Consider the following 72,089-nt stretch of genomic DNA (forward strand, 5'->3'; position numbering starts at 1 on the left):
ACCATTTAAGAGACACATCCAACACATACTATCAAGAGAAGCTTCGCATTGTGTACGATTACTTTAAAATATTAAAGTCCAAATGATTCCACCATTCTTAATAAACTTTTATAATTTCTTTCAGTTAAAGGAACAATAGGAAAATTCTTAAGTTATTAACAACTTAAGAAAAAAAAACAAGCATTTGAGAGACCACCCCAAAAAACTCCTTCAGGGCAAGCTTTCAATTATATATAATTGCTTTACGTAACTCTTGATTCTGTGACCTGTTTTCACACCCATCATCCCTTGGCTCTTGCAGGTTCGGGTGCCCTTTCACCTCGTCAGACGAGCATCGTCTTCTGCAAGGCTCGTCCCTCTTGCCATCAAAAGTATAACACACGAAGGTGTGTGTCAATACATCTAGTCCAGAAGTTGTGTCAATAAACTCACATGGGAGGGATATGTAAGTCTGGTGCAAACAGCACAGTGCCCTTGTGAAACAGCAGTCGATACTGAAGCACCGAGTTACCAGGGGTTAAAAGGACAATGAGCAGAAACCGAGGACCACAGCCTCACGCTGCGGTATCGAACCAAAACACAAGAGAGACGTTACGGAGACCGAGAGGAACTCGAGACGTGGCCGACAGAAGCAGAGGTTAATGCAAACTTAAACGAATTTAGTTCAACTTAGCAGCAGCCAGAAACGTGCACAGTTTGAGGGTGAGGCTAAAAATACAAACCCTGTACCCCGAAAATGTCAGGAAATCTCTAGAACAGAACAACAGGTGGAACTTTAGATTAATTGAATAAGTATAGACAACTGCCAGCAAGGCCTTTTGGAGTTCACGTAAGCTAATAGCTAATCCGTGGTTTGCTACTAGGATTAAAATTCGTGTCCAGGATCACAGCCCTAAAGCCGATCCCCCAAATATCGGATCTTGAAAAAGGTCACTAAACGGAGGAAAAACGTGCTGGGCAGACGATGATCTGCAGGTACCGGACGCCAACACCTGTGGCGCTCTCGTTCTGAAAAACGATGGGACCTTCTCCTGTCCATTCTAGCGGTCGCGTCCTAAATCACGCTGTCACTTCCATCCAGCCACAGCCGCTCCACCTGACTACCTTGCATCGATCACTCCGGCCACCCTACTGCCAATCGCGCCGTATCGTCCCGTATCGCGGCCAACATGGCTGAAATCGAGCGGCCGCTGCGAGGTGAGTACTTCGACCAGAAGCAAACGGACAGACCCCGGGAAATCAAATGAAGCTGAGCCGCATGGCTTAGTTAACACAAAATCGTTTGCTTTGCATTTTTCTGGATACTTTCCTCTTTATTGTTCACAGAAAACGCTCAGCTAATGATTTGTATCTTGCAACAGTAAAAATATGCACTCTTCCTAATTTAAAAAAAAATTGGCACTCATTTTATGTTTCTTTCAGACATCTTAAGTCCCTTATTATCCCATGTTGTGGTGTTGGAGTTTCCCTTTGGGTAAATTTTTTAGGCATGAAGTGCCGATTACAGAGAGACAGCACGACATAAATTTGTTTCGGTAGAAAAGATGCTGACGAGAAACATTGTTTGGTGAGCTCAGAAGCCTGGCGATGATCGCAGAAGCTTTAAAATTTCTCTAGAACACTCGCCATGAGTTTCCTACACCAATTAAAACTCTATTCACCTGACAGACCAGATATTAAGTCCATACTGTATATCCGTAAGTACAGTAACTTTGAACCTCTGGATCTCAGTAACGAATGAATGATGGTTTCGAAATAATATTCAAGGTTCCTGGAGGACATCATCTTAAGAAGATAGATAAAAGTTGCGACTACTTTCCATGAATAAATTTTGATGTCTAGAAATTTTGGTTCTCTGGATATATCTTGATGACGGCTACAGATTTTGGGAAACGAAAAAATAGTGTACCTACACGAATCTCTAAAGAATGTACAATTAAAAGTAGAACCATCTGATATGGTTGGTTAGCTAGATAATAAGGCCCTCGAGGCAAAAACGGTTAAAGAACTGTTTCTGTAGTTTCCTGTACATGAAAGGTGCCTTTGAACTTGTGGATCACTGTAGCGGATAATGATACGAAAAAAGTTTCGAAATGTTCCGAGAATTTCACCTTAAGAACATAGAACGGAAGTTATAGAAGTGGCCGTAACGCACAACTAGTATTTTTTACTCAGAAACGTGGTTCTTCGATGCTTTCTCAGGAATCGTCCTTGAAGAAATAGTTTATAAGCTGCCTAAAGTCCACCCAAAATCACTCCTAACACAACAGAACCTTCCGATTTACTCAATATGCCTTGTCTGGAGAAAGCGTGTTGTGCATAAATTTTCACCCTTTACTGTCAGTAGTATGCAAATGTTCGGCAGGCCAAGGTATACTCAAAACACTTGTATTCTCATCCCCGTCATCACTAGAACCCGACGCATAAACCCTGAGAAATCTGATTTTCAAGCGCGGCTTATTGGAACGTATTTGCACCGTGCAGTCTTGTGCACTGGCCGATTCTGTACAGCGAGCGTTATTTAACCACAGTATCCGCTTCATCAATATTTTTTAAAGTGGAGATTCTATCACATACTAAAATATTTTGTTGTCTCCTTTCGTAAAAATGTAGACAAAAGAGGAAGTAATTAAGAAAAAGTACTAAAGCAACCCTATGTTGATGATCAGACAGTAGTCATGGAAGCCAATTCGCAGAAACAGTTTATCTTACAGAGTAATTAAATCCGAACTGCAACCAGCACTGGCCGAATAAATTGACAGTTTTGAGGAAATGAGGAAGCACGTAGTATTATTAGCTGCTAGGAATGCAAAGTTGAGGTAATGGCTGAAGAACCCTTTCATATCCAGCACTATGTAATTCTTAGGCCAAACCAACCTGTCACTACACAAGATATCAGACAATTTATATGAAGGTAATAATATTAGTAGCATAAGGTTAGCGTTTCTTTGTTAAGATGCATCTGTCTTTTAGGATAAATACGATTTATTTGTTGTGGTCAGTGAATACGTTAGTTATTTATTTAGGTGTAAGTAGGTTGTTTAGGTTTTTATATTGGTAATGCCACATAGCGCTCTGTATGAAAATCACTGGCTGTGCTGTGTGCAGTCTGTGGCTGGTTGGCATTGTTGTAATATTCGCTATTGTAGTGTTGGGCAGTTGGCTGTTAACAGCGCGTAGAGTTGCGCAGTTGGAGGTGAGCAGCCAGCAGTGGTTGATGTGGGGAGAGAAATGGCGGAGTTTTGAGAGCGGTTGATCTGGACGTGTGTTCATCAAAGACAGTAAATTTGTGTAAATACATTGTTTGTTCTCTATAGAAATCTTTCATTTGCTAACTATGTCTGTCAATAGTTAGTGCCTTCAGTAGTTTGAATCTTTTATTTAGCTGGCTGTAGTGGCACTCGCTGTATTGCAGTAGTTTGAGTAACGAAGATTTTTGTGAGGTAAGTGATTCATGAAAGGTATAGGTTATTGTTAGTCAGGGCCATTCTTTTGTAGGGATTATTGAAAGTCAGATTGCGTTGCGCTAGAAGTACTTTGTGTCAATTTAAGCACAGTCATGTATAATTTTTCTAAGAGGGCGTTTGATAGGTATTTCAATACGCATCTTAAGTTAGTTTCATTTAGGTTTTGTCGCACGTGTTAGGTGAGTCCAACACTGGCCTTATACTTACCGCTGTGAATTAGATGTGAAGTTTTCCTATTGTGATCGTAACAGGGCTGATGGTTCGCGAGTTTAAAAAGACTCCGCGTAAAGGTGTGATGCACTGACAGATGTAACACGATCAAAAAATCATAATTATTTGTATACAACTTGTGAAAAGGTAACTAACACATAATGTGTGTCTTCCGGATACGTTAGTTATTATTAGGATATGAGGTACAGGTTTTTAGGTAGTTATTTCATGGCATTAGGTTTTCTTTATGCTTATTTAAAGCTGATATACTGCCTGCTTTATTCGGCGCTAACTGCGCTCAGTGGTTAAACAACTATTCATAAAGGAAGGTTAATGTCGGAAATCACTATCCACCTGCATGCGCCATCACGTAAGTTCTCTCTTTTTATTTATTAAGGCACGAGCCAGTTGGGCTTCAGCAAACCGCGCGACATCAGAGAAAAAAAGAAGTTTCAGCGACGGGAGAGGGTGACAGATCTCGGGTCGCTCACAACTCACTCATTTACTTCAGGAAAAAAAATTGCGAACCACGTAACGAATTAAAAAATGTTCCAGGAAGGGGAGTAAGCAATTTCTTGACTGTTTTTGACGTGCCTAGCACGGAAAATATGGAAACTCTCTTGGTGTGTATGCAGAGTAAGGAATCTACTGTAATACGTTGGCTATCCCACGGGAACAGTGATTTTTTTCAGAATAAAAGGAAGGCTACGGGTTGATTCAGAGTATAGACTGTCTCCGTTGGAAAGTTCATGCAATTTTGTCCAGCTACTTTGGCGTAAAGGTGTAATAGAGATACTTGCTCGACGAACATGGGAAATAAGAACATTTTCGTTCGGCACAGCTTGAATTTTAAAATATTTGTACCTAAAAGAACGGTATCTGTCCTCACTTGTGTGCCTGTAAACAGCGGATACGGTCGTACATCATATTCAAATGGAGCCTCGCTAAAAGCCTGCCACGTTCTACGTGTAGACGCGCTACGTTACTTTGTCGTACAGCACTAAAATGACACCGCCGTTGTGAGTCTCAGAAGGTCTAACACACGCCTGCCACTCAGCGGCTAAAAAGTAATGTGTCTTTATGGAAGTATGGATTAAACACTTTTAAAAACTGTATGAGCATTATATTCGTTGCGCTGAGTCATATTAGGCAGGACATATTCAACAGTAAAAGCATTTTTACAAACACGATCAAATTCAAAAGTTAAAGGCTAAATAGCTCATTGTAAGAGTAATTATTTTTCCACATTTTGCGTTATATTCTTCAAAGCAATAAACATCTTGCAGGCTCTACAACCCTTTCTCAAAAGCTTCCCATGTCTTAATTCTAAGTATGAGCTAATTACATTCCAAATGTCTTCAAAATACGTCCAGCCGTTTCAACATCGAGGAATAACAAACATACAATGAAGGAGGAAACTGGTAGAACCAGACATGAAGAGGGACAAATAGCATTAAGAGTAAATGATACATTGGTGACAGATGTGTATAGTGCTGCAGAACGTTTTAACAAATATTTTATAACTGTTACTGAAAAGACGGGGAAGTCAGGTTCTGTAGATGCTGATAATGGAATACCTCAGACCAGACATTTTAAGTAACTTCCATAATATGAATTTGAACCTCACTATCCCCGCAGAAGTAGTGCCCATCACAAAATCTTTAAAATCAAAAACATCTATTGGGTACGATGAAATACCAACAAAGTTAATTAAGGAATGTGATTCTGAGTTAAGTAACATATTAAGCTATTTGTGAAACCAGTCGTTTATCAGTAGAATAGTTCCTAAATGGTTGAAATATGCTGAAGTTAAGGCACTGTTTAAGAAGGAGATCAAGAAATGGCGTCAAATTGCCGTCCAAATTCACTTTTTCCATCATTCTCTAAATATTACAGAAAAGGTAATGTACAATCGACTACATAACCATCTTATCATAAATAACAAATTGTCAAATTCACAGTTCGGATTTCTAAAGGGTTCTGATGTAGAGAAGGCTATCTACACTTACAGTGAAAATGTACTTAATTCATTAGACAAAAAACTGCAGCCAACTGTATAAAAAATTTTTAAACCTGGAATAAAACGGCGAATACAAGCCTAGGACAATTAAAGGAAACAAGGAAGTGACCACCAAATGGGTGAGATATGATGGTAGTAACATTTTAACACAACCCTTACACTACTAGATTTATTCCAGAAGACAACCGGAACTATTAACTATACATACATAACCTTTAATGTAGGATTTACAGGGTTGTTGTGGTCTTCAGTCCTGAAACTGGTTTGATGCAGCTCTCCATGCTACTCTATCCTGTGCAAGCTTCTTCATCTCCCACTACCTACGGCAACCTACATCCTTCTGAATCTGTTTAGTGTAGTCATCTCTTGGTCTCCCTCTACGATTTTTACCCTCCACACTGCCCTCCAATACTAAATTGGTGATCCCTTGATGCCTCAGTACATGTCCTACCAACCGATCCCTTCTTCTGGTCAAGTTGTGCCACAAACTTATCTTCTTCCCAATCCGATTCAATACTTCCTCATTAGTTATGTGATCTGCCCATCTAATCTTCAGCATTCTTCTGTAGCACCACATTTCGAAAGCTTCTATTCTCTTCTTGTCCAAACAATTTATCGTCCATGATTGACTTCCATACATGGCTACACTCCATACAAATACTTTCAGAAATGACTTCCTGACACTTAAATCTATACTCGATGTTAACAAACTTCTCTTCTTCAGAAACGCTTTCCTTGCCATTGCCAGTCTACATTTTATATCCTCTGTACTTCGACCATCATCAGTTAATTTGCTCCCCAAATAGCAAAACTCCTTTACTTCTTTAAGTGCCTCACTTCCTAATCTAATTCCCTCAGCGTCACCCGACTTTATTCGACTACATTCCATTATCCTCGTTTTGCTTTTGTTGATGGTCATCTTACATCCACCTTTCAAGACACTATCCATTCCGTTCAACTGCTTTTCCGAGTCCTTTGTTGTCTCTGACAGAATTACGATGTCATCGGCGAAACTCAAAGTTTTTATTTCATCTTCATGGACTTTAATACCTACTCCGAATTTTTCTTTTGTTTCCTTCACTGCTTGCTCAATATACAGACTGAATAACATCGGGGATAGACTACAGCCCTGTCTCACTCCCTTCCCAACCACTGTTTCTCTTTCATGTCCCTCGACTCTTATAACTGCCATTTGGTTTCTGTACAAATTGTAAATAGCCTTTCGCTCCCTGTATTTTACCCCTGCCACCTTCAGAATTTGAAAGACAGTATTCCAGTCAACATTGTCAAAAGCTTTCTCTAAGTCTACAAATGCTAGAAACGTAGGTTTGCCCTTCCTTAATCTAGCTTCTAATATAAGTCGTAGGGTCAGTATTGCCTCACGTGTTCCAACATTTATACGGAACCCAAACTGATCTTCCCCGAGGTCGGCTTCTACTAGTTTTTCCATTCGTCTGTAAAGAACTCGCGTTAGTATTTTGCAGCTGTGACTTATTAAACTGATAGTTTGGTAATTTCCACATCTGTCAACACCTGCTTTCTTTGGGATTGGAATTATTATATTCTTCTTGAAGTCTGAGGGTATTTCACCTGTCTCATACATCTTGTTCACCAGATGGTAGAGTTTTGTCAGGACTGGCTCTCCCAAGGCCGTCAGTAGTTCCAATGGAATGTTGTCTACTCCAGGGGCCTTGTTTCGACTCAGGTCTTTAAGTGCTCTGTCAAACTCTTCACGCAGTATCGTATATCCCATTTCATCTTCATCTGCATCCTTTTCCATTTCCAGAACATTGTCGTCAAGTATATCGCCATTGTATAAACCCTCTATATACTCCTTCCACCTTTCCGCCTTCCCTTCTTTGCTTAGAACTGGGTTTCCATCTGAGCTCTTGATATTCATACAAGTGGTTGTCTTTTCTCCTAAGGTCTCTTTAATTTTCCTGTAGGCAGTATCTGTCTTACCCCTAGTGAGATAAGCCTCTACATCCTTAGATTTGTCCTCTAGCCATCCCTGATTAGCCCTTTTGCACTTACTGTCGATCTCATTTTTGAGACGTTTGTATTCCTTTTTTGCCTGCTTCATTTACTGCATTTTTATATTTTCTCCTTTCATCAATTAAATTTAATATTTCTTCTGTTACCCACGGCTTTCTATTAGCCCTCGTCTTTTTACCTACTTGATCCTCTGCTGCCTTCACTACTTCATGCCTCAAAGTTACCCATTCTTCTTCTATTGTATTTCTTTCCGCCATTCCTGTCAATTGCTCCCTTATGCTCTCCCACCTTTATGCAGTTTCTTCAGTTTTAATCTACAGATCATAACCAACAGATTGTAGTCAGAGTCCACATCTTTCCCTGGAAATGTCTTACATTTTAAAACATGGTTCCTAAATATCTGTCGTACCATTACTTTCTTTGCCCCATTCCATATTCATTTACTACGTTTCCTTCTCTCCCTTTTCCTACTACCGAATTCCAGTCACCCATGACTATTAAATATTCGTCACCCTTCACTATCTGAATAATTTCTTTTATTTCATCATACATTTCTTCAATTTCTTCGTCATCTGCAGAGCTAGTTGGCATATAAACTTGTACTACTGTAGTAAATGTGGGCTTCGTATCTATCTTGGCCAGAATAATGTCTTCACTATGTTGTTTGTAGTAGCTTACCCACATTCCTATTATCCTATTTATTATTAATCATACTCCTGCATTACCCCTATTTGATTTTGTGTTTATAACCCTGTAGTCACATGACCAGAAGTCTTGTTCCTCCTGCCCCCAAACTTCACTAATTCCCACTATATCTAACTTTAACCTATCCATTTCCTTTTTAAATGTTCTAACCTACCTGCCCGATTAAGGGATCTGACATTCCACGCTCCGATCCGTAGAACGCCAGTTTTCTTTCTCCTGATAACGACATCCTCCTGTGTAGTCCCCGCCCGGAGATCCGAATGGGGGACTATTTTACCTCCGGAATATTTTACCCAAGACGACGTCATCATCATTTAATCATACAGTAAAGCTGCATGTCCTCGGGATAAATTACGGCTGTAGTTTCCCCTTGCTTTCAGCCGTTCGCAATACCAGCACAGCAAGGCCGTTTTGGTTAATGTTGCAAGGCCAGATCAGTCAATCATCCAGACTGTTTCCCCTGCAACTACTGAAAAGGCTGCTGCCCCTCTTCAGGAACTACACGTTTGTCTGGCCTCTCAACAGATACCCCTCCGTTGTGGTTGCACCTACGGTACGGCTATCTGTATCGCTGAGGCACGCAAGCCTCCCCACCAACGGCAAGGTCCATCGTTCATGGGGGGGGGGGGGATTTACAGGGTATGGTGATATATAATACAATAATAAAACACAATCACCGCTCACAGACGGTGTTCAAAGAATCGACCTCTGAGGAGGTCCAGCAACAAACACTTTCGCGAGCGATGAGATAGGCAGCCAAAAGTTGCATTCACTTCATAAAATGGTAATCAGACTAGTGGCAGTCTAATGAATGGCTAATGATAATCCTGCTGAAGCTATCAAATGCAACGATGGAACAATACCCCAAATCTGGAACCGGCGGTCTGCACTACGTCCCCAGAATACTGTGTTTAGAGCGCCCGGAACGAGAAATGAACCACTACCAGATTTCCATCGGATTCCACAAACCCGAAAATCTGAACAAAACAAATCAGAGTACAGAACACCAGACAAAGTAACAGTAACTAAGACACGATTCGATTTTCGTGGGTGACAAAACTGAAATGTAACCATCCGGAATCAGCAACCACACGTCACTGAGGAAACAATAGCAAAGTGAGCCAAAACAAAGTACCAAATGAGTGACATCAAATTCTTTAGGCACACAAACACACACAGAACTCACTGAGACAACTCTGACAATGGCTGGCAGAATGAAAAAAATCTCTTCACTGTTTTATTAATACACCGTTGAGGAACCACACCGTCTGTGATTTTGACACAGTAGGGTCTTCAAGTGCTAAGCGGTGCGCAGATCCACCAAACTGCGCATGACGGCTCGATGACAATCTGTTATACTACGGGGCCCACACGGGTGACTGACTCTGCTCTACTTCGATTGAAAGGCACTCACCTTAAAGCTTGCTTGATGCGGTTTACGATGGAGTCGTGCAGCCACATGACCACAGCCCTTCCATCCGGCAGTCCATGAATGCCGCCAGCAGTCCCAGCGTGTTCTCGTACTGCGGGGACCTGGTTCCTCCTGAGTCCCAAAAGGAACTGGTCACTCACACGACCTAGAAATACCACGAAGTCGCCCCAAAGGTAGGGCAACAGTTAGTACATATCGATAACCGCCGCTGCTGCCACTAGCGGACAGGCAACGCTTGCGAAACCGAGTGGCACCAGTCAGCACGAGAAGACAAACAACGCAACCATTCAACTAAACGATACTGTCTGGCCTCCAACAGACGACGGAAACCTACAAACAGCACCAACACAAGCCGCTGCACGACTCAAAAACATATTTTTTTCAAATTTGAAATTCAGTGTATTAATGAGATCTTAGTAAATGAATGTTTGTAGAATGATTCTTTCACATAGTGTTCATTAAAAAAATGACGATCATTCCACATGGGACCTGTGTAAGATACATTAGCTTATTTCTGTCAGTTCTAAATATCTGTCATGTATTACTATTTTTCTGACATGTTCTACATCCAGGAGGACCTCCTCACTACACATCAATTGGAATTGAACTAAATCTAATCTAATCTAATCACACAAACTTCAGCATTTACAATGCACAGTACAGGGGATAGGCAAAACATTTTGAACAACTGCACTTACTTAGGAATGGATTATTACTAGGGTTTAACCTTCATTTGCCCCTAATACAGCTGGATTCTTCTTGAAATTCTGACATATAATGATTTTATAGTCTCGAGCAGGGAGTCAGAAATCTGCTCGGAGTCTGTGCTCGAATACCCCTCGTAAGGGTGCAATAATGTTCAAGGCCGGGGGCTGTATTCGCCAGGGAAGACGCTGCAGTTCAGCTACATGCTCTTCATACCACGGTTGTGCTGTCCTGCCTGTGTGAATGGGTGCATTATCGTCCTTAAATATGGCGTCATTGTTAGGGAACGACATTTGAATCATGGGGTGCACCTGATCACCTATAATGGTCGCACGATCGTTGGCTGTAACGCGGCCTTTGAGAGAAATGATGAGTTCAGAGGAATACCATGATATTGCTGTTCACACCGTCACACTCCTTGCTTCGTGCTTAACACTTGGATTCAAACAACTAGGCTTGTAGGCTTCTTTTGGCGTTCTCCGGACGTAAACTCGGCCAGATGTTGGAAATAACGAAAGCGTTGACTCCTCGGACCTTCTGACGAGATTCCATTGATCAGCCGTTCAGGACTTATACTCCTGACACCATGTTTTACGCTTCCTTGCGTTGGGTTTTCTTCACTAAGGAGGTCTTGGAGGACAACGCCGAAAGATACGTGGTCTCTAAAATGGCTACTGAGCTCTGCAGTCACTTTAAGGGCCGTAGTTTTGTCATGTTTTCACATAATTCGTTTTAGCGTACTACGATCTCTGTCGTTTAGTTTTGATTTGCAGCCGATATTACGTTTACACGATGATGTCATTCCATGTTTTTTGTAGGCTGTCTTAACTGTCTAATCAGTTGCTCTTTAAAGATTCAATAAGTTGGCTCCATTACTTACTAATGCTCCTACAATCTGCCCTCTTTGGAATTCTGTTAGAAATTTTTGGCTCAACTTCATTAAAGGACACTTGGTTATTAGGACACCTTTACATGCACCAGTTTAGTATTCCAGAGTAGAGTGGATGGTAAATGTAGTTAGGAAAGTCAAGACTACTCGCGAAGTCCGAGCAAACACTCGTCGCAGCCACTCACAGGAACGACTGTAAATGAGAATTTCATTTCCGATCGCTCCCATTAATCAGCACTCAGAGCGTTAGGTTGCAGCCCGGATTCAAATGGATGTAGGCTACAGTATTTATGCAGATACGAATATTCTGCGTAACTAGACTTGGATGAAACCAGTCTTCCGACTGGGAACCACAACTCCTTTCAGAAACGTGACATCTTATACTGCAAAAAGGACTTGGAGTATGGAATCATCTGTGGTAAACATCAGATTAGTGTGGACTGTTTGTAAAATGTATGCAACACTAACATTGCAGCCCTCTCTGAACTTAATTCATTGAATAATATCGCTTAGGAAGCCGGCACAGCTGTCCTATAGAGATAAGAATCACCCACTCTTTATCTCTACTCTGTGAAGGCATACTACGCTGTGTGGTAGAGGGTATCACCATCCCTGTTCCTTCCACGAATGATGCGTGGGATCAGTGATAGTCGATAAACTTCCATATTTTATGTGATATCTCGGATTTTCTCGTTGTAATCATTCCACGAGAAGCATTGTAACGATATATCTCAACGAATCATATATGAGTCCCTTTTTACTTTATATTTTGATGTTTTGTCGTTAATACCGAAATTAGTCCACCAAGTTTATGGCTGACTTGTTTCATGTAGACCAGTTTTGCCCACTATGTAAGTATAATTCCGTCAGTAATTAGATATAAGAATAAAGTATCAGTTATAACAGAAACAATTACGATATAACATGTAGCTGCTATTCTCATCTGGCCCTTTTCTCTGCAGTTTGATGTGGGGGAAAGTGCGATTTGATGGAGTAGACAATACTCCGAGGCCCTTTGGAGCTAAACCATTTAATCTAGATATTGTCAGATGTATTAAAAGTAATCACTGTTTAACTGGATAAAATGCATTATTTATCAAAAGTCACAGCTTCAGCACTTTCAACGAGAGGTTCTTTTACAGAAAAATTCAAATTACCTGGTCTTGCTCTGCTAGTGGGTTAAGAGCGGGTATAAATACTGACTTCATGGGAAAATGGAATAACAGGTTTTTCAGTGCAAAATCAGCGGAAATGTTTATTGAAGTGTAATTTGACTAACAATATTATTCACAGAATTCACGCAAGAAGTAACAGTCCTCGTTTTGTGTTCCACTGCTGCCTAGTGGTCCCAGGAAGGACATTTTCCGAGTTGAATCCAACATTCTCATTTTGTTCGAGAATAACAGCAGTTGACATCTAACATGTTTTCATCCCTGATGAAGAGCTGAAAATTATTGAAGACACTCCTTTTTTATGTTGGTTGTTCATTTAAGTCTTTTTTTGGTTGATTTGATTTAACGACTTCTTTTTCTGCTTTTGTGTGTCTCTAGAAAACAATTTTCTCTTCCAGTGTCGGACGGGCACACACTTTTGATCTGCCAGGAGGTTGCACATCAGCACACACTCCGCTATAGAGCGAAAATTTCATTCTGAAATCTCTTCCTTGATACTATTTTCTCGTGTATTTTTTTCTTTTCTTTTAACTGACATTGCCGGTCTTGGCCCCACTCAATGTACCCGGATTTACGCCAAGTGCAGAGGTTATAAAAACAAAACAAAAATACGCTCTTTTTTACTCCATTGTCTTCTGTTGGCTATTTTATAAACACTTTCTAATGATCTAATATACACGAATAAAAGTTGTTTCTAAAAGTGTAATAGCTATATAGCTGTCGCAGCTTAAAAACAAAAGAGCGTTAGCCGGTTGACACTGTAAAACAAACTTACCTTCACAGAGTCGGTGGACTGAACAGCAACATAACGTGAAAATTTTCGCTCTACCTTCTTGATAATGTGTCATTCTGTATAGCCCCACCATAGCGTATAAATAGTGACATCAGTAACAAGGCATCACGTTTCAACCTACTACTCTGTCTTACTCCACTTTCCCCTACTTCTTAACAAAGCAGTGCTAGAGCAATATTGGTTTCATTAATGTAATAAAGCTACGCCATGTAGTTACGATAGGGTTTGTATGTCATTTCTTTGCCACTGATATCTGAAGTTATCTGATGAACGATTGTCCTGGAGTGCTGCCTCTGATCTGCACCACAGGTTGACTCTGGCTTGGTGTCTCGTCTTTGTCGGTAGGTGTGAAAATTTCTGGAAAAAAGTGACTGTGGAAAGAGGTGTCTACATTCATACACTTAGGGGTTATTCTGTAGCGTCTAACCTCGACGTTACGTGCTTCAATTGCGTTTCCAAGCGACAGAGCGACGCCACCTTGGTACCACTTATAGCGTCGCGCATTCCGGACGCTTAAAGCGACCATTTTTGTTTCCGTTGGCTGGGGTGTATAGTTCAAACCTCCACAAGATGGGAGGAATTCGAAACGGTTATCGTCTAACGTGTCTTAGAACGTCCACTGATCGCGGGCCTTGCTTGGCTGATGGCAGATTTGGCGCTTAGTTTTCTCGCATACACGACATGAGGGCAATATCCAATCGTTTCACAGGATGACAACCAGCCCTAGGCTTTGATTGGCCAATAATAGCTTAGGCGCGTGCCCTCCTGTATGGCCGAGCGGCTCTAGGCGCTTCAGTCTGGAACCGCGCGACCACTACGGTCGCAGGTTCAAATCCTGCCTCTGGCATGGATGTGTGTGATGTCCTTAGGTTAGTTATTTAGTTATGTTTAAGTAGTTCTAAGTTCTAGGGGAATGATGACCTCAGATGTTAAGTCCCATAGTGCTCAGAGCCATTTGAACGTTTTTTTTTATTTTTTATTTATTTATTTATTTTTTTTTTTTTTTTTGCGTGCACTCTTGTTCAACAAGAGCTCCTGAAGTCAAGAGAAAGAATTTTTCCAGTCACTCTTTTCTGAGAGCTCTTCAGGGAGATAGTTCCGCCGACAGCGCGTAACTTAGTAAATTATTACGAGCTGTTATCTTGCGTTGAAAGAGTAGCTTGCTCTGGATCATGGAGGAGAGCAGATTTGGTTCTCACGCTGGCAAACCCGATGCTGGTTATTGGGCAGCGCGAGCCTTGTACTTGCTTCGTGCTGTGTGGAATACGTTAAGCTTACTTACCCCATGGCGCTACAGCCCACGTAGGGTCTTGCCTCTCTGAAGATCACAGCCAAATCCTGACGATTTTCTGCTCGTTTCCTCCATCCCCTGACTCCTATCTTTCTCAAATCATTTCCCTTATCCTCTAGCAATCGTTTCCGTGGTCTCCATTTGCTCCTTTTGCCACTTGGATTTCCTGTGTAGACCTTTGTGTCAGCTCGATCCACCGACATTCGCGTTACATCGCCCAGCCATCTCAATCTGTTACACTTAATTTCAGTGACCAAGTCAGTATCTCTATACAGTTCTTCCAGTTCCTTGTCTCTCCATATCTTCCATATCCCCGCCTCATACACGGCTCCAAAAATCTTTCATAATATCTTCCTCTCCCATCTTCTCAAGAGCTCTTCTTCTTCTTCTACAGTTATTGTCCATGTTTCTGTGACATGTATTACCACCGGTCTTATGACTATTAGACAGTTACCTACGATTTCGGGCCAAGGCTACGTAACTGAAGGACCTTGTTCAAGGCCCAGTATGCTCTATTTCCAGCAGCAATCTTAGATTTTATTTACTTCTCTTATTCTGCCATCCTCTGTAATCAGCACTCCCAGGTATTGGAACTTCTCTCATAATTGCATATGTTGAACTTAATGTATTTCTCTTTAACAATAGCATTTTTCCTGGAAGCAAAGAGATACTGAGTTTTTGTGTAGTTTACTCTAAGTCCCAAATGTTTTGCGTCCTTTACCAATCTTCCGAATCCTTCTTCCATTTCTTTCAAACTTCTAGACAGCATACACACATCATCAGCATAAGCTACAATTGGGTGCATACGGTTAAACTAAGTGCCACCTCGGTTGTCAATCTACACCCTTTGCATCACTGTCCACAACACTATGTTGAAGAGTAGCGTGGATAATATGTCACCATGTCCTAAACTTGGTTGACATCAAATTCTTTACGAAGTTTTCGCCTTTGCTTTTACCTGACATTTTGTGCTGGCAAGGGTCATTTGTACCAGTCTCATAAGCTTACTTAGGAATTCCATCTCCATTAAGGTGTCATTTAGCTTTTTCATTTTAACGCCATCATATGCCTGTTTAAAGTCTACAGAAAGCTGGTGTACATCCACATTACATTCGTAACACTTTTCTATTTTTTGCCTTATAATGAAGATCTGGTCAGTTGTTGACCTGCCCCATCGAAAACCGCACTGGTAGTCTCCGAGTATGTCTTCTGTAGTTGGTGCAACTCTCATAGCAATTACTTCGGCTAATACTTCGTACACCACGCCGTCTAAAGCAATATCTCGATAATGTTCGCCATTTTCATTGTCCTTCTTTTTATGAATCGGGCATATAATGGCCACGTTCCACTCGGCTGGCATGTCATCCTTTTACCATATTTCCACTATCAGTTGATGTACCAACCTTGTTAGATATTCACTTCACCCTTGATTATATCTGCTGAAAGGTTGTCGTTTCCTGGAGCCCTATTATTCCTTAGCCTTCTAATTGCCTTCGTGACTTCCTCTATTGTTTGAATAGGTAGGCCTATAGGTCTTCCATCATGACTAACATTCTGGTACGGTTGGTCACACTATGTTTCATTTTCTTCCGCAACTTTCTGTAGTGACATTCAGCAGCTCACTGAAATATTCGGCCCATCGGTCTAGAGCCTGTTCGTCTCGTCCTACAAAATTTCCTTCTTTATCTCTGCAGCGTACGTGATTGGAAGCCTTTTTCAGTTCCTGAACTCTCTTTTAGAATTTTCTTCCTTATTGATCAGTATACTCTTCTTCTCGCTCCGTAATCCATCTCCTCTCTAATTCCCGTTTCTTTATTCTGCTAGTCCTATCTGCGCTTTGTTTTTCCTCTCGAATTCTTCGGTATTAGATCTTGTACATTACACGTAGTCTCTACAAATCTGAAGGAGTGCTATTGAATATTAGTTGATCTTTTTCTTACTTGGTATACAGTATTCAATGGATAAAACATCCGTGGTGTTAAAATTTAAAATCAGTAACTAGAATGCTTTTGGAGATATAAATTTTTTACTAAAACACATAATAACCTAGCTGGCGTTGTGAAACCGAGTTATGGACTGTAATGTATTCATCTGTAGTAACAACTGAAACTACAACCAAGAGAATAGGTTCATATAACGTAATTTTCTCGAATTTTCCGTAGTTTTATTACCACAGATTTCTGACAGTTCATCGTGTCTTGGCTGTGTATTTGGAGAGACTGAGAGAGTGAGTTGGGGACATACGTTAAGTGAGAACGCGATATTTTATTAAAACTACGTAAATGTACGAGTAAGATAATTGTCGTGCAATAGGGTAACTTGTGACGTATGTACGAGACAGCTTGACTTTATAAAGGGTAGCCAGAAGGGGAGTTGAATATAAAACTTATTACTAATTTATTATGGAGAAAGGAATGGTATTTTCTTTTCATTACATTTTATTTAGTTTCGGACTTATCAGATCCCTAGTCTAAATTAGTTGTGGTGATCTGATTGGCTGCTTGACATGGTTGCCAACATGAATTCAGCACACCCCGATAGTCTGAGTAGGACATTGTGCCTCAGACCTATGAGTCGGGAGAGTCACGTGGGAGCCGTCTTCTGGGAAACACCTGTGCTAAATCGAGCTGATCAAATTTGTACTGAAATAACCAAATTCGTGCGTTTGATCGGTTTTCATGTCACTGAAGCAAAGCGGCTACAATGATGCGTATTTCGTGAAAGTCTGAGCGGTGTCGGTGGTTTATTATATGAGATGTTTGCATCTGTACCTTCCATGTCGTGTATAAACTCCGCGTGGCGTGTTTCGTGCAAATAACGAGACAAAATGCCGGATACTTCTTTACAAGAAGCCTGCTGAACTAATGAATGCGTTAACTCGCAAATAGTCGTGGGTCAGTAACTATTTAGCACGTTCAAAATATCGGGTCAGACCAAATGTGTTCTGGCTGCTTTTGAGTGTGAACTTGTTACAGAGACAGTAACTGCATAATTGGCGTCGGGATGTTAAATACGGACTTGATAGACATTTTCCTTATTTTAAAGACTATAAGCCAACTAAAAGGTAATTTTTGACATTTGTTAAAACAACGCATGGAGTAATCAAATGGCTCTGAGCACTATGGGACTTAACATCTGTGGTCATCAGTCCCCTAGAACTTAGAACTACTTAAACCTAACTAACCTAAGGACATCACACACATCCATGCCCGAGGCAGGATTCGAACCTGCGTCCGGAGCGGTCACGCGGTTCCAGACTGAAACGCCTAGAACCGCTCGGCTACACCGGCCGGCGCATGGAGTAATTCCGAACGCTTGAAAGTTTAACTGACTTTCAGCTATTACCCCACGGACTGGAGTTATCTGGCTTTTGTGTGGTACGTATTTAGTCGAATTTTCGTCGACGCTGGTTTTGTCGGCTGAACCATTATCTACCACTGCAGAGGGAAGGGGCAGACAAACTGAAGCCTATTCAGGTAGTTGGACAGACTGTTGTGTGAGAGATCAGCCCACCTCGCCGCATGAAGTCGCCGGGGAACACTCGGGGGAAACACAACTGTAACACTGCGTGTGTATCGTAGTGTTACTAAAATGAATAAAATAATGTGCAATCTCAATTATTACCGACGGCAGAAAGACTAAGTTTAACGTTGAATAAACTGTGCACTGATACTCTGAACTGAATAGTTTAGGATAGTTTCACGAGCACCTTTGACAGAGGTCGTATACTTGGAACTGTGATATCCAACGAAATAAACAAATTCGGTATAGTTTTGGGAAGGGGGTGTGACAGTGTGTACTCAGTTATGCTCCACATGGTGTCCCAGAACTGTTGTCACAAGAACTTAAAGAATATAGGAGATTTTACAGAATTTTAGGAGAAAAATAAACTGCGCCACTGATACAGTGGCATTGATAGAGGCCAAGGCAACAACTATCTTCATCTTCTCGACTGGAGGTAGTGGCAATCAATCGTGATTACTGAATAACAAATAACACAGCGAGACGCCCTGCCTGCCGTCCGTCTTCATACCTACAGTATCATGTTTGCCGCGGATGGGGTGGCCTTGTGGTAGGCGCCGCCACATATAACTACAATGCTCTGTAGCGTAGTTGGATGACGTTTCCAGACACGGCTCCTATTCTAGATTAGCTCTTCAATACACCTTCTACAGCTCCTCGAAGTTCGTTGCAACATTTCTGGGATATTCCGTGTAATAATCTGGTGCGTGTTCGAGTTTGTGTATACAAACCGGAAGATGTCAGTATTAAAGTTTCGATGGTAAACCCAAAGGAAGCATCATCTGAAACAGATGGATATCGATTCAGGAGACATCATTTTTTAATTCAAGACTGTAAATTGCTACCATCGCAAGCCGTTGTCATCACAAAACACTAGGATCTAACTACGAGGTTGGAATGCAGCCAGTTGAAAACTTTTGTTTCGCACTATTAGTGGAAAATAGACTATCACACATACAGACTGCATATTGACACCACCAGGTTAAAAAATTATAAGATTTTCTCTTTGTAATAATCGAAATCTAGAATATGAAATTTTATTAGGGTTATTCGGGAAGTAAGGAACGATCGGTAGCGAAATGGAAACCACAGTAAAAATCCGATGACGTTTAACGCAGATGTGTTTGGGAGTGTCGCCAGTATGCCTATCGATCGCGTTACGTCGTTATTATTAGTTATGGCGCACTGGGAGCACACAAAGATACCTAGAACAATAGTGTCTACAACCAAGTACGAGGGCCTGGTGAGAAATTTCGCCGGAAGCTATGCACCCTACATTACATAACTGTCGTGCATTTTCTTCTTCAAGACAATTCTCAGCCGCATTTTGCAGGGCAACGAAGATGCTCCTGCATCGTTTCCAATTGGAATTGTTTGATTACCCACAATAAAGCCCGTAATTTTGTCCCTCTGAATTTCATCTATGCTCACATGAACCGTTGGCTATGAAGACAACATTTTGGCATAGACAACGAGCTGTAGTCCAGCGTAGAGAATTGGCGGAAAGCACTGGCGGCTGCCTTCTATAACGAGGGTATTGGACAGTTGTTACAACGCTAAGGCAAACGTCTAAGTCGGATCGGCGACCATAGAAATAAGATGCTGGAAGTTGTAGCTAACTGTTGCAAATAAAACAGTTTTGATTTTCACTGTGGTTTCCATGTCGCGACCTATCGTTCCCTACTCTCCGAATAGCCCTCGTATGATGAGGCCTCTTTTCGCAACAAGTATATGAATATTCGTTTTATATGTTAAATCGAATTTTCTGGTAGCACTCTATATCTATTTATCTTCTATACATGTTTCGTCTTATAGATCAATGCACTTCTACCGGATTTTGTCCAGAATAACATCTGGTACTTATTTTGGAAAATTGTTCAAGTCGTAAATTTTAAATGAGTAGATTATTACTGGCAGTTTTTCATCATGAAAATCGAATAACTAAATAATAATCCAATAGTGTAAAAATTTCTGGATGAAATTTTCACTCTGTAGTGGAGTGTGCCCTAATATGAAACTTTCTGACAGATTAAAACTATGTGCCGGACCGAGGCTCGAACTCGGGACCTTTGCCTTCCAAGTTTGAAAGGTAGGACACGAGGTGATTGCGGAATTAAAACTGTGAGGACGGGTCGTGAGCCGTGCTTGGGTAGCTCGGTGGTAGAGCACTTGCCAGCGGAAGGCAGAGGTCCAGAATTCGACTCTCTATTTGGCTGACAGTTTTAATAAACCAGGAAGTTGCAATGTAAAAATTATGTCGCGAAACGTTCTTCATTCAATGATTATGACTTATAGATTCAACTGTAATCCTCAGCTTATAGTTACGCGGTACCCAAGTGCATGGCAATTACGAAGGGTAGTTCACCAGTAGTTTTTGAAATATACGAAATCAGCAAAACACAAGAATAAAATAAAGTATTAGTTCCAAATAACAGCATGGTGGAAATGATGCCCCAACTGTACCAGATGTGGTGTGCCCCATAGAAAATTACATCACTTCATGGATCTATCTTACGGCTCATACATACTAATATTGGTAATGATAGTACCGTTAAACCAGTAGTGTCATGTAAACGATTTTGAACTATGTATCACTTTTCCAAAAAATTGTAACCTATTTCCTATTATTCTTTTAGGCAAATAGCTTTAGATCCTCCTGCCGAAGCCAGAACATAGAAGTGGGAGTCCTCTTGACATACAGAACAGACAGTATGGCATGAGTGTTGGTGATAGAAGACACCTTCGCATTAACCTTTGTGTGAACACTCTGTCACGCCGTCGACCAACCATCTTCATCTCAATCTATCGTGAGAACTTTACTTGTAGATATCGTTGAGAGGTTGCTGAATCTCTCTGCTCCTAGTCACGATCGGGATCAGTTATCTTCCATCTGACTCATCTTCGGGAAGGCGAAACCATATGAAATTAGCTTTGAAGATCATTAGGTACCTTATAACAGCCGCCTATCTTGATTCCCACTTCGTAAATTGGTCGCTCTTCAAAGTAGAAGATTGTTCACGTAACCGATGGTTTCGCTGCTCCATATGTCTCTGTCTGTTTGTCGTTCTATATTCCCTCTAATTCATCAGCGAATATTTCCAAGTAAGCCTGGCGTTTTCAAATAACATCAATGCGCAAAAACATAAACTTGATCAGAGATATGGAATTTTGTTGTTATTCCTCCACAGCGAATTAAATTTAATGCTATGATGGACACTTTGCACTGCGGACCATTCTGTTTACGGTGTGACCTCTGTTACAGTATATAGGGCTTGCTGGAGCAATTGCTGGAGCGCGCCTCGGGGCTTGGGAGGGGACAGCTATAGACCTCTCACAGAGGATAGAGGGGAGACAGCTATAGACGACCTCTGACAGAGGATAGAGGGAAAGTTATGACCACCACTGCCGAACGTGACCAGGCAGCGGAATGAACCGCCCCAGGGCTGCAATCTCGTGCTGCGGCTGCGGCCATCCATTAGCTGTTTGCGGAGGCGAGAGAGAGAGAATCCACTGCTCCGCATCAGAGGACTGGACTTCAATAGCCTTCTAACAGTGCTGCAACTACTGTTCACTGACAAATTTCAAAAAATAAAGTCTGCACTACCGAATGGTGTCCACACAGCTAAACGTTCCGTTCTACATGACACATTTACCTCGAAATATGCAACTGAAGACAGTAGTGTATAGGAAACAGGTAAACTAGGTGATGTGATACTACGAGAAAAATGTGATAGGGCACTAAGGAAAAACAAGTTTTCACGAATAGATGGCATTTCGTCGTAATTATAGAAACACACTGTGACAAAAGTGTCTCATCTAGTGTGGAGTATGTTTGAGAAGTACCAACTGTAATCAGACTTGAAGAAATTACGAGGGAAAAGTGATGTAATTTGGAAAACCTCAGACACTCTCGTCTAGCCAGTCAAGCAATAGAATGTAAATGTTTTTCTTATCCCATTTTAAAATGGTAGCCTTCATTGAAAGTGCGCTGCGCCGTTCTTCTGAAGGTGAAAAAATTATGCCACACAAATAAGATTTTTCCAAAAATGAAACTGTTCCTATGGACTATATTGCCATGCACCCAGGAACAAATATTCCGTTCAAATTTAAAAGTGTTCCGTAAGAAATATTTTCATTTAACAGTCTATATATTACAGTATTACTCTACTATATACTAATAATCAAAAAGTTGGAACCAAATTAAGAAGAAAAAGTATCATCGAAAATCTGTTAGAAACTTAAGTAGTTTGAATTTGAAGCTATTTTCAAGGCAGAGAAAATTGTTGAGACATTAAAGTATCTAAGGACAGCTGCAAATATTAGTAGTTACATGGTATAAGGCCTTCCATTTCAAGGTAAAACATGGTGCGAGACCAACTAAGTATGACGTAATATTACGTAGGCCCCGTAATTAGTTAAAAAAAACTAATTTTACTCAACATAAAAGTCTGCAACTGACGAATTAACACTGTCTTCCACATAGATTTAATACGCTATAAAACATTCAAATATGTGGCAGTCGTAATACTTACAACTGTTGTGCAAAACACAACAGCCTGCCACACAACAACAAAATCAGCAGTAAATGCCAGCACTGCTAATAGTAGTTCCTGGTGAGCACTCCTTCGTGTGATTCTGAAATCAGTAATTGGATTGAAACACCATCAGGAAATATCGTGTATTTCTAGGTGCTCTGTCCTCTAGGTATAATACTCTCCGCTATGGATCATTATACAGAAGGGCTGAAGTAGACAGCAGAAAACATTACGAAACTATCAGTTTAATAAGCAATGACTGTAAAAGACCACCACGATTTGATATGTCTAGAAGAAATAGACCCGGGGAACACAATGTAGGATTCAGGAACACTGTAGAAACATATCTTCTGGTAAACCTTTCGGGATGTAAGATCGTGGTCCATGAAACACTTCAGATCCTAACGTTTCGTCCAGAGCTGCGCTGGACATCTTCAGAGGGGTGTTTCTCCTCCGGTGCGTCTTGCCGACTGACGGGTCGGACGTCTGAGAGCGACTTATATATCGTAGAAAGTGGGCGTGGCCAGAGTTACACGTGATATGCAGAGATAATCTTTGTCAGAGATAAAACTTAACTATCGATCGTCATCTCGTCACAGATAAAACTGTCTAGCAATTCTGTAGTGCTACTGTCCAAATATCACTAAGTTTCATGGTCTCTTCTTTCCGATTAAAATTATCCCAATGTTTATATATTTCAATTGCTTCTCTACAAAGCCGTGACAAAATTTTTGTTTCGGAAAACGTCACTTGATGATTTCCTGACTGAAAAGCGTGTTCTGCTACAGCCGATTTGTCTAGTTTTCCTAATCGGCAAAGGCTTCTGTGTTCTTTTGACAGTGTATTTACGCTTCTCTTTGTTGTTCCAATATACACTTTAGCACATGTACACAGAATTTTATATACGCCACTGGCTGATAGAGGAGCGCGTTTATCTTTTACAGACCGGAGAACATTACAAATTTTCTTCGTTGGTCTAAAAGCAGGTCTAATATCATGTTTACTTAAAATCTTTCCAATCTCATCCCTTACTTTCTTTATAAAAGGAAGAGAGACTGTATTCTTCCATCGTTTTTCGGGCTTGTCCTTAGGCTTTCTGTTGTTTGGGTGCAGAATTCTGCTTACTTGTTTCTTTGAGTAGCCATTTTTCTCAAAAGCGTGCTTCAGATGTTTTAATTCGGCGTCTAGATACTCCGGCGTGCAAATCCGTCTGGCGCTGACAACGAGACTTTTAATCGCACCTCTCTTTTGTAGTGGATGGTGGTTAGAGTTTTTATGTAAGTATCTGTCTGTCTGCGTTATTTTTCTAAAAATCTGTTGTTTCAATCTTCCATCCGTCTGTCTCATAAGTAAAACATCCAAAATCGGTATTTTGTTGTCATTTTCTCTCTCCATGGTAAACTGGATTCTTGGATTTATATTATTAAGGTAATCAAAAAATTCGTCTAAGGCTTCTCTACCATGTGGCCAGACCACAAATGTATCGTCTACATACCGATACCAGCGCGATGGTTTCTATTCTGCTTTTTCCAAAGCTGACTGTTCGAATTTCTCCATGTAGAAATTAGCTACTGCAGGACCCAATGGGTTACCCATTGCTACGCCATTAAGTTGCTCATATAATTCATTATTCCACTGGAACTGACTGGAAGTAAGACAATGTCTGAAAAGAGCAGTCAGATCTTCTGGAAAAATATCCGTTACAAAATCCATAAATTCGTTAACTGGAATCATACTAAATAAAGATACTACATCAAAACTTACTAAAATATCTTCAGGAGTCAGAATTAAGCCCTCAATTTTCTCTATAAAATGACGTGAGTCCTTTATATATGAGTCAGTTTTTCCAATATATGGTTGTAAACGATTTGCTAGATATCTTGATATTTCATACGTAGGAGAATTGATAGCACTAACAATCGGTATCAGAGGAAGGTCCCTTTTATCTACCTTGGGTAGGCCATAGAGTCTAGGACACATAGCTTCAGTCTTCAGTAAAGCTCTTTTTTCTTCTTTTTGAATAGAAGTGGCCGATTTTATCAGATTATTTGTTTTCCGTAGTACACTGGCTATAGGATCTTTCTTAAGTTTTTTGGTTTGTCCTGACTTTAAAACATTCAAAATTTTGCTTTGATAATATTCTGTATTTAAAACGACAGCACCATTCCCTCTATCAACAGGAACAGTCACTATGCCTTCATCTGCATTTAAATCTCTCAGAGCCTTTCTTTCGCCATTGGTTAAATTACTTTCCAGAGGTTTACTGCGGCATAATACTCTGGTGGTTTCGACCAGGATTGCATTTGCAGTTTCTCTGGGGTGAGTACGTATACCTGCTTCTACATTTGCAATAATATCCTGAACAGGAACTTTCGGAGGTGTTATAGCGTAGTTTCCTCCTTTTGCAAGAACTGAAATTTCGTCATGAGATAAAACTCTGTCTAACTTGTTAATAACAGTTTCGGACATGACTGTATTATGTGAACATGTGAGGGAATACTGACAGTATCTTAGAACGAAGAATGAAGAAAGAAAAACGCTCATTTATAGAAACTGAATATAGAAAGATGGCTCCTAAAGATTTCGGGTGGGACACACTCTTTAAATTTACGAAATTATTGAGGATGAAATGTAAGGAAAAAATGTTATATACAGCTTGTGCAAAAACCAGACTACAGTTATTAGGGTCAAAGAATACGGCAGGCTAGGAACAGTTGACGAGGAATTAGGACTGACCCTTTGTCCCTCCTCGTTCTTGATGTATGTACTTGTACCCAGACTGAGCCGACGAATGAAGCAGCAGGGCAGAGGCTGTTTGAATATAGGGGCAATATCTAGTGAGCTGAGGCGTGAAAGGGAATTTGGATTGAGGAGGGAGGCGTGATGGGGTAATCCGTGCAGTTATGCAAAGCCGCTGTGCCAGGGTGGCGCAGTGGTTAGCGAGTCTGCCTACTCAGCAGGAGAACACGACCTCGATACAAATTTTCGTGCATCGCTTCAGTCTGCATATAAACATCAATTATATATTTCACACTTGGAAAGGTCGCTGGGTTTCCTCTTTCCTACTCAATCCGTACACACAACAAGCAGAAAATACGAGGATACACTGAAAAGTAATGCCCCCACCTAGGTAACAATCGGCAGCATTGGTATGCAGCAGGTACTGGCTTGTTCAGTAGCCTCTTCTCTACAGCTCCAGCTGGCGGAAAGCCTTAGCATTGGACGATTGTGTTGTTACAGTGTAAAGTATGGAATCCCGCACAGACGGTCGGTTAATGCGATTTAAGCAACGTGCAGTCATTGAATTCTTGACAGCAGAAGGTGTAACCCCCAAGGAGATTCATCACAGAATGAAAGCAGTTTATGGTGATTTTGTTGGTGGGGGTACTGTGCGCCTTTGGGCGAGTAAGTTTAAAGGTGTTGAGGCGGGAACATCTGACCTGCGTGACAAACAAAGAGTTGCACGTCCTGTGACAGCAACCACCGAGTTCCACAAGCAAAATGTTAACATTATATAAGACATCATATATACGGCAGTGACTGTAACACTTTCTATATTTCACGATTGGAATTTCGTCATTGCCCATTATCAAGTGCAAGCGTGAAATAAAGAAATTCTTACAGTTACTGGCGTAAATATGATGTCTTTTATAAAGCTCTACATGACTGTGAATACCTGGTATAAAAAGTTAAAATGTTAACAGATTGATTCAGGATGATCGTCGTGTTACTCAGAGAGAAACTGCAAGCACAATCGGCATTTCATAATAACGTGTGAGTCACATTAAAGCTTTGCTTGGCTATCGGGAGACCTGTGCACGATGGGTAGCCCGGACGCTAACTCCTGAAATGAAAGCGCACATACTTGAAATTTGCCAGGACCTTCTCTCGCGTTACGAGAATGAAGACTCACAGTCTGCTCTGGGTTCCATACTTTACAATGTAACAATACAACCATTTGATGCTAAGGCTTCTCGCCAACTGGAGCTCTAGAGAAGAGGCTACAGATCACGCCAGTACGTGCCGCATACAATACTGTCAGTTTTTGAAGAGTTACGAAGATGGGGGTATTACCTTGGAGTTAACCCTCGTAGTTCCCAGAATCGTTTTGAAAAATTAAGTTTGTGGAGAAGATATGAAAACTTTACAGCTTTCAGATGACATTCAGTCTGGGAGAGAAGGAAAATGATTTGGAACAACAGTTGAAAGCAATGTAGAGTCTCAAAAAAGGTTACAAGATGAACTTTAATGAAAGTAAAGCTGCGTTAACGAAATGCAGTGCAATTTAGTCAAACGGTGCTGTGGAGACTGGATAAGCAAATAAGATCCTATAAAAGCTGTACACGAGTTCCAATTTGGGATATAAACTAATATAAGGAAATTACGCTAATGAATGAATAGATACCAAATGTACAAAAACTTCTAGATATTAAGAACTGTTCCGTGGACAATCGAAATATACTTAGGAATAGATAAGAGGTGTCTAACGCAGAATAAGAGATGTATGACTTCAGTATATCATACGGACGGCTCTGGACGTGCAACTGAAATAGGTGAATGATATATCCAGGCGAACTTTCCAGAAAATGTGCTAAGCTATTTCTTTGCTTTATTTTTCAAGACAACAAACGATCCAAACGATGACTTACGGAAGACTGTGATATGGCACCATGAAACGGCAGGAGGAGCAAAAACTCACAAATTAGATGTTTGTGGTATGCAAAGGGGTTTATGAAACATTAAATTAAATTGGTTGCGATAATAAAGCGAGAATTTCTATGTCTTCTCTGTTTTACTGTAAACGTATCTCAGGTGTATAAATTATGATTATTGGTAACTGCATTGATAAATCTGCAAAAGAAAACACATCTCTGTTAGGTGGTACTTTCGTAAGAGTGATGCCTTTAGCCATTGTTATAATTTATGTTTAATGAATCAATAATGAATCAATAACTGTGCCTGGCTTCATAGTTTCCTGAATGAGAGCGATAATAATTACAGTTTTCTAATTACTGTGTAGCAAATATCGGTTACATCATTAGCTAGTTACCCTGAAGTCACTTCTATTTTACTTACAGGTATTCCACAGGATCCGATCTACTTATGGTTAGCCCAATTTTTTTCAGATTTCGTACAACACTTATATTTCGGACGTTCCACCCTTCACACTGTTTTTCCACTCAATAGGTAACGTAGCACATTGTTTATCTGCAAGCAGGTTGATTTGATACAGTATTACAATACGCCATATCCGTCCCACACTGCTGTGGCTGCAGAACGTAGTTTTTCAACATAATCTCCATTCAATGCGACGGCCTCGCGCATCATACTGGGAAGGTCTGTGCGCCCACGTCGCAGCCAACGTCGTTCTGCATCAGTAACCTCACAATCATCCACGTACTGCTTCCAGTGAATTGCATCCTCCATTGGGCAAAACACATGGAAGCCGAAAGGTACGAGATCCGAGGTGCAGGATGGATGAGGAAGAACAGTCCAATGAAGTTTTTTGAGCACCTCTCGGGTGCGCATACATGCGTGAGGCCTAGCGCTTTAGCGGAGAAAGCGAAGTTCGTTTGTATTTTCGTAGTGACAAATACGCTTAAATCGTTTCTTCAGCTTCCTGAGGCTAGCAAAATACACTTGAAAGTTAATCGTAGCTCCGGAAGGGAAAGTATCATACAAAATAACCCCTTCAGCCGCAAAAGACGGTCGGCTGAGGGTGCGGCGTTTTACTTTTCCTTCAGAGGAATGGTGGTGTGGTGCCACTCCTGGGCATTTCTGGAAACTACAGAGATTGAAGCGGGAATATTACACTATGTGCCAAAACGAACTGTGCATTTTTTTTTCAACCGAAACTGCTCGAGGAAAAGAATTTTTGCATTTCTTATTCAACGCCCCTCACATTTCCTTTTTATCGATATGGAGTCTGGACTTCATTAGCAGTTTTAACTTACACACGTATCTTAAGACTGTATACTTCCATTTACAGTATTAAAACATACAAACAGATTTAATTTATCATAAAATATTCTTGATAATGATGAGATACTGTGTAAAACTGACGTACTCTTGGTTAGTAAAGGTGAGTGTTGGTCGTACTGTTGGAAGACGAGGAAGGAACTTCGAGTGTGTAGTGGGCAAAGACAGTAACGGATGTAAGAACTGTATATGCAACAAAGGTAGATTTCTGCACTTAATGCTGTGGAATACGCTGTCGATATGTAGAGATGGGGACAACGATATATGAAACTGTGGAATAAAAATAGTTTGTGATCGCTAATTTCGATGACTTGGAGTATCATCAGATTCAGTTAGAGATAAAATAGTATGTGCATCTGTTTTTTCTTTATTGTACTTCAATTCCCCATTCGGGGCGGGCTGTCAGCGGCATATGTGCTGTTCTTCAGCCGAGAGACATTAATTATACAACAGAAGACATTTACAATTACGAAGGAGAAAATATGGAGTACATAAATATAAAAAGGGGGAACATAATGGAAGAGGTCAGAAAGAGGGCGACTGTAAAATGGAGATGGAAACCGTAGAAAGTATCGCGGACAGAAAACCTAACACTCAACAATTATAAGAACAAAGGTCGAAGTGTGTCTGGGGCATAAAAGTAGTGAGGGATGGCACATAACGATCAGGGACAGCACACTAACTCACAGCTCTGAACACACAGGAGAACAGCACCAAACTCAGCACTGAAGTAGAACACTGATGATGATGAGCAAACACAAACACAGGATCTGCCAGGGGCATGGAGATAAGGGAGAAGGGAAGAGGGACGGAGGGTGGAGAGGGGAGAGACAGGTAGGGGCTCGTCGAAGAGGGTTGGGGAGGGAAAGGCGTGGGAGGGACTCAAATCTGGAGGGGGTGCAGGGCCTCAGGGGGGAAAGGTGGAAAAGCCACTCTGGGAGAAGTAGGTGTGAGTAAAAGGAGGGCCCTGGGGAGCGAAGGGGACAAGGCCAGGTTACAGTTGGAAGGAAGTGTAGATGTCACACTGAAGTTCAACATCTTGGAGGGGAAGTTGCTGGAAATCGTCCTGTTGAAGGAGATGGACGGTGTGGAGGTGGAGAGAGGGAGGGATACAGTGATAGAGGCGTGGCAATAGTTGGGGGATGGAGAGGAACGAGGAAACCAGGGGGTGGGGAGGATGAAGCCAGCGTACAGTGTAAAGGATGCGGAGATGACGGACGAAAAGAAGAAGGTGGGGCAAGGGGATGAGGTCGTACAGGAGTCATGTGGGGCAAGGAAGGCAGATACAGAAAAAAGGCAGAGCGCATGGCGTTCGACGATTTGGTGGGCTTTGTAGAAGTGAAGGGGGGAGGGGGGAATGTGCACCTTTACCTGTGAGAGAATTATGATAGGCTAGAGCATTGTTAGTAGCAGAACACGAGAATATGACCTGATAAACATTTAAATAGCACCATATCTGTCTCCTTGCACTTGTGAAAAAGAAAAGATAAAACTTGTTGGCAAGATTGGAACACCCAGAACATACAAAATATATGATAATAGTGTGATAATGTGATAAACTCATGTGGCCAGTAATGTAAGATCACTGTCAGCAAATCGTGCTTGTAGCTGCAACAATGAAGTGGCTACGCCGCTAGATGTCGACTTCTGCACGCACAAATGCTCAATACCTCTAGATGAGCTGTAGCATCAGCTCAATGCAACATAGGTTATCTGCTGGGAGTGGCAAATTAAATGCAGTGATTTCAAGTAAAGACATATATTCCTACACTTGACAGTCCTTAACGTGTATAGTAACTATGAGAACGGTATACAATCTCGGAAAATCCGCAACTCAATCGTGTAGATCGTGGTGTTGTGATAGCGTTCTCGCTTCTCATGCGCGGGGTCTTGGGTTCGATTCTATGTGGGGTCAGGTATTTTCACTGCCGCGAGATGACTGTGTGTTGTGTCGTCTTCATAATCATCATCATTCATTCCCATTTAGGTCGCAAGAAGTCAATGGCGAACCACCTCCGCTAGGACATTGCCTAGTACGGCGGTGCGGGTCTCCCGTATCGTCCCCTGTGCTACTCGGACTGTGGGACCTAATCATCAACATCACTCACGTAGCATATCCGGCAAGTGCGAAGAACTGCAGACGATTTATTGAAGGCTGCATGTAACCTGTGAACTGAAATCATTGCTAAGAGGCTGAAGGTAATAGCTGCCATTATCAGAGAAACAATACGTCTTTGAAAACGGAAGTGCATACAAACATACTATAGTAGAGGAATTTCGACACTTCCTTAGAAATGTGTGCCGGAACTGGACTCGAACATGAGGTCTAGCTCTTGGGTCAAATCCTAGTTCGGCACCCACTTTTAACCTGCCACGGGATGTAAAATCAATGAAAACTCAATTCCACGCGGATTCTAACGTAAAAATCGTTTGTCTGAACTTTACAGGAATTTGGGCAGTGACCCACAATTAATGAAATACTGTTTCTGAAGCTGTTGAAATGATGTGTACGTATCGTTTACGGAACTATTAACGTTGAAGTGAAATTGCGCACATATTTTTCTCCATATGCTTAGTATAACTTAAACAATAAAGTCGAGATCTTGCTTAGTAGGAATTGCTGATATCGGTAGTATATAATGTGTCATATTAACATGTTCATGTATAAAGCCAGAGCAGCCATGCGTGCAATAACTCTGAAAGTATGTGTCGCTTTTCTATTCCACTCGATGGCGTGATAAAAATAATGCAAATGATGATCAATCATTTTCGATCCCCATTTTGTTTCTGTTTTCCGCTATGACTGCTAACTATGTGCTTCAGCTGAATGCAATACATGAGATACTTCGTAGAAAGACATAAGCTTTCATAATGTAAACCGGAACTTTGGTAATATTCATCTGCCACAGTTCAAGAAATAATCTTCATATTTAAGAAAGATTCCAATAAGCACTGAATACTGAAGTGTATGATACATTTCAGGTTTAGCAAGTGACACGGTATACCCCCACTTTACTCACAGAGGTAACTCGAACCGGTAACTTCGTGGTAAATTTCAGATAATGTATTAAGTTCTTGCTTACGTTGAAGTTAAATTCTTGTGCACAGTTTACCACCGAAAGAACAAGCAAATATAGTACCATTTAGTCTGCTTAAACATTATAACTTTCCAAAGAGTGAATTTTCCGTCATAATTCAATGTCTCTTATGTAAACGCAGGTAGATGTATGTACACCGCGGTCACAGAAGTCAGCCGTCTGACACGACGCAGTGCAGCAGCTCCACACGACATAGACTCAACAAGTCGTTGGAAGTCCCCTGCGAAAACACTCGTTCCGTGTTAGGCGCTACAGTCTGAAACCGCGCGACCAATACGGTCCCACGTTCGAATCCTGCCTCTGGCATGGATGTGTGTGATGTCCTTAGGTTAGTTAGGTTATGTAGTTCTAAGTTATAGGGGACTGCTGACCTTAAGTCGCATAGTGCTCAGAACCATTTGAACCATTTTTGCAAAAATACTGAGCCATGCTGCCTCTATATCCCACCGTAATTGCGAAGCTGTCACCAATACAGGATTTTGGGCACGAACTATCTTTTCCAGTGCGTCCCATATATGTTCGATAGGATTCAAGTTGGGCGGTCTGGGTAGACAAGCCATTTGGACGAAAGGCCCAGAATCTTCTTCAAACCCACCCGCGAACAACGATTGCATCTACATCTACATCTACATCTACATGACTACTCTGCAATTCACATTTAAGTGCTTGGCAGAGGGTTCATCGAACCACAATCATACTATCTCTCTACTATTCCACTCCCGAACAGCGAGCGGGAAAAACGAACACCTAAACCTTTCTGTTCGAGCTCTGATTTCTCTTATTTTATTTTGATGATCATTCCTACCTATGTAGGTTGGGCTCAACAAAATATTTTCGCATTCGGAAGAGAAAGTTGGTGACTGAAATTTCGTAAAAAGGTCTCGCCGCGACGAAAAACGTCTATGCTGTAATGACTTCCATCCCAACTCGTGTATCATATCTGCCACACTCTCTCCCCTATAACGCGATAATACAAAACGAGCTGCCCTTCTTTGCACCCTCTCGATGTCCTCCGTCAATCCCACCTGGTAAGGATCCCACACCGCGCAGCAATATTCTAACAGAGGACGAACGAGTGTAGTGTAAGCTATCTCTTTAGTGGACTTGTTGCATCTTCTAAGTGTCCTGCCAATGAAACGCAACCTTTGGCTCGCCTTCCCGACAATATTATCTATGTGGTCCTTCCAACTGAAGTTGTTTGTAATTTTAACACCCAGGTACTTAGTTGAATTGACAGCCTTGAGAATTGTACTATTTATCGAGTAATCGAATTCCAACGGATTTCTTTTGGAACTCATGTGGATCATCTCACACTTTTCGTTATTTAGCGTCAACTGCCACCTGACACACCATACAGCAATCTTTTCTAAATCGCTTTGCAGCTGATACTGGTCTTCGGATGACCTTACTAGACGGTAAATTACAGCATCATCTGCGAACAACCTAAGAGAACTGCTCAGATTGTCACCCAGGTCATTTATATAGATCAGGAACAGTAGAGGTCCCAGGACGCTTCCCTGGGGAACACCTGATATCACTTCAGTTTTACTCGATGATTTGCCGTCTATTACTACGAACTGCGACCTTCCTGACAGGAAATCACGAATCCAGTCGCACAACTGAGACGATACCCCATAGCTCCGCAGCTTGATTAGAAGTCGCTTGTGAGGAACGGTGTCAAAAGCTTTCCGGAAATCTAGAAATACGGAATCAACTTGAGATCCCCTGTCGATAGCGGCCATTACTTCGTGCGAATTGCCATGGGAAGCCCACGAGTGGCTGCAAGTGGTCTCTAAGCAACCGAACATAATTTCCACTCAATGATCGCTTCAGTTGAACCAGAGGACCCATTCCATTCCACGTAAACACAGCCCACATCATTATGGTGCCACCATCACCTTGCACGGTGCTTTCTTAACACCCTGGGCCCATGGCTTTGTGCGGTCTGTGCCACACCCGAACCCTACCATCAGCTTTTACCATCTGAAATCGGCAATCGTCTGATCAGGACACGGTTTTCCAGTAGTGGTCATGAGCCCAGGGGAGGTACTGCTGGCAATGTTCTGGTATCAGCAAAGGGACTCGTGTCGGTCAACCGTTAACGCAAAATTTCCCCGCACTGCCCTAGCAGATTCATTCGTCGTACGCCAGGCATTAATTTCTGCGGTTATTTCATGCAGTGTTGCCAGTCTATTAACACTGACAGATATACGCAATCGCTTGTGCTCCCGGTAGATAACTGAAAGCCGTCGGCCACTGCGTTGTCCGTGGTAACAGATAATGCGTGAAACGTGGTATTGTACGCACACTCTTGACACTGTGGAAATCGGAATATCGAATTCCGGAACAATTTCAGAAATGAAATATCACATGAGTCTATCACTCCGTTTTCAGAGTTTGTTCAATCACGTCGTGCGGTCACAATCACGTGGGACAGCTTTTCATATGAATCACGTGAATACGAATAACAGTTCGGCCAATACACCGCTCTTGTATACCTTGAGTATGCGAAACTACAGCCATGTGAATGTGTACATCTCGCTATCCCATGACTTTCGTCACCTCCGTGTATGACAGAGGTATAGTGCCGCTATATTTTGTTGTGTGTTGAGATAAGTTATTCAGTTCATTTAGAGTTGGTTTCTGAATTTACTTAGATCAACTCTGTCACTAATATATGCATTGATTTTTTACCGTTATTACCATAATTTTTTGATTGAGTGCGAATCGAGTAGAAATATAAAATGAGTCCATAGTAACGTAATACTATTCATAGTGAATTGTTTACCAAATTCTCACATATATGGTTCCAAGAACCTGCAGGATATAGTTTGGAGTCCGGTTCAGGCATGAAATTTATGTTAAATGTAATATGCCATTGGCACCACTGATTTCAAGAAGTCTTACAAAACGATCAGTTAGAAAAACAGTAACTAACAATTAGCTTAGATTACTGTTATAACTCAAGAAAGACAACTGTTGCCAGAATTTAATAAAATCATGAAGGAACAAAACAGCAACAGTTGTAATTTATACAAACTGGCTTGTGGAAGAATTTAATTAAATGACACAACGAATTAAACAGCCACTGGCCACCAAATTTTATGTTACAAGTCAGAGAAAGCAAATTTTGGCAGAGTTTCATAAAATAGGGGATGAGCAAGAGAACAATTGCGAACATATATACCGTTACCATTACAAATAAAGAAAGGAAACTGTTAGCAAATTTAATAAAATGATCAAATGAGAGAAATAGCTAATGTTACAACATACACAAAACAGGTGATGGCAGAATTTAATAGAACATTCAATGAGCAAAACAGGCACTGAAATCAAGTTTTATTATTACCATTTAACAACAGCAGCTGTTGGGAGAATTTAATAAGATAATGCTATGAGTTAAACAGCAACTGCTCCCCAGATATACTACTAAAATTCAAAGAAAAAAACGGTCGCTAACGTTTAATAAAATGGTCAACAAGCAAAACAACAACTGTTAACTTCAGGAACCCCATCCCCATCTAAAAATAATAAAAACTCTGACGAAAATAACTTTAGTGAAGTGCTAACAGTTAAACTGAAGGTTAAATGTGTCTCAGAATGGGTACTCCACCAAAATGCGGGAGCAAATATGTTTGCTAGTATCGGTTCAGCAAGGCCCTATAAATGAAGAACGAACAGTAGACACCTTCAGAAGTACTCAAAAGATTTGCGTAACACAAAAATACAATACCGTTAACTGAATTCTGAAATAGTATCCAATTCCATCTGTAAGATGTGTCGGTCAGACTGTAAGCGAAGAAAACCAAAAACTAAAATATGACTTTGGAACACTACGCTTTTCGGCTGGCTAGAATATTACATTAGCGCAAGGTATGGATAATATAAGCATTTGCTAATGAGTCATGAATGTGTTCCAACACGAGTGTTATTAGATATATGTTGGGCCCAATTCCGGGGTTCATGGATACACAAACTGAACAGACGGAATTACAAGATGCCCTTCATGTAAGACACGAGGCACAAATGAACAAGCAACATAAACTTACAAAGCTATAACCATCATGTCACAGAAGGTACTTAAATTTCCTGTCGCTATGCCGTTTTGCCTCCCCCCATGATCCATGGACCTTGCCGTTGGTGGGGAGGCTTGCGTGCCTCAGCGATACAGATAGCCCTACCGTAGGTGCAACCACGACGGAGGAGTATCTGTTGAGAGGCCAGACAAACGTGTGGTTCCTGAAGAGGGGCAGCAGCCTTTTCAGTAGTTGAAGGGGCAACAGTCTGGATGATTGACTGATCTGGCCTTGTAACAATAACCAAAATGGCCTTGCTGTGCTGGTACTGCGAACGGCTGAAAGCAAGGGGAAACTACGGCCGTAATTTTTCCCGAGGGCATGCAGCTTTACTGTATGATTAAATGATGATGGCGTCCTCTTGGGTAAAATATTGCGGAGGTAAAATAGTCCCCCATTCGGATCTCCGGGCGGGGACTACTCAAGAGGATGTCGTTATCAGGAGAAAGAAAACTGGCGCTCTACGGATCGGAGCGTGGAATGTCAGATCCCTTAATCGGGCAGGTAAGTTAGAAAATTTAAAAAGGGAAATGGATAGGTTAAAGTTAGATATAGTGGGAATTAGTGAAGTTTGGGGGCAGGAGGAACAAGACTTCTGGTCATGTGACTACTGGGTAATAAACACAAAATCAAATAGGGGTAATGCAGGAGTAGGTTTAATAATGAATAGGAAAATAGGAATGCGGGTAACCTACTACAAACAGCATAGTGAACGCATTATTGTGGCCAAGATAGATACGAAGCCCACACCTACTACAGTAGTAGAAGTTTATATGCCAACTAGCTCTGCTGATGATGAAGAAATTGAAGAAATGTATGATAAAATAAAAGAAATTATTCAGATAATGAAGGGAGACGAAAATTTAATAGTCATGGGTGACTGGAATTCGGTAGTAGGAAAAGGGAGAGAAGGAAACGTAGTAGGTGATTATGGACTGGGGCAAAGAAATTAAGAGGAAGGCGCCTGGTAGAATTTTGCACAGAGCACAACTTAATCATAGGTAACACTTGGTTCAAGAATCATAAAAGAAGGCTGTATACATGGAAGAAGCCTAGAGATACTAAAAGGTATCAGATAGATTATATAATTGTAAGACAGAGATTTAGGAACCAGGTTTTAAATTGTAAGACATTTCCAGGGGCAGATGTGGACTCTGACAACAATCTAATGGTTATGACCTGTAGATTAAAACTGAAGAAACTACAAAAAGGTGGGAATTTAAGGAGATGGGACATGGATAAACTAAAAGAACCAGAAGTTGTACGGTTTCAGGGAGAGCATAAGGGAGCTATTGACAGGGATGCGGGAAAGAAATACAGTAGAAGAATGGGTAGCTTTAAGGGATGAAATAGTGAAGGCAGCAGAGGATCAAGTAGGTAAAATGACGAGGGCTAGTAGAAATCCTTGGGTAACAGAAGAAATATTGAATTTAACTGATGAAAGGGGAAAATATAAAAATGCACTAAATGAAGCAGGCAAAAAGGAATACAGACGTCTCAAAAATGAGATCGACAGGAAGCGTAAAATGGCTAAGCAGAGATGGCTAGAGGACGAATGTAAGGATGTAGAGGCTTATCTCACTTGGGGTAAGATAGATACTGCCTACAGGAACATTAAAGAGACCTTTGGAGATATGAGAACCACTTGTATGAACATCAAGAGCTCTGATGGAAACCCAGTTCTAAGCAAAGAAGGGAAAGCAGAAAGGTGGAAGGAGTATATAGAGGGTCAATACAAGGGCGATGTACTTGAGGACAATGTTATGGAAATGGAAGAGGGTGTAGATGAAGACGAAATGGGAGATAAGATACTGCGTGTAGAGTCTGACAGCAATGAAAGACGTGAGTCGACACAAGACCCCAGGAGTAGACAACATTCCATTGGAACTACTGATGGCCTTGGGAGAGCCAGTCCTGATAAAACTCTACCATCTATTGAGCAAGATATATGAGACAGGAGTAATACCCTCAGACATCAAGAAGAATATAATAATTCCAGTCCCAAAGAAAGCAGGTATTGACAGATGTGAAAATTACCGAACTATCAGTTTACAGTCACAGCTGCAAAATACTAACGCGAATTCCTTACAGACGAATGGAAAAAGTGGTAGAAGCCGATCTCGGGGAAGATCAGTTTCGATTCCGTAGAAATGTTGGAACACGTGAGGCATTACTAACCCTACGACTTACCTTAGAAGCTAGATTAAGGAAGGGCGAACCCACGTTTCTAGTATTTGTAGATTTAGAGAAAGGTTTTGACAATGTTGACTGGAATACTCTCTTTCAAAATTCTGAAGGTGGCAGGGGTAAAATATAGGGACAGAAAGGCTATTTACAATTTGTACAGAAACCTGATGGCAGTTATAAGAGTCGAGGGACATGAAAGGGAAGCAGTGGTTGGGAAGGGAGTGAGACAGGTTTGTAACTTTTCCCCGATGTTATTCAATCTGTATATTGAGCAAGCAGTAAAAGAAACAAAAGAAAAATTTGGAGTAGATATTAAAATCCATGGAGAAGTAATAAAAATTTTGAGGTTCGCCGATGACATCGTAATTCTGTCAGAGACAACAAAGGACTTGGAAGAGCAGTTGAACGGAATGGATAGTGTCTTGAAAGGAGGATATATGATGAACATCAACAAAGGCGAAACGAGGATAATGGAATGTAGTCGAATTAAGTCTGATGATGCTGAGGGTATTAGATTAGGAAATGAGACACTTAAAGTAGTAAAGGAGTTTTTCTATTTGCGGCGCAAAATAACTGATGATGGTCGAAGTAGAGAGGGTATAAAATGTAGACTGGCAATGGCAAGGAAAGCGTTTTTGAAGAAGAGAAATTTGTTAACATCGAGTATAGATTTAAGTGTCAGGAAGTAATTTCTGAAAGTATTTGTATGGAGTGTAGCCATGTATGGAAGTGAAACATGGACGATAAATAGTTTGGGCAAGAAGAGAATAGAAGCTTTCGAAATGTGGTTGCTACAGAATAATGCTGATGATTAGATGGGTAGGTCACATAACTAATGAGGAAGCGATCGGTTGGTAGGACATGTTCTGAGGCATCAAGGGATCACCAATTTAGTATTGGAGGGCAGCGTAGAGGGTAAAAATCTTAGAGGGAGACCCAGAGATGACTACACTAAACAGATTCAGATAGATGTGGGTTGCAGTGTGTTCTGGGAGATGAAGAAGTTTGCACAGGATAGGGTAGCATGGAGAGCTGCATCAAACCAGTCTCAGGACTGAAGACCACAACAACAACAACAACAACAATGCCATTTTGAACAGGGCCCAATACCATGACACGAATTCACCTTGTGGTTCCACTCATACCGCAAGATTCGTAACAAACAATCGATAAGAAATCACTTAGGAGCCAACTTGACACAGCTAGTTCACTGACTCTACTGGGGTTCTGACAAGTTTTTGGTTAACCAGGAGAGTGAGCACAAAGATGGCAGATATCACAATTACATAACTGTCGTAAAACAATTGTGACGATCGATGAGGAAATCAACAACAGCCCCAAATAGCTGGTACTGCTAGCCAGCGGGTGCTTTCGCTGTAGTTCAGGAACGAACAACTCATAATCAACAGGCAGCCCTTGCGACCAATGATCGAAACTGACACACAGGCAGCAAACCTGCTACCATAACCGAAAATAGATACCTTCAGATATTCAAACTGAAAGCACAATTAAAAGTTCAAAGTTGTTGTACATTAAAAATAAATACAGGAACAGATTTAATGTTGAAGAATACTTGAGAGTTTAGCTGAGCTCAGCCGAGCTAGACTTTGAAGCTCTGATGAGAGAAAAGCTGCAACATGCTTCTAACTGAAACATGTAGATTTTCGGAATTTAAATTTAAAAACTCATCAATTAGTGATCTCGACGTTTAATTTACAGCCAATGTTTAATTCTATTTTGATTTCTTTTTCGGCCTTTTTTTTTGGACTCTCCTACATTATGTTAGGTTGGTACATAAGTTTTCGTTCTGCACGTTGATATTTCGGTTGCTGTGGGTTTATTTAACGATCATCCTACTTTATTTGTAGTTCGCTGTTGCTATTTGACTTTATACACTGTCATTTTGTCAGTTGGAGATAGTGAAAGAAGGCGTGGGGGCTAAAAAATTAATACTGAGTGGACAAATCGGAACATTTCAGCACACGGGTCACAGCAGCAGAGACAGCCAGAAACATTTACGCTTTGTAAGGGAATAATGTCTGTGGACACAGCACAGCTATGACGTAATTTTCTCCTTTTAAGGAGGGTCTCTTTAATACCAGTGACATTCCCGTTTCCGGGAGACTTTCGGGGTTTAGTGAAGATCTGTGAAACCCATTAATCCAAAATTTTTACGTCAATGTATTCGGAAATGGTCAGATGTGATGAACTGAGATCATTCCAACATCGTGGCTTGTTGGAGGATCAGAAATGCTTGATGCTAAAACAAAAAAATGAAAGTACTGGTTAAGCCCAAACAAAGCATCAACTCATCGTACAAAGACCTGCACTCGTCCACAAAAGATAATGTTATGCATCTGGTGGAACAGTGACTGTGTGGTGTAGTACTAATTGCTTTCACGAGGCGTAACTATCACTGCTGACATTTTTAAAGTCAACAACTAGGACATATTGCAGATGCAGTCTCAGAACAGCGTCCAGGATGACTGCGTGAGGTGACACCGATCCACAATAACGGCCGCTCGTATTCTACTAGACTGGCAGAAAACAGCGTACAGGAGTTGGGTTGCGAAGTCATTCCGTATCCTAGTTATTCACTTTATTTCGGGCCCTCGGATTTCTACCTTTTCAACTCTCTATCGAACACCCTTCATGGAACTTCATTTTCGGATGAAAATGTGCTCCGAACATTGCTCGACGAGTGTTCTTTGCCTCAAAACCACGTGATTTCTACAGTTGCGTTACCCTAGCGTTTGTAGACTGTTGTAATTTGTGGAGGAGAATGAACTTGTGATGGATAAAGTTTCTGTTATGTTTACCTGTTGTGGTTATTGAACTCATAGCAAAGCGCTACGATTTTATGCACCAAACGTATATTATTTGTAACGTAAAAGTGAAACAAAAATGTTACATGGTATTCCCTTATTACTCAATGAATTATTGTATCAGACCCGGCTTAATCTGAAAAAATATTATTTGCTACAACTAAGTACCATGTGAGAACATGAATGACTATGTAAACAAGTACTTCCACGAAATCTTATTACTCACCCCTGTGCCTCTGGCAGTCGTGGCTCAACCTACCGCATACCCCCACCCCTGATAAACCCCCTATCCCCCGCCCCCAGCACACCTCTCGATCCGTTAAAAAGAGAAGAAGCTATAATGTTACCGTCAAATTAAAAAACAAAAAGCAGAAAACAACTAATACACAGCGACCCTTGCAGCCAAGGATTATTTAAACAAAGTACTGGTATAGAAATATTGGTGGTGTTCTATTTCTATCCAATTTCCTTGTACTTCGGTGCAGGTTGCTTTGCCGACTAGGCACGGTTAATTCAAGGGATGGCCGGATGCTCTTCCTGTCGCCAACCCGTGATTTCCTGGAACGGCATATTTGTAACCCAATAGCATGCGCGTGATGTTATTCATGAGAAAGTGAGCGAAAGGCTTAGACATGTTCTCGAATCGTATAACTGAGGCGGGATTTGGGTGCCAGACCGGTACTCACTTAGTGGTATGTGGGAAACCGCCTAAAACTATGTCCAGGCTGGCCGGTACACCTAGCCTCGTTGTCAATCCGTTGGGCGGTTTCGATCTGGAGCCGTTGCACTTCTTCATCCAGGGAGCGGTGCTTTGACACGCACTGCTACCAGAGCTGGTATAGAAATATTAATGGGAATAACAGTTTGAAAACGTATATTTAATGTCTGTCTCACCACTATATGCCTTAAGGTTGTAATGTGTTTTACTCGAAAAACAGACGCCTCAAATCTTAGATTTTTAATGCTATCCTCATTACATCATCGTGAGCTCAAAACCGCCTTCACTGTTGAAAGATGGTGCGTCAGTTTTTGCGAGAAAAGAACGAGAAATGAGATATAATTGAGTGACAGACACTGTTAACATCATGGTTACGATGACAGAGGCGACGATGTGCGCATAGTGTATGCAATGGGTGCAATAGATGCAGTGACACGCTTTCAGGTACGAGTAAATAGTGTAAAACTAGTTTTGGAATTAAACAGAGCTGTAATTAATTACACATACATATATGTTTTTTTTAATCATGTTTAACTGTTACACTAAGCAGTTGAATAGATATCTAACTACCAAAGCGGGGTATCTCACCCTCTAACTGATCAAGTATAGTATACGAGATATGTTCAAAAAATTCCGGAGCATTGGTAATTTCGCGCCGATGTTGTCTTGGGGCGAAATGCGGTTGGCTTCCCTGCTGACACCTATATTTAATGTGTAATTGCCGAAAGTTTTATTATTGTGTGTCTGTTATTTGTTGTTCAGTGCTGTATTGAGTAGGACTTTGTGTCGCACACTTTGCGAATTTCGAGATGACAGAGTTAGAGGAGCAACACGTCTGCATTAAATTTAACGCGAAACTCAAAAAAATCTTTGCAGGGACACACCAAATGATGCACGAAGCCTATAGTGTGAATGCTTAAGCCGTTAAGAGTGGACGTGCCTCTTGTTTACTCGGTTCAGGACGCCCTTCGACGTCTACCGACAACGCTCGTGGTAAGAACGTCAACGAAACTTTGCGTGCCAATCGAAGACTGATTGTCCGAGAGATTGTAGAAGAATGTAACATCTCAGTTGGATGATGTCATGAAGTCAAACCGAAGAGTATTGTTTCCGTCAAGTTAGTCCCACGGTTCATGAGCCAAGACCCGAAAGACCTTTACCTCGCAGTTTTTGAAGAGCTTTAAGAGCTTCTGGATAACGCAGGTGAGGCCAAGATATTTCTTACGAGAATAATAACTGGTGACGTGGGTCTACGGTTATTATGTTGAGATCAAGATTCAACCATCACTATAGGTCGGGGAAAGATTTTCCAAGACCAAGAAAAGCTTGTCAGGTCAGGTCAGGTCAAATGTCAAATCCATGCTGATAGTTTTCTTCGACTTTGAAGGCTTAGTTCATCATAAAAGCGTGCCACAGGTTCAAATTGTTAATCGACGGTACTATAGGGCAAGCAAGAAAATGTGAGAAGCAAACATTTTGAAACTCCTAGCTTTTGCATTACGATAACGCACCCGTACATTCATCCCTGCTGGTGCGTAACTAGTACACAAAAAACCAAATCACTGTGCTGCATCATTATCCGTACTTGCCGGACCTAGTGCCTGCGAACTTTTCTTGTTTCCAAAGTTGAAAGCTCCACTGAAAGAATGAAGATTTGCGACGATAGACGAGAAAAAGAAAATTCGTACACGGCGCATCGCACGATGCAGGAATTGTTTGAACAGGCCTCGAATAGACAGAAATGAGAAAACTATTTGAAGATAATGGTAGGTGACAACTAATGCAATGCCATCTAATGAGGAATATTAAGTCAACACATAGGCGTCTGATTTCAGAAGTTCAGATGGTAATTACGAACAAAAACCGTTTTAAACGAGCATCATGGGATCTTTCTTCGGGCCGTTGCCAGTCTATCGGCAATGAGGTGAATTCAAACAAGAAAATGATTAAAAAAGGACGTGAGAGAAAGGAGCTGTCTCTGGGCACACACATTCAGCTTCTACTGTTCAGTGCTGTGAAGGCGTATCATTAGACAAGCCACTACCGGTTTAACGTTCAACTTCTGTGTGAAATCCAACATCTTTCAGTTCACCCATAAGTTTCTACGTTCAGACTTTGCTACTAGGAGTTAGGAAATTTGCATGTGGATAACTGTGTTACTTGAAGTGAATGTTCGTGATCAGCATCGTACAGCGCAAAGCATATTATATAAAACAAAAGGAAAAAATTCTTTTATCGACGTTTCCTGTGCTTCTACTATTTTATGTAACGGCCTTTCTGAAATTATTCGTCGCGCGCAGCTCGCAAATCCCGGACAGAAGCTCGTATAACGAATGGCGAATACATACAATACCGAGATGCACATGTAAAAAGAGGTTTATGGCAACTTTACGTTCATCCTCAGCACAGAACAGCATTCTTACGGCAATGCCCTTATTCTGGTCAGAAGTCTTAAACCGTGCCCCAGTGTATTCATAAAATTTAGGGTGCAACCGTTTTATTCAATTGCAGTAAGTACAAGACAGTTGCCTCGGGCTCAACTATCCAATAACGATGCAGTCCGTCAAATCCAAGGAGCGTTGTTCTCCTTTAATGACAGACAGATTGTTCATTAACTTTTAATTTTGTTAATTCTCTTTGTCTACCAGTATATCCTCCTGACGGGATTATACGTCCTCTGAGTTTAAACCACTATTTCTAGACATTTCATGAAGTGTTTACGAAAATTGCTGTTTACATACCAAAACGATCACTTTCTAACGACGCTATTAGAGGACGACTAAAGTCCGTTCGATTCGTGATAGATATGCCCAGCTTACAACCGAACTATTCCAGAATGAGTCTCAATCGTACTATTACCATTAAGTGGGAGCTATGCCTGTAGCTAGCGTATAGCAGTATGTAAATACTTACACAAACATGCGGGATCCTCTTTAACACTTGTTGAAAAACTTAAAGGTGAAAAAACTAACGTTCCCACGCTGCCTAGAGATATATTTCGACACAATTTGGACATAACATTGAGGGAACTGGTCCAGTAAGGTACAGACTGTAACTGAAAGAAATACGCAAAAAAGCGATCAGAAATGGCGCTTATATTGATAGCCATTAATTACATTGAAGTCACCATGATTTATGATCGTCTCCTAGTCGAATGCTAGGCGTCGTTGAAGCAAAGTGCCAAGTGTTTAATCTGCGGCAGTGAAACGTCAGAAGAACTGCGGCAGAGATATAAATTTTAACGATTAAACAGTGCTAGTCCTAGAAAGAAATTTTTATAGAAAGAAAGTTAAAGAAGCAGCGAAAATTTCTAAGAACAAATGTAAACATAATAGAGAAGACTTCTAGAGGCTTACAACTTCGAGGATTTCCACCATCACGGATTTAAAAACGCAACCACGGTGTTTGAGAAATCCAAATGACGAACAGGCCGCCAGCTCTAAGGCACGACAATAATATTTTGATAAACGTTCCTCCCTCTACTGCTCGGCAAGTCTTCCTGTCTGTCTAACGACGATGGAACACGAATAGCGGCCTGGAATATTTCACCTAATATCCACACTTCTTCAGATTAAGAGCAAGAAATCTCCCTTTTATAGGTAAAAGCGTCACTGATCTTTCACAGTGTTCAGCCAGCCAGGAACACCATAAGATTAAGAAGAAGATCCGAAGAGAAGTGTCGAAGCCCCACATGTATAAGGTGGCCTAACAAACGAAAAGATGTTATCTTCATTGTTGAACATATTTCTACTTTAATAATGAGTATGGAGAGTCGTTTCTTTGGAAGTTTGGATGTGAACGTTGTAAACGTTATTTATTTCAAGTTATATTTCGTAAAGTTCATTACCCTAAGTATTCAAAGAGAGCCTGAAACACATTGCGTAATTTCTATAGTTGTTTCAGATTTTCGTCTGAGCAAATACCCGAGATCTCCGGCGGCTCGTTTCAGAGGAACAGCGTTAACAGAACTAAACTTCACTTCGCTCAGCTGATCTGAAATTTCATGGAAGATTAAAACTGGGTGTCAGCTCAGGATTCAAACTCGGGGTCTCTGTCTCACTGAACTGTCATAGCACTACTCAGGGTGCGAACCCTTAGTTTTAAACAGGGAATTTCCGTTTCTTTACATAATCGAACTACACTACTGGGAATTAAAAATGCTATACCACGAAAATGACGTACTACAAACGGGAAATTTAATCAACAGGAAGAAGACGCTATGTAAATGATTAACTTTTCAGAGAATTCACACAAGGTTGGCGCCGGTGACAGGCGTTGACTGGTGAAACGTTGTTGTGATGCCTCGTGTAAGGAGGAGAAATGAGCATCATCACGTTTCCGGCTTTGATAAAGGTCGGATCGTAGCTTATCGCAAAGGTCGGATTGCGGTTTATCGTATCGCGACATTACCGTTCGCGTTGCTCGAGATCCAATGACTGTTTGCAGAAAATTGAATAGGTGGGTTCAGGAGGGTAATACGGACGCCGTGCTGGACCCCAATGGCCTCGTATCACTAGCAGTCGAGATGACATGCATCTTATCCGCATGGCTGTAACGGATCGTGCAGCCACGTCTCGATCCCTGAGTCAACAGATGGGGACGTTTGCAAGACAACAAACATCTGCACGAACAGTTCGACGTCGTTTGCTGCAGCTTGTACTATCATCCCGGAGACAATGGCTGCTGTTACCCTTGACGCTCCATCAGAGACAGGAGCGTCTGCCGTGGTGTAGTCAACGACGAACCTGGGTGCACGAATGGCAATTTTAATGGCCAGTGGTGTATGTGCAAAACAGCTTCAAACGTCCCATTACTGTAGAAATGATCTAATGTGTTACAGCGAGATAAAATTAAGAAAATGTTTGAGATTTGTACAGGGACACTCTGAGACGGAGATGTAGAAATGAAATAAAAGTTTCATTTCACACAATTACTTTTTGCTTACGACACAATTACACTGAACCTGTTGCTACAGAGGAAGCTGGTACACCACATTTTTCAGGGGATTTCGCCTTTTTCCGCACATCTTTTCCCTTTTAGGTATTTCTGAAACTCCATGCAATGCAAGTCAGCTTGTACAGGGTGTTTCAAAAATGACCGTTATATTTGAAACGGCAATACAAGCCAAACGAGCAGCGATAGAAATACACCGTTTGTTGCAATATGCTTGGGACAACAGTACATTTTCAGGCAGACAAACTTTCGAAATTACAGTAGTTACAATTGTCAACAACAGATGGCGCTGCGGTCTGGGAAACTCTATAGTACGATATTTTCCACATATCCACCATGCGTAGCAATAATATGGCTTAGTCTCTGAATGAAATTACCCGAAACCTTTGACAACGTGTCTGGCGGAATGGCTTCACATGCAGATGACATGTACTGCTTCTGCTGTTCAATAGTTTCTGGATTCTGGCGGTACACCTGGTCTTTCAAGTGTCCCCACAGAAAGAAGTCACAGGGGTTCATGACTGGCGAATAGGGAGGCCAATCCACGCCGCCTCCTTTGTGTTTCGGATAGCCCAAAGCAATCACTCGATCATCGAAATATTCATTCAGGAAATTAAAGACGTCGGCCGTGCGATGTGGCCGGGCACCATCTTGCATAAACCACGAGGTGTTCGCAGTGTCGTCTAAGGCAGTTTGTACCGTCACAAATTCACGATGAATGTCCAGATAGCGTAATGCAGTAATCGTTTCGGATCTGAAAAATGGGCCAATGATTCCTTTGGAAGAAATGGCGGCCCAGACCAGTAGTTTTTGAGGATGCAGGGACGATGGGACTGCAACATGGGGCTTTTCGGTTCCCCATATGCCCCAGTTCTGTTTATTGACGAAGCCGTCCAGGTAAAAATAAGCTTCGTCAGTAAACCAAATGCTGCCGACATGCATATTGCCTTCATCAATCCTATGCACTATATCGTTAGCGAATGTCTCTCGTGCAGCAATGGTAGCGGCGGTGAGGGGTTGCCGCGTTTGAATTTTGTATGGGTAGAGGTGTAAACTCTGGCGCATGAGACGTGGGCGTCATTTGGGCCGCAGCTGCAACACGGCGAACGGAAACCCGAGGCCGCTGTTGGATCACCTGCTGCACTAGCTGCACGTTGTCCTCTGTGGTTGCCATACGCGGTCGCCCTACATTTCCAGCACGTTCATTCGTCACGTTCCCAGTCCGTTGAAATTTTTAAAACAGATCCATTATTGTATCGCTTTTCGGTCCTTTGGTTACATTAAACCTCCGTTGAAAACTTCGTCTTGTTGCAACAACACTGTGTTCTAGGCGGTGGAATTCCAACACCAGAAAAATCCTCTGTTCTAAGGAATAAACTATGTTGTCCACAGCACACTTGCACGTTGTGAACAGCACACGCTTACAGCAGAAAGACGACGTACAGAATGGCGCCCCCAAAGACTGCGTTGTCTTCTATATCTTTCACATCACTTGCAGCGCCATCTGTTGTTGAACATTGTAACTACTGTAATTTCGAAAGTTTGTCCGCCTGCAAATTTACTGTTGTCCCAAGCATATTGCAAGAAACGGTGTATTTCTATCGCTGCTCGTTTAGTTTTTATTGCCGTTTCAATTTATACCGGTCATTTTTGAAACACCCTGTAGCTATAACGCCACTGTAACATCGGTTATACAGTCCCTCTCAGCAGCATATTTCTTTCATCAGTCCTCTGGGCCGACAACACCGAAAACACTCTTTCCACTGTGGCGTTGTGTGCGGGAATAGAAAACCTATACTCACATAATTTTAGCACTAGACATTTGCGTTCAGGAGTTCGGGCTTCCTTAAGAAAGTAAGTCCAAATTCCTACCACTGAGTGCTTAGATTTCCATTCTTCCGACTCACGCTTCGTTTCTAAAAACTCTTCGGATATATATATACACTCCTGGAAATGGAAAAACGAACACATTGACACCGGTGTGTCAGACCCACCATACTTGCTCCGGACACTGCGAGAGGGCTGTACAAGCAATGATCACACGCACGGCACAGCGGACACACCAGGAACCGCGGTGTTGGCCGTCGAATGGCGCTAGCTGCGCAGCATTTGTGCACCGCCGCCGTCAGTGTAAGCCAGTTTGCCGTGGCATACGGAGCTCCATCGCAGTCTTTAACACTGGTAGCACGCCGCGACAGCGTGGACGTGAACAGTATGTGCAGTTGACGGACTATGAGCGAGGGCGTATAGTGGGCATGCGGGAGGCCAGGTGGACGTACCGCCGAATTGCTCAACACGTGGGGCGTGAGGTCTCCACAGTACATCGATGTTGTCGCCAGTGGTCGGCGGAAGGTGCACGTGCCCGTCGACCTGGGACCGGACCGCAGCGACGCACAGATGCACCCCAAGACCGTAGGATCCTACGCAGTGCCGTAGGGGACCGCACCGCCACTTCCCAGCAAATTAGGGACACTGTTGCTCCTGGGGTATCGGTGAGGACCATTCGCAACCGTCTCCATGAAGCTGGGCTACGGTCCCGCACACCGTTAGGCCGTCTTCCGCTCACGCCCCAACACCGTGCAGCCCGCCTCCACTGGTGTCGCGACAGGCGTGAATGGAGGGACGAATGGAAACGTGTCGTCTTCAGCGACGAGAGTCGCTTCTGCCTTGGTGCCAATGATGGTCGTATGCGTGTTTGGCGCCGTGCAGGTGAGCGCCACAATCAGGACTGCATGCGACCGAGGCACACAAGGCCAACACCCGGCATCATGGTGTGGGGAGCGATCTGCTACACTGTGTCGTACACCTCTGGTGATCGTCGAGGGGACACTGAATAGTGCACGTTACATCCAAACCGCCATCCAACCCATCGTTCTACCATTCCTAGACCGGCAAGGGAACTTCCTGTTCCAACAGGACAATGCACGTCCGCATGTATCCCGTGCCACCCAACGTGCTCTAGAAGGTGTAAGTCAACTACCCTGGCCAGCAAGATCTCCGGATCTGTCCCCCATTGAGCATGTTTGGGACTGGATGAAGCGTCATCTCACGCGGTCTGCACGTCCAGCACGAACGCTGGTCCAACAGAGGCGCCAGGTGGAAATGGCATGGCAAGCCGTTCCACAGGACTACATCCAGCATCTCTACGATCGTCTCCATGGGAGAATAGCAGTCTGCATTGATGCGAAAGGTGGATATACACTGTACTAGTGGCGACATTGTGCATGCTCTGTTGCCTGTGTCTATGTGCCTGTGGTTCTGTCAGTGTGATCATGTGATGTATCTGACCCCAAGAATGTGTCAATAAAGTTTCCCCTTCCTGGGACAATGAATTCACGGTGTTCTTATTTCAATTTCCAGGAGTGTATACGCCCTCGCTCAAAGTCCGTCAACTGCACATACGGTTCACGTCCACGCTGTCGCGGCATGCTACCAGTGTTAAAGACTGCGATGGAGCTCCGTATGCCACGGCAAACTGGCTGACACTGACGGCGGCGGTGCACAAATGGTGCGCAGCTAGCGCCATTCGACGGCCAACACCGCGGTTCCTGGTGTGTCCGCAGTGCCGTGCGTGTGATCATTGCTTGTACAGCTCTCTCGCAGTGTCCGGAGCAAGTATGGTGGGTCTGACACACCGGTGTCAATGTGTTCTTTTTTCCATTTCCAGGAGTGTATTTTCATGAAGATTATTTCTATGTCGACATTTAAGACTCCAGCAGCACTTGATAATGTTTTGTGGGGAATATAGGCAGGGCATCCGGTTCCTTCTACATTTTTCCTTGTTCTTCTCTAATTTGATGAAAACCATTCCCTTGGTCATGTCGATGAAGCCCTCCAAAGTCGTTATCGGTACTGACTGTAAAAAAGGCGATTAAATTATCTAATGCAATTTGCAGTTGCCTCGTACGTTTCGTAATCCGTCCAATAATAACTGGAAAAGTTTCAGTAAAGTATTGAACAACTAAAAGGAAACATGTTTTCGCTTAAACCATCAATGCATACCTGTGCTGTGACAGTACACCACCGCCTCCGAATTTTACTGTAGGTACTACACAGGCTGGTAGATGACATTCACTGGGTATTCGCCACATCCACACCCTACCATCGGATTTCCACATTGTGTACCGTGATTCGTCACTTCACACAACGTTTTTCGACTGTTCAGTTGTTCAAGGGAAGCGTCGATTGGCATGTACCGGCGTGGTGTGTGGCTTATGAGCAGCCTCTCGGCCATGAAAGCCAGTTTTCTCTCGTCCTGCCCAACTGTCATAGTACTTGCAATGGATTATGATGCAGTTCGAAATTCCTGTGTGATGGTCTCGTTAGCTGTCTGCCTATTACACATTACGACCCTCCTCAACTGTCGGCGATCTTTGTCAGTCAGCAGACGAGGTCGGCTTTAGCGCTTTCGTGCTGTAGGTGTCCCTTCACGTTTCCACTTCACCATCACAACGGCAACATTGGACCTAGAGATGTGTAGGAGTATGGAAATCTCGCGTGCAGTATAACACAAGCGACACACAGTCACCCGACCACTTTCGAAATCCGTGAGTTCCGCGGAGCACCCATTCTGCTCTGTAAGAATGAGTAATACTGTGGTCGCTGATATGGAGTACCTGACAGTAGTTGGCAGCACAATGGACCTAAGGTGAAAATCGTATGTTTTTCATTGTGTTCGGATACTTTTGATCGCATAGTGTATGTCGTACGTTCACATATATTCTTTTGTTTACTAGCTGGAGCATCGGACTTCATTCAGGGAATTGATATGAGATTGTATGGTAGTTAGAATAAAAGGTAAGCTTTGAAGCATAAGAAGTAAAAAAAAAAAAGTTTTTGGAAACGTATTCTGTCTGCGGTGTTAGTTTATGAACAAGATTTTTCCTTTTGTTATCCGGGGTGTAGATGTACAATTTTCCGAATTTCTCTCGACCGAGAGCTACGTATACTCGTGAGGGAAGGAGGAGCTCTGAGGTTGATCCCACAATATTTTGAAGTCTGTTTTAGCGGTTTGTAAATTTTAAAACTATAGGCTAATTTCATTTTAAATTGAAGTTCAGTAGAGATCCGTGATATTCTGGGGAAAAGTAGTGGGTGTTCTTTGTAATTTCCAGTCGTAAGTTCGGCTTCGATGATGTTATTCGATAGCAGTCTGACGATCATACGATTTCCATTAGGTAATTTTGGTAAGTTGTGATCTCTGAGTAGTATGATCGGAGAGTTTAAGTCGAAGATACAGCAATGGCATTCCTGGTACTTGCGAAGAGTTTAGAAATTCTGTAGGAATTTTCACACTTCCTTCAATGTTTACCGTCGTGTCGATCGACCTTTATATTCTCTCTTCACGGCTGTTTTAAATATTAAAGTTGATGTCGTCGACAATATTATTTCTAGATGGCAAAATTGCCCTTCAAAAACCGAGTATAATTGTGACCAATATTTGTATAATTCTGGTTGATGAGATCGCTTCCAGCAGCGGCTATGTTGGAGAAATCGCTGTTGAGTGTAATGATGTCAGTCGTCTGATCAATAAGAAATGTGCTGTTTCGTCTCTCAATATATATATATATATATATATTGGAAATATTTGTGGAAAATCTCCTGAGAGTTGAGTAGAGCTTCTCCCGTCAGTTCATGGTTTACTCGCAATTCTTGTAAAGTTCTGCACATGGCTTCGAGTGATTTTTATGTGCCATTGTGCATTCGTCCCAGAAGGTAGTTATAGCTGGCTATAGAAGTTAACCCTGTCCAGTTGCTGTATAAATTTACCTTTCCGGGAATTGTCATTCCGCTATGTTCAATGGTATCTATAGCGCGGAATGGGTAGTTCGTCCTGCTTCCATAAGTGTATCTGCAGTGCCAGATGACACCAGTACAATACCGATATGTTGTTTAGCCCGTATTTCAGCCAGAATTAGCTTTACAAGAAACGTTTTCGCTGTACCGCCTGGAGCGTCCAAGTAAATAGTTCTGTCACTGTTGTTGATACGGTCCAGGATCACGATGTATATTTCCTTTCGATTGTCACTGAAGAGTGGTTTGTTGTGAGCAATATCTGTAAGTAGTTAGTTGATGTAGCTTTTTTCCTTTGTAATTTCGAATGCACTGACAGCATCTTTTCGTGGTGCTTGCGTCCCAAATTGTACTAAGGTCTGGTTGTTTATTGCTAAATATTTATTTTCTAAGCAAATGAGTGTTTCATTTAAGGTGTAGTCGTGGAATTCCATGGTCAGTTCAGGATCAGCTTGTTAGATTTGGTACTGTATGTCATCACTTATACTCTCTTTGAACAGGAGCTGTTTCGGTTTCGATAGGTTGCATGTTGTTAGGATTATGGCGAATAAGTCACCATTTCTTCACCTGAGTCTGAGAGTGAGGCTTCTTGTAGTGTTAATTCTTTGTGGTTGACGTTTTCCAGTATTAGTAGTCGTTGTAATGCTTCTCTAGAATAGGTAAGCGTGAAACCAGTTTGTCCCCATATTTCGTGTAGCAACATCTGGAGATTGAAACATCGGCGTTGATCGGATGTACTGTGTATACTCGACCTAGCGCTCCAGTTCTCATGACTCCTAGATGATATTCTAGTGGAATTCTTTGTTCTCGTCGTTGAAATGTTTTTCTTGTTGTTTTCAACGTATAATAGGTAGGGACGTCGACATTCAGTAATGTTTTCGGGAATGGATCCATATGGCACAGTTTTCAAAAGACTGTTAACGTTGTGTTCTGAGGTGGGTTAGCTTGCAATTTTTCTGGCGCTGTTTTTTGCGAAGTAAGTTCTCTGTTTATTCTCCAAAAATACTGCAGGACGCTGCATATTTGGCTCGCGTTCATGTATGGAAAAGCCGAAAATCCAACACGCTGGTTCGTTACTAGTGATGTATTTCCCCATTTTGTTCATGAGGATCTCGTCGTTTCTGTTTTGTTCTACGCTGCCTTTGGCTATTTAAAATACTATGATGTCACTGCCTTTTTTCACATACTTATAGAGTGATTTGATGGATTTCACTGAATTGGAGTGTTCTGCAATTATGTGCTCTTTGAACATTTTATAAAATATTGTGTTATACGCTTCTACCCAATAATTATCTATATCCAGTTTGTCACTGTCTCGTATTTGTACTTTTACTGTGAAGCCACCATTTTCGAGTAATCGCCTTCTGTACTCGAGATAGTCATCATTAAGGGATTGTGTGTCGTCCAAGTATAGTTTTGGGTATTTTTTCATACATTTTCCATCAGTCACACATGGAGAATCCGGGTTTAATCGTCCGCATGGTCCTCGAATCATATTTTCCATTACTATGTCGTGCAATTCGGATCTTCCTCTGGATTGAGAAATTCGGCTGCGATGATTTTGTGGATCTCCGTGGAATGAATTCTGTCGTGGTGTCATATGAGATAGTGTCCTCGTTTTTGCCATTAGATTGTGTGCATCCACCATCTAACAGATCCAAAGACGTAGTATTTTGTGATGACTTCGATAAATCTCATTCTTTTTGTTGGAAAGCTTGGGCTATTACATCGTGCCGATGCATCATAGCTTGTTCGTATCTTCCTTGTTCTTAGATTTCTGTCCGCGACGAGTTGCACGTGAATGTTATGAAGGGGTCACATCGTCCTTTTTTTTCTTATGTAGGTCATGGCATCTTGAGTGTGTCCGTGCATGAGTCTCGGGCATCCTGTATATGACGAAGTTAAGATTATTATTGTTCCAATGTCGTCAATGTTTCTGGCATTTATGATTGTGACTCGAAAGTGGATGCCTTCTTAGGCGCGCAGTCTGGAACCGTGCGACTGCTACGGTCGCAGGTTCGAATCCTGCCTCGGGCATGGATGTGTGTGATGTCTTTAGGTTAGATAGGTTTAAGTAGTTCTAAGTTCTAGGGGACTGATGACCACGGCAGCTGAGTCCCATAGTGCTCAGAGCCATTTGAACCATTTTTTGAGCCTTCTTAGGTTTGTAGTTTCTTTTGATTGAGCCTTTCATACAAAGCATCCGCTGCTCTTCTGTTTTTGCATATATATCTATTAGGAGTTGTTGGAATAAACAGAGAGTATTGGGAATGTGATTGTATGTTTCATCTTCTCTGAGGTAAGCATAGAAACACTTGGAAGTGACTTTTTTGTTTCTTTCTATTCCTCTTTCAGGTTGGATTTGTTTTGTATTAAAATGATATCGTCCGTCCCTGTGCAGAAATATAAATGGATATTGGAAGGCATCATATGAAATGTGTGCCTTTGTAGTGAGTTGTAGTCCTTCTCTTCTTCGTTGTACTATTATTCACGGATTGTGTTTTCACTGCCCACAAATTCAATGGCGACTTCGGCTATCTGAGATGCATTAAATCGACGTCCGTGTTCTCCAGGTAGTCTTTTGTCGGCGCGAATTATGACATTATAGTCATCAGAAATCATTCGGACTAGTACAAATCTGAAAATCTGAGACAGTATACATTATTTTTGTAAGATATTCTATACTTCTTCGGCTACTTCTCAATCCACCTATATTTGTTCATCGTTCATAAATTTTTGTTTTTTAATTTAATATGAAGTATACTTGCAGGATAGTGGTAGTGATAATCCCATGTTGTGATGGATTTGTCCTTGGATGGAAACCGCATAATCGATTTCATCTCTGTTAGTGTGACTCAGAAAGAAGTCATTTGGTACCAGGCGTTGTTCGCTTTTATATTTTGAAGAACGTGGTTTGATGCTGGAGTTTGCCCGATCATGTAATGCAAAAGCTCCTGCTGAGGTGCTTCCAGTGGTGGTAATGGAATTTTCCCACTCATGCAACAGAATCTGATCTTCCTTTACTGAATTTTTTCCGTTGCAGAAATAGCAGACGTTATTAATTTTCCCGATTTCGGCTTGTGTCGAGTCTTAGTTCAATACTTCGCTTCTTAAGTTGCAGTGTTCATTTGTCTTCGTTCACACTTCTCTTAGGGTAATATTGGCTTGAGTTTGCAGTCTTTTATTATGTGCCATAATTGTTGACTTATCATTCCGTTCATTTCACTGTTCTTCAGCTTCTCTGCTTCTAACGGTGCTCATTTTCGTTCGTCGTGAACTGCAACACGCTATACGCTCTTAGTTTGTTTGGTTTTTCGCTGTTCCTTTTGTTTTAACGGTTTTGCTTCAGCACTGGCAAGATATTCTCTTTTACGTTTGGGAACTGCGTAACACGGCAGCGGCCTTGCCGCAGTATATACGCCGGTTCCTGTCAGATTACCGAAGTTAAGCGCTGTTGGGCGTGGGCGGCACTTGAATGGTTGACCGGTCAGGCCATCATGCGCTGTTGCCACTTTTCGGGTCCACTCAGCCTCATGATGCCTATTAAGGAGCTACTCCACCGAATAGTAGCGGGTCCGGTCGAAGAAATCCATTATACCGACCCTGAGACTGGTGTGCTGACCACACACCCCTCCCATTCGCATCCTCAGTGAGGATGACACGGCGGCCGGATGGTCCCGATGGGCCACTTGTGGGCTATAACGGAGTGATGTTAACTAGTTAAGTATTGGTTTAGACGTTGTTCACATGTACTGTTTGTGTTTTCCCTTTTATTCGTTTATAAATGTATAGCTATTGTGTTCTTTTAATCATTGACATAGGTCTTCTTAGGCACCTGTGGGTTCTATTGTTCTGAAGAAGGTGTAGTTATCTGCTTTTTACGCAACCGAGGCGGGTTTAGTGTTGCTTTCAGGAACACACACAAAGAAAGAAAAAATGTTATGTGGACAAGTGTCCGGAAACGCTTACTTTCCATGTTCGAGCTCATTTTATTACTCCTCTTCAAATTACATTAATCATGGAATGGAAACACACAGCAACAGAACGTACCAGCGTGACTTCCAACACTTTGTTACTGGAAATGTTCAAAATGTCGTCCATTAGCGAGGATACATGCATCCACCCTCCATCGCATGGAATCCCTGATGCGCTGATACAGCCCTGGAGAACGGCGTATTGTATCACAGCCGTCCACAATACGAGCACGAAGAGTCTCTACATATGGTACCGGGGTTTCGTAGACAACAGCTTTCAAATGCCCCCATAAATGAAAGTCAAGAGGGTTGAGGTCAGGAGAGCGTGGAGGCCATGGAATTGGTCCGCCTCTACCAATCCATCGGTCACCGAATCTGTTATTGAGAAGCGTACGAACACTTCGAATGAAATGTGCAGGAGCTCCATCGTGCATGAACCACATGTTGTGTCGTACTTGTAAAGGCACAAGTTCTAGCAGCACAGGTAGAGCATCCCGTATGAAATCATAACAATGTGCTCCATTGAGCGTAGGTGGAAGAACATGGGGCCCAATCAAGACATCACCAAGAATGCCCGCCCAAACGTTCACAGAAAATCTGTGTTGATGACGTGATTGCACAATTGCGTGCGGATTCTCGTCAGCCCACACATGATGATTGTGAAAATTTACAACTTGATCACGTTGGAATGAAGCCTCATCCGTAAAAGAACATTTGCACTGAAATGAGGATTGACACATTGTTGGAAGAACCATTCGCAGAAGTGTACCCGTGGAGGCCAGTCAGCTGCTGATAGTGCCTGCACACGCTGTACATGGTACGGAAACAACTGGTTCTCCCGTAGCACTCTCCATACAGTGAAGTGGTCAACGTTACCTTGTACAGCAGCAATGTCTCTGACGCTGACACTAGGGTTATCGTCAACTGCACAAAGAACTGCCTCGTCCATTGCAGGTGTCCTCGTCGTTCTAGGTCTTCCCCAGACGCGAGTCATAGGGTGGAATGTTCCGTGCTCCCTAAGACGCCGATTAACTGCATCGAACGTCTCCCTGTCGAGACACCTTCGTTCTGGAAATCTGTCTCGTTACAAACGTACCGCGCCACTACTATTGCCCCGTGCTAATCCATACATCAAATGGGCATCTCCCGACTCCGCATTTATAAACATTGCACTGACTGCAAAACCACGTTCGTGATGAACACTAACCTGCTGATGTGCTTGATGCTCCTACTGTAGAGCAATGAGTCGCATGTCAACACAAGCACCGAAGTCGACATTACCTTCCTTCAATTGGGCCAACTGGCGGTGAATCTACGAAGTACAGTACATATTGCCGATACTAAAATGAGCTATAACATGGAACTTAAGCGTTTCCGGACACACTTCCACATAACATCTTTTCTTTATTTGTGTGTGAGGAATGTTTCCTGAAAGTTTGGCAGTACCTGTTTGTAACACCCTGTATATTACACACTTGAAAAGGTCGCTGGATGTCCTCATTCCTACTTAGTCCGTACACACAACAAGCAGAAGTGATGTGGGTTGACTGAAAACTAATGCCTTCACCTTGGTAACTCTTCAACAGTTGGCAACATTGGTATGCGGCAGGTACTTGCTTGCTCCGTATCTTCTTCCCTACAGCTCCAGTTGGCGGGAAGCCTTAGCAGTGAACGATTAGGTGGTTACAGAATAAAGCATGGAACCCTGCGGAGACGGTGGGTTAATACGATTTAAGCAACGTGCAGTCATTGAAATAAGCTTTGACATATGAAACAAATCAACCTTTTATTAACAAATACACTAAGTAAATTTCACGTACTTCTTCACATTTTTTTCGGTTTATATTCAGTGTCACTACTACTCACACTTCACTGTTCGCTTTTATTCACACACTGAACTAATTTTTCTGTTCATCCCTTCGTCACTGATAAGAAACTGACACTCGAGCCAGCGATGGGTGTTGCTTTGTATACCCCTACCAATTGATAGACCTACCAGCTGCGACTTTCTGAACCTACCAAGAAGTCTTCGAATGATCCACAATATTCCAGAACATTCCACAATATCCGGGAGTGTACTGAAATGTTCCAAAATGATCTGCAATGTTTCCAAACATTCCGTAATCATTCCAAACCTTCTACACTATTTTCTAACATTCCAGAACATTCTGGATCATGGTGAAACATTCTGGAACATTCTGAAAAGTTATGTAATGCTCTATGTAAGAGTCTCGAATGGTCTGGAATGTTCTCGAATACCCTCGAATGTTCTGGAATATTCTACAAATTTCTAGAGGGCGAAACTTCCCAGTCCTTGTACCTTTGAAAGTACGTCCTCAAATTAAGAACGGGAACCTTCTTCATGGATGGGGGACAGAGAGCTACCCCATCATATAACTCCTTTGATCGTACTAGGACTCGTTTCTATGTTCTAGCAACACGCACATCGTCCAATTACTTTTATAATATAATAACTATTGCCACCAAGAGCAAGTCCGAAAGCATGATAGTAGCTGAAAAGGTTGTGGGACAAAACTTGCATGGGACAACGGGGACAGTAATATGACGTTGGTTTTTTGTTGCTAGGTGGGGTCGCGTCAGAGATATGGTCATTTGTTTAAAAATGGGATGCTCTAGTGTGGTACTAATTTTCTGATAGCGGCACTCAACACGAATCCAATGATGTGTAGCAGTAACGTCTTTGGAGGTCAACGAAGGTGACAAATTTGGCATGAAAGTCCATTTACAGAAGGTGTTCGTAATGATGACCATTAGTATCAATGCAGTGCTGCAATCTTCTTATCATGGACTGAGTGGTATTCATTATCATATCGGCGCCTATCGAAGCACATGGTCTGACAATTCTCTGTCGCATATCTTCAGGTGTAGTTGGAACGACTGTATAAACAATTTTTTTACGAATCCCCACAAAAAAATCCAGAAGCGGCACGTCTTATGAGCGAGCCGGCCACGGCACATCTCCTCCGCGTCCAAACGAACGATTTGGGAATTGTCACTGCAACTCATTTCTAGCCATCTGCAAAAATATGTGCTGTACACCCATCGTTTTGATAACATACTCTGTTCCATGTTCATAAGGGTATTTCTTCCAGTAACACACCTAATGTATCTTGCACGAATGTGGTGTACTTTCTACCATTAAGATTTCCTTCGATGAAATTGGGGCCTATAATTCTGTCCTTCAGAATCCCACCAAATTCAATCACCGACCACGGTTTTTGGTGTGCAACTTGCCGCAACAAAATTGGATTTTCAGTTGCCCAATAATGCATGTACACCACCGGCAATAGAGGGTGAAGCTTTGACAATGCCAGTCCGTCGTGCTGGCGAAACGCCAGTAAAATCATTAGATGAACGTCGGCCGAAGAACCCGAGAAGGAGCCAATAGGCAATTTGTCAATAAGTGGCCACGAGAGCTTAACAGTTTTGTAATGCGTTTTATGCAAATTAACATTTCCATGGTTCGTGAATGTGGCCTCGTCAGTAAATAAAATCAAATTAATAAATGTGTCATCCCTCTGAATCTGAATTTGAGACCATCGCCAGAATTTAATGCGACTTATACAATTCTACTAGTTAATTCTTGCTGGAGACCGAAATGTTGATGCAGTAAACGAACAATACTACTCTGGCTCATGCCAGATAGCCTTACGATTTTGACGCCAACTAACACAAGGACCACAGGGGCAAGAGTACAAATTTACGCTTCCTCTTTAGTAACTTTCCTTTCCCGGATTTGTGGTGTGTTAAAGAACCAGTTGCTTTCAATTTATCATCCACATATTTAAATGTACGACGTGTAGGGTGAGTACGTTGAGGTTATCTTTCAGCGTGTAAGTCTCTTGCTCTCACTGAATTTCGTTGGCATTTTCCGTAAATGAAGTGCATATCGACTTGTTCTTCGAAGGAATACACCATTCACATTCGCTTGATTCTACGTTACTAGACTTACCGTTCATATTAGTGTTGTTTGCGAAACCGTCGAATGGTGTTTACGTGTCAATGGCTCGTTAGAGGGATACGCCGTATTCGTCAAATACTTATTGTTTACACGATATACGAGAGAGATTTGTCAGAGCATGTGCTTCGATAAGTGCCGACGAATGGTGTTTACGTGTCAATGGCTCGTTAGAGGGATACGCCGTATTCGTGGAATACTTACTGTTTGCACGATATACGAGAGAGATTTGTCAGAGCATGTGCTTCGATAAGTGCCGAAGTGATGAGGGATATAACTCCATTCATGATAAGAAGATTGCAGCTCTACTCTACACTGATACAAATGGTCATCACTTCGAACACCTGCTGTAAATGGACGTTCATACCACCCTTGTGACCTTCGTTGGCCTTCAAAGACGTTACTGTTACTATCATTGGATTCGTCTTGATAGCCGCTATCAGAAAATAAGTACCATTAAAAAAAACAACAAAGCTGACCTTCATATCTCTGAGGCGACAGACCTGGCAACAAAAAGCCAACGTCATATTATGGTCCCCGATCTCCGTGCAATATTTGTCCCTCAGACTTTTCAACTGCTATCATACTTTATGAGTTTTTGTAGATGTAAATGGTTACTGACTCACCCCGTACATTGATTTTACCTAATTTTCTGTTCTATCATTTAACAACAGCCCTGCATGCCCATTCACAAGTACTGACCATTCGACCGCTTGAACATGGTCATCGGTAGACGGATCTAACAACCTCTCCCGCCCCCCGTCACGTACACTGACGTCATCAGCTGGGCCCAACAACCCTCGTCTCTCCCTCCCCTTTCGTGTTCAGATTGTAGCCTACTTCAAGATTGTTGGAAGTTAATGTTCTCATTAACAAACACTGAATGAATGTAGTATGGGTAATTTTCCCTTCATTTTAAGTTTTTCACGCACATAAGTGTGTACCTAAATGTTCCAAAACACCGCGCCTAAATAGCGGATATTCCGGAGCGTTTATTTCCGGTTATATTGACGATATGAAGGTCGCGCCGAGTGTCCTGGGTAGCCCTTCGGCTAGGGACTATTTGTAAATGGAAAAGAAAGATCTTCTTAGTGTCACTGTCTTACAGTACAGTGTCAAAGTACGAATGTTACACACTTCCTAATGTTCAGGGTATTTAAGCAAATCGGTTAGCTCTTTTTTCATTTGATGTTATCTACGGTGTGCCTGATGGGACTTATGGAAACACCATTAGTTCACCTGCAGTTCATCGGAAAACCCAACCGAAAGGTGTTCTTTTTTCCTTTCATTTTTTGTTATCACTAGCTGACCAAACCCAGAATTCCAAGCCGGCATAGGGGCCGAGCGGTTCTAGGTGCTTTTGTTCGGATCCGCGCTGCTGCTACGGTCGGAGGTTCGAAACCTGCCTTGGGCATGGATGTGTGCGATGTCCTTAGGTTAGTTAGCTTTAAGTAGTTCTAAGTCTAGGGGACTTATGACCTCATATGTTAAGTTCAAAATGGTTCAAATGGCTCTGAGCATTATGGGAATTAATTTCTGAGGTCATCAGTCCCCTAGACTTAGAACTACTTAAACCTAACTAACCTAAGGACATCACACATATCCATGCCAGAGGGAGGATTCGAACCTACGACCGTAGCGGTCACGCGGTTCCAGACTGTAGCGCCTAGAACCGCTCGACCAATCAGGCCGGCCAGATGTTAAGGCCCATAGTGCTCAGAGCCATTTGAACCAGAATTCCAAGACAACTATGCACAGAAAATGGCTGTAATTTCTACTACACGTTCCTTAGACCCTGATCTCGAACAAACATGAAAATTTTCTAGATACCTCCGAAACGTAGACTACGATATCTGGAACAACCATGATTTTTTTGGGTATCTTTATCCGCTTTTGAGATACAGAGGTCCATAACTACCCCAACCGTACACATAAAATACACAGGGGGAAAATTCCGTCCGAAGTGAAAACATAAAGTGACACAACACGGAAAAATATGCTGTAAAGTGTCTTCGTTATCAACTGAGAACCTCATGTTGGAATACATAAGCGTATCCAAATATTTTTGCATCTGAAGTCCGGTCTGAGGTATAAACTAGTTTCGCATTACTTCCGTTTCACATAACTAAATTATCTAAATTTAACTGACCAACACATTTCTTTTTTGTATGAATTACATGCCCTGCTGCAGCAGTGGAAAAATGCTCCTATCGGAGCACAAAAATTCTAAATTATTTCTGTTTATTTAAAAGACTTGGTTGAAAGTGATGTACCATCTGCCTCATTCTACATTCCTCAGCACTTACAAAATTTTGGCATGCGAACGCATTCGTCCTACTTTATGCTGAGGGAGAAGAAGAGAGTAGCAGGGGCAAAGAGTTGGAAAAGTAATAAATACTGGAAGGTACTAAACAGTATCTGTGCTACGGAAAGAGCGCAAGCGACAATGGCAGTGAGAGAGATAGAGAGGTACACGGTGACAGTGGAATATAGTTAACACTAACAGAACAATGCTACGCAAAAAGTGGAGTAGAGAGAGCTAGGGTTGGGGGAAGAGTAGGGAGGGGGGAGGAGCAGAAGGAATAAAGAGGAAAAGAAAGTGGGTGATAATCGGTGATAATGACAGACAAAGTATATGACAGTAAGGAAGAGTCAGTGACTTCCAGAAGAGACAGCAGTAGTAGAAAGAAGGAATGAGATACTAACAGTAACATAGTCCTAGAGGGAGTGAGAGAAGACTGTAGTAGTAGAACACAACGAAAGGAATTGTGGCTGTGGCAGAGAACACAATTACAGAGAGACATAAAGAGATAATGACATGAGTTGGGCTGAATGAGTGAGTAAGGAAACGCAACTCGAATTGGGTGGATATGAGCAGTTTACAGAGATGGACTGATGGATATGAGTTAACGGAGTTTGTGGGAGTTTGAGGTAAGCTACATGTTAAAAAAAAAAAGGGCGAATATGTTTGCATGATAAAATATGAGATACAATGTTTAAAGTTGCTGAGGGCGGTAGAATGAGGCTAGTATTCCACTTTTCATTTCAGTCAGACTCTTTTAAATTCTGACGTTCCACTCCCTTCCACGTTTGTCAGACATCGGCAAAAACTCCCTGAGAGTGCGTTAGCGTCGGTAGAATCAGTGACTGGGGTTAGGAGTTGACCCTGATTCTAGGACAGAGCACACTGGTGTTTAGCTTTAAAATTGGATTATTCCTGTTCTGTATTTAAAGAAGCGCAAGAGTTTACATAGACTGTGACATGACAATTTCAGCACAATTGTCAGTATAACACACTATGTCCTGTTTAGCAGAAATAACACTGAACACAACAACGTCAAATTTAAAGAGAAGGGTCTCTACAAGATTTCTCTTACTTATACACAGTAAAGTTGGTCAGCATTACGACCAATGATTCGATTCCGGTTCTAGGTCCGGTACTATTTAGGATGACCAAAAATTCTATGGAGTATGGTTAGCTTTTGTGACACGATGAGCAAAAGAGAGATTGCTCGAGTTCACAGAGGACGCAAGCTGGTGATCCAACAATTTTGCGCTGCTGTCAGTGGCATTTAGATTTAGCTGCGACGTGCTGTCGATTGCATAGCTGCAATCGCCCTCTGAAAATCCTATAAAAAGTTAATCAAAATCTGTACGGATTTTGTCACCTGAAACGTCCTATGTTTCTTGTTAAGAGAGAAAATTGGCACCCATCCCTAGTGTGGAAAATGTGGTGATATACAAGTTAATGGATAGAGCAGCGTGTATGCTTCAATGATCTCTCAGTTCTCACAAGAACAACTAACTACGTGCCTGTTTCGTTTCTCCGCTATCGGAATTCAACGATACTTCAGCTAATTTCGAGCTGAATTTCTTCGCCGCAAATAGCGCTACACCGCTACGTGCTCCCATCGATGTATCGCACTTCGCATTCGTTGCCCTTTAGCCGCGGGTCACCAACCCATTTTAGAAGCCTCCCATTATACGCTGAACGTCACGGCGCAACTCGCCTCTGCCCCGAAATTGAAACGTTCCTCTTAGCAGCTTTTTTCACCTTTTGCTCACTGGCATGCAGGGTTTGGGTTCGGTGTGTTAATACTGTCGAATCAAGTGTTTTCCCTTTGATTTACATACTGTACATATTGATAGGAAAATCTGCTCTTTATGTAAAGTGACATATCCTTCTAGTTGTTATGACGTATAAAATCTCATGTAAGGTGCTAAACTGACATTCATTCAAGCTACCACCTCACATATCGGCCCCATTCCGTGTTCAGTTTTGCGCAGGATCGATCAGCGGCTGAGAAATTGATTGAAGTCAGTGCAAAATTATTCTCAAGTGCTGAATGTAGCAATTGTCACATATTTATATTGACCAACTCTCTGCTTTAATTAGGCGTATTGTGAAATATTAGCCCACGAGCGGAGAAAAGCCCCAACCCGGACGGGAATCGAACCTGGGCCGCTTGGCACGGGAGGCAACTACGTAACCACCCACCTAAGCAGCCGGACAGGATTGTGAAATATTAGCGCAATGCTTCCACCCTCTACTCAACTGTGGCAAATCGATGAAAAATCTGCAGTTCGAGAACTCGAACCTAATCTCGATTCCCAACCCTAGCACACGAGGAGGTCGTGAAAATAATACAAACAATGAAAAACAACACAGCACCTGGAAATCAGACCATGAAAACATTACACCCAAAACAGAGAATTATTGAAAATATCCGGGAAACAGAAAAGGTACCAGAATACACCGTCTATACAAGAAAGTGAAAAGGCGACTAAACAGACCCTAATAACTCCAGAGGGGTTTAAATACTGCCTGTGGCATACGAAAATCTGTCCAGAGACCTGTTAAATGGGCTAGAGTCTCAGTTAGTTTCACAGTTAGGAGAATATCGAGGGGGGAGGGATTCAGGAAGATCACGCGGTAAAGAGGTCTGGTACTTGAGAACAATACTGCCAACCAGAAAGTCCAGGAACTCCACGATATCATTCGTCGACTTCAAGAAGGTCTACAACTCTATAGACATAGAAACACTCTTTAAGAAACTGGAGGAATTGAAGCTGAGGAAGAAGATCAGAAAACCAATCCAGGAAACATTAACAAACACAATACCCAAAGTGAAGTTGATGGGAGAGGGCTTGGAACCATTTGAAATCAAGATAGGAATGGCACAGGCAGATGGCCTGTCACGCATTCAGTTTATCTTGATTTTGGAGAAAATAATCAGGACGTGGGACGAAACTATAGACGTTCTGGAGACACTACACGAAATCTCAGCCAAAACCGGACTACAAATCTCATACGAAGAAAACACATTACAGGGACACAAAATCCAGAGACAGACACCCACTGACAACGAAGTGTAGAAAGAAAATACAAGTAGTTTCAAATATTTGGGAGAGATACGCAGAAAATTGCAGTGAACACGACATCCAATGAAGATAAGATCATGAAACTACAAATGCATGCCGACATACACGGAACCTTTACAATAATAGAAGTGTTTCCATCAATGTCAGATTAAGACACTATAGTACAGTAGTCTTACCAGAGGCGTTGTATGCCTCAGAAACAGCGGTAATCAAGAAACGAACGACAACCAGGTACATGGGAAAATAGGAGAGGAAAATACCATGAAAGATCTACGGGCCTATGCAGAATGAGGGGATCTGAATAAGAAGACTGATGGAAGAACTGTACGAAAAGACAACACGAAAAGAAGGGGAAAGATCTCCAGACACATACATAGGAACGGAAACAGACTGATCAATAAGAGTTTTAACAGAGTGACAACTAGTAATGTAAAAAGCAACTGGGTAAGGGAAATCATGGAAGACTTCAAGAAATTGAAAATCTGCACAGTAGATATGACAGAGAAGGACAAATACAGAAAAAGTCAGAAAACGCCTAAAGAGAAGAAAATAGGAAGAAGTGGGCAGAAGAGGATAAGAATAAACGCATTGAATATATGAAGGGCGTTTGGGAAGATAAAAAGACAGAGAGAGGAGAAAATAGCATTAAAATGGATTGTAATTTTTCTTAAATGGTTCTAAGCACTATGAGACGTAACATCTGAGGTCATCAGATCCCTAGACTTAGAGCTACTTAAACCTAAGTAACCTAAGGACATCAGACACATCCTTACCCGTGGTAGGATTCGAATCTGCGACCTTAGTAGCAGCGCGGTTCCGGGCTGAAGCGCCTAGAACCGCTCTGCCACGAAGGCCGGAGAAACTGATTGTATTTTAGCGCCCTCCTTAAGGGGGAATCAACGATGGTAACGATAATAATAACAACAATAAAGGCTACACGTGCAGCCGTCGCCAACACTTCAATCGCCACGAACCATATATTCACGCGATCTTCAAAACATAGTGGCTCTTAAACACGTGCTGCGTGGAAGATACGGAGCAGGCGTAATGTTATAGTTCGATTAGTTATGCTTGACATATGAGACAAGATATACACGTTTTTGCGTTTACCACGTTTAACTAAAATGCGTGCCGCACAGTGTTGTGTGCGTATATCTAAAGAAATTAGTCGCTGTGCTTCGCCACCAGTCTGCAAGCAGGATACCACTGAGACCTGTCGATACGTCGAGAACGTATACCTCCGCGCCAGCATTGCGCAAGAGGTGGCGATGGTCTATATCTGCATCGGAATGACGGCAGCAGGAAGAATAATATATAAACAGCGACGCCGGTTGAACAGATCGGCACAGCCCATAAAATATGGAATAGCTTTCGATATTCGAGACAGGCAATAAAAGCGAATGGTCTCTATACCGCAAACCGCAGAGTGGAGAGGGGCTGTGGTGGGTGAAGGACAACACACAGCATAGACGACACACACATGACATACACGATGCGCGCTTATATGCCGGCACGGCACGTATGGGATGCCCTGATACATTTCTGAGCTATCGACCATCGGAAGCGACGTTCCACACTACCCGCTTCTTTCCTTTCATCGCAGTATGCCAGCGTCCTGAGGAATGTCCAATATTCTGTACGTAGTGAAGAAGGGATATTAATATCAGATCTGTTACCACGGTTGCCGATGCCTATTTTAAACACAGACATTCCACAATATATGACTCCCAACCGCTTTACAGCGCTATGATTTTGCTACAGGTTTCTCAGTCAAGTGGTTAATAATTTACGAATTATTTTAAATTGCTTGATGGAAATCTATACTATCTATTAAAAAAGTTTTTGCCGAAAGATGGCAATGAGCTAGAAACTCCACATCTCTGCAAATCTGTGAAATCAAAGAGTGTTGCTAATATTCCAAAGAGTAACAAGGGAAAAAACACTTCGTAGCAGGCTGTAAACATACACGTAATGTGTTTCTGACTTTTCTGTTGTAGTTCTACAGTGTTTGGATGTATTTGTATCTTCGACATTATGATATCAGCTGTTGTTAGTTTTCGTGATATAGTACTTACAACAAAGGTACCCTTATGAAATGAAGTCTGCAACGCCGATGTTCATCCATTACCCTTGTAATGGAGGAATTAGACGTCTACATTCACTATAAAAAGAAAAATCATTTGCCAATAGTAATATGTAGTACGTGTTATTGCATATTATTGCACATGTAAGATGATGCGTTAATGTGAATTGTGTAATGTGTTATTTATACACGTTGACGTATGGATGTGAATATGGACAATGCGATACTCTTCCATGTTAGTTTTGTAAGTGCTTTAAAATTGCAAGTTGTCGAAGTTACATAACCGCACAATTTAAAACAAAATGGTCGTTTACATTGTACCCTATTAATGCCCGTGTTTTCGTTTATTAAGCATTTACAGACTGTGGATCGTCGCAGAAAAAAATTGTCAATTTAGTCGTTTGTTACTTCACCTAATTCACTCTAACCTGCTTGGATTCCCGTTGTCGCGTCCGTCTCACTCTTCGATGGCAGCCCTCAAAATGTTGTTCATTATCCTAGGAGGGTCCCTCGGGGTTACAGAGCAAATTTAAAATAGTCTGAAGACTGCTCAGTCATACTCATGCCAACAGATACCGAAGATCACTCAATTCTGTTGCTTTCTGCTTCCTAAAGAATGACTGCACAAGTGTGGCCCGGTGTACTTGCGTGCTATCGTTTTGAAAGTCACTCATGTTGACCGTAGGGCTGAACAGTAAGGTACTGAAGTCTGGCCGGACAATGCCCACACCTCGGTTACCATTGATAAGCAGGAGTCATATCTCGCATCCGTTCACGACACTGGCCCTAAACAGGACTTTCTCCACTCCCTGCTGAACGACATGCCTCAGACATTAATTAATAACAGCTTCACACTCTCCTACGCGGTCAAAATGCGTCAGGCCGGCCGGTGTGGCCGAGCGGTTCTAGGCGCTTCAGTCTGGAATCGCGTGACCACTATGGTCACAGGTTCGAATTCTGCCTCGAGCATGGATGTGGGTGATAACCTTAGGTTAGATAGGTTTAAGTAGTTCTAAGTTCTAGGTGACTGATGACCTCAGCTGTTAAGTCCCATAATACTCAGAGCCATTCTGCCAACGTGCGTCAGACATGTCCTGTAGTCATCGGTGAAGAGATCCGACCGCTCTGATACAGATTCCAGTCCAAATGTTGTGTTACCTACCTTCTCCGCACATCACGTTGCTGGGAGATTAGTACTATTGTTCGTAATGGACGCATAAAGTCCTGATTGCTCGAAGACGTTTCCATACTCTCATGGCCACAATAGCTCTTCTGTTTATCTCCAAAAGAACAGTACACAGTTTTGTTGCATTCTGTTTGGGATTACTACTATCCGTAAATTCTAGGTTGCGACGATCAACTGTTGTTGTTGACCGCGGGAGACAGCATCGAGCATCACCAATGCCGCAGCGCTATCACTATTTTTCCGGCGCTACCGAGTAAAATAGACATGAGAATAGAGAAGAATTACGTACTTTGCAGACAGTTCTAACGTTTGAAGAACTTTTCCTCGCTGACACCTCCCACCTTCGACACACACAAAAAGATGCCAAAAGTTATTCGCTTATTACATTTTCCCTATTCATGCACTAAAAGTAATGCATCAGGCATGACATTTTAATTTATTACTTCTTTTCTACTAGCTTCGTACGCAATACACTTTGCTGACAGTTTTCACGTATACCCCTGAATATACTTGAAAATTTATACGTAGTTCAGGAGATAGGATATCTTAAACACTGCACTGAAAACTGCCGCACCACACATGCCGTTGCCATTTATTACTTTATTCATTATTAACTCTGAACATGTTTCACAGTACCCACACATACTATGAATATATGCGAATAACACACTCCTCACTATATACGACACTTTAAACACTGGCATGCATTAAAACGAAACTGTAGGACGGAACTGGCTAGTGATGAAGGTGAAATACGTTAAATACACATGAAATAAATCTGAGATGTGCGTACGCATCCTGGATAGATTTCAGCCGAACTTGGTACACATATAATTTAGCAGCTGTAAAGAAATACAATAGGGATGAGAATGACCAACCTTCTGTTAGGATGGAGGTGATAACATGTTGATGGACAGATAATGGGGGACAGTGAAGATGGAAGAAGGGACGTACAGAGAAAAGGGGCAGAAGAGAGGGAAGGGGGACAGGAGGAGTTCGACAAAGATGGGGGACAAGAAGAAATTTACAGAAAAAGCGAAGAAGATGGACAGAGAGGGGATAAAATATGGGATGGATTGAAATAGGGAAAGTAGGTGAAAGAAACTAGGAGAGGATATCGACATAGAGAAGGGAAAGGAAGAGATGGGATAATAGGAGATCGGTGTAAATACATACAAGGGGGACTCCGAGTACACAACTGGTGTTATTATAAAATCAATAAATTTTTAAGGGACGTCCGTTTCAGGAAACCGCTTGATGAGGACTCATTTCATAATATAAAAAGATTTTCTTTTTTGAGTACGCTGACCTTTGCAAAAGGTTAGAGGAATATGCTGAAGGTGAAAGTAGTCTATATGCTACGGTCGCAGGTTCGAATCCTGCCTCGGGCATGGATGTGTGTGATGTCCTTAGGTTAGTTAGGTTTAAGTAGTTCTAAGTTCTAGGGAACTGATGACCAGAGTAGTTAAGTCCCATAGTGCTCAGAGCCATTTTTTAAAAGTAGTCTATAATTAATAATGTGCTTCTTCTTTCTTTTGTTATAGGCGAATCTAACATCAAGAAACCATTATCGTTCTTCAGAACTTGCTAAAATAGCTAGTGAACGTTTCGTATTAAAGTAGAAAATTCCTGCTTTAAAAATTATTAATACGGCTGAATTAGTTACTCATCATCGATAAATCAGATGGTAACTGTCAAACAGCCAACAGCAAGTAAACACGCAATGACTACTGAGAGAAATATTTGGAGAGATCTGTTTGAGTATTTGCAAGACTGATATTAAAAACAGTGGCCTCAGAAAGGTATTGACCACTTCAAGTCTGAGAAATGCTACCTTTTAGCACATAAAACTACACAGACAAAGTGAAGTTTTCTAGGCAGGTAGGGAAAGTGAAGAATGCTGTGAAATGCCGACGTATTCTTCCCGCCTTGTACGACGGCCATGATCCAGTGTGCGATTGTTCACGAGATAATGCACATATTTCTCGTATATGATGACTTCACATATTAACACTTAACTGGTTCTGTACTCCGAGAATTGCTACAAATTACATAGAAGGCTGTTCTTTTTATAGTTCCTTTTATTAAAAATAACTTCCATTTCATTGAAGAATGAAACGTGGAATGGAAGACTTTTTTATATGCAGTCTATTGTTAATCTAGTTCCATGGCCACTGTAGCACTGGGTGCGGTGTGTCAGGAAGCTAAGGAATACAAAATGAAGATTATTTCGAGAAGCTCTAGGAGGCTGCAAGGGACACTAAGATAAATATTTTTCTCCAATTTCATATATTGGGGAGATATTTTTTTTCAACGGGTAGAACGTGTTTTCTCTAGAAAATTAATTAAATCCACGTCAGGTTCCACAAGGCATTGGAAGCACTTTTTTATTGTGTTTTCTTGTAAGTTGTTATTTTACGCAGACCTCAAATCTCAAAGTAGATAAAAAGCAACACTAACAACTCTTAATTTTTAATGACCAAGAACAACAACATTTCGACAAAACAATTACTTCATTTACAGTAAAAGTGCAAAAACAAAGGTTACACTGGCGTGTCATGTTCTGCCTAACACGGTCAAAGGCTGCAGGAATGTTCTTAATTTTCCCTGCTGCTGCTACTATAAGGCAGCCAGATCCTCTTCTGATTCAAAAGGGGTTTTCTAGACAACTTTGTGCATCTCTCCCGGCACAAAAACGACGAGAGGGACAAAATCAGGAGATCGAGTAGGCCATGGTACAAGACCAGCTCTGCCAGATCACCTTCCTGGAAACTGTCGGTTCAAGAATAGACCCCCAGGACGACTGAAAAATGTCGGCGCACCGTGATTCTTGAACCACAACGCCGTCTTGTGACGATGGGCACGTCATCCAGCAATTCTGGCAGTTCTCTGGCGAGAGCATTGTAGTACTGCCTGACACTGACTCGCCTAGGTCGGAGACACGGCCTATTTAAATAGTCACCAGCAACACCTACCAACATACCCACGTAGAACAGCACTTGATGAGCTTCAGTAAATATGGCACTTGGATTAAACTCGATTCAAACACGCGAACTGGGGATGATGAAGACCGAGGATGGAAATTTAGGGTGCATTTGACGCTGTCCCAGGTACCATTAA

This window comes from Schistocerca gregaria, chromosome 3 (genome assembly GCF_023897955.1).
Source record: "Schistocerca gregaria isolate iqSchGreg1 chromosome 3, iqSchGreg1.2, whole genome shotgun sequence".
Lineage (NCBI taxonomy): Eukaryota > Metazoa > Arthropoda > Insecta > Orthoptera > Acrididae > Schistocerca > Schistocerca gregaria.